This window comes from Quercus robur, chromosome 5, assembly GCF_932294415.1.
Source record: "Quercus robur chromosome 5, dhQueRobu3.1, whole genome shotgun sequence".
NCBI lineage: Eukaryota > Viridiplantae > Streptophyta > Magnoliopsida > Fagales > Fagaceae > Quercus > Quercus robur.
This window is the reverse complement of record NC_065538.1, coordinates 7,431,566-7,502,866: the sequence shown is the minus strand read 5'-3', so window position 1 is coordinate 7,502,866 and position 71,301 is coordinate 7,431,566. Positions and strand designations below refer to the sequence as shown.

The 71,301-nt window shown below is 35.5% G+C and overlaps 8 protein-coding genes, 1 long non-coding RNA gene and 1 pseudogene across 11 annotated transcripts in view; 8 read left to right on the top strand and 2 right to left on the bottom strand.

Annotated features, from left to right (window-relative positions):
• The window catches only part of LOC126724990 (PHD finger protein ALFIN-LIKE 3-like), a 5,148-nt gene extending 4,542 nt beyond the window's left edge, over positions 1-606 (bottom strand). Inside the window, exon 1 of one of the 2 annotated variants that reach the window (XM_050429457.1) lies at positions 373-606. In XM_050429457.1, the coding sequence (XP_050285414.1) occupies positions 373-514 (142 nt within the window). In that variant the 5' untranslated portion in view covers positions 515-606. The remainder of the gene's footprint in view (positions 1-372) is intronic. The other variant, XM_050429458.1, reaches the window with a different exon arrangement.
• A 22,488-nt stretch (positions 607-23,094) lies between these two features.
• LOC126724988 (uncharacterized) lies at positions 23,095-27,068 on the top strand. Of its 2 annotated transcripts, none has more exons than XM_050429456.1 (4): positions 23,095-23,466; positions 24,087-24,532; positions 26,320-26,717; positions 26,791-27,068. In XM_050429456.1, exon 1 carries the CDS (start codon positions 23,239-23,241, stop codon positions 23,422-23,424), a length of 186 nt encoding a protein of 61 aa, XP_050285413.1. In that variant the 5' UTR covers positions 23,095-23,238; the 3' UTR covers positions 23,425-23,466; positions 24,087-24,532; positions 26,320-26,717; positions 26,791-27,068. The 2 variants fall into 2 exon arrangements, with proteins under 2 accessions (XP_050285413.1, XP_050285412.1); XM_050429455.1 differs by having other exon boundaries at positions 23,095-23,726.
• A 9,381-nt stretch (positions 27,069-36,449) lies between these two features.
• Positions 36,450-42,004, top strand: LOC126727739 (serine/threonine-protein phosphatase 7 long form homolog). Its single transcript, XM_050433658.1, has 5 exons — positions 36,450-36,689; positions 37,142-37,248; positions 37,332-38,089; positions 38,262-38,349; positions 41,903-42,004. The coding sequence occupies exons 2-5, from the start codon at positions 37,144-37,146 to the stop codon at positions 42,002-42,004; spliced, it is 1,053 nt and encodes a 350-aa protein (XP_050289615.1). The 5' UTR covers positions 36,450-36,689; positions 37,142-37,143.
• Positions 39,467-39,577, top strand: LOC126731980 (U6 spliceosomal RNA; annotated as a pseudogene).
• A 1,722-nt stretch (positions 42,005-43,726) lies between the features above and the next one.
• LOC126724986 (uncharacterized) lies at positions 43,727-44,687 on the top strand. Its single transcript, XM_050429452.1, has 3 exons — positions 43,727-44,134; positions 44,235-44,330; positions 44,449-44,687. The coding sequence occupies exons 1-3, from the start codon at positions 43,982-43,984 to the stop codon at positions 44,611-44,613; spliced, it is 414 nt and encodes a 137-aa protein (XP_050285409.1). The 5' UTR covers positions 43,727-43,981; the 3' UTR covers positions 44,614-44,687.
• Positions 44,688-44,772: 85 nt separating this feature from the next.
• On the top strand, positions 44,773-46,820 carry LOC126724987 (uncharacterized). The gene is made up of 4 exons (XM_050429453.1): positions 44,773-44,930; positions 45,584-45,687; positions 45,844-45,912; positions 46,481-46,820. Exons 1-4 carry the CDS (start codon positions 44,848-44,850, stop codon positions 46,489-46,491), a joined length of 267 nt encoding a protein of 88 aa, XP_050285410.1. The 5' UTR covers positions 44,773-44,847; the 3' UTR covers positions 46,492-46,820.
• Positions 46,821-49,489: 2,669 nt separating this feature from the next.
• On the top strand, positions 49,490-50,871 carry LOC126727738 (uncharacterized). Its single transcript, XM_050433657.1, has 2 exons — positions 49,490-50,779; positions 50,863-50,871. The coding sequence occupies exons 1-2, from the start codon at positions 49,490-49,492 to the stop codon at positions 50,869-50,871; spliced, it is 1,299 nt and encodes a 432-aa protein (XP_050289614.1).
• A 3-nt stretch (positions 50,872-50,874) lies between these two features.
• Positions 50,875-52,364, top strand: LOC126728998 (uncharacterized). The gene is made up of 2 exons (XM_050434767.1): positions 50,875-52,117; positions 52,314-52,364. The coding sequence occupies exon 1, from the start codon at positions 50,945-50,947 to the stop codon at positions 52,112-52,114; it is 1,170 nt and encodes a 389-aa protein (XP_050290724.1). The 5' UTR covers positions 50,875-50,944; the 3' UTR covers positions 52,115-52,117; positions 52,314-52,364.
• A 2,524-nt stretch (positions 52,365-54,888) lies between these two features.
• Positions 54,889-56,742, top strand: LOC126727737 (B3 domain-containing protein At4g01580-like). The gene is made up of 4 exons (XM_050433656.1): positions 54,889-54,990; positions 55,647-56,001; positions 56,099-56,226; positions 56,461-56,742. The coding sequence occupies exons 1-4, from the start codon at positions 54,889-54,891 to the stop codon at positions 56,740-56,742; spliced, it is 867 nt and encodes a 288-aa protein (XP_050289613.1).
• Positions 56,743-67,529: 10,787 nt separating this feature from the next.
• On the bottom strand, positions 67,530-68,921 carry LOC126728997 (uncharacterized). The gene is made up of 2 exons (XR_007656452.1): positions 68,493-68,921; positions 67,530-68,124 (listed from the first exon to the last, which is right to left on the bottom strand). It is a non-coding gene; the product is annotated as an uncharacterized LOC126728997 (long non-coding RNA).
• Positions 68,922-71,301: the final 2,380 nt, after the last annotated feature.

The following is a 71,301-nucleotide window of genomic DNA, read 5'->3' as shown; positions in this document are numbered from 1 at the left end:
ACAAATTAAACAATTGCACAGTTAAAATCGTTTTTCTCTCAATTTCTCCGTAAACAAACAAAGCACTAAACCAAAACCAAGCCAAAAAAAAAAAAATCAACAACACAAAATTCAAACTAAATTCTTAGAAAAAAATTAATTAATTTATAAAAAATAAAAAAATAAAAACTAAAACAAAAAATAAATTCAAACAAAGAAAAACCGCTTCCTATTTCGTAATTCACAACAACAGCAACAAAGAAAACCTAAAAGAGAGCGAAGAAGCGCATTCTCGTAACAGCGAAAACGACATGCCGTAACGCTCAAAACAACAGTAGTAACGTAAAAGAAACACGCAAGAAAAAAAAAAAAAAGTTAGAGAGAGAGAGAAACCAGTAGTGAGAGCTTTGATCAAAGCAGCTCTACGACCCTTGAAATCCCTAAAAACCTCTTCCACTGTGCGTGGATTATAGTGTGCTGCTGCTGCTGCTCCTACTCCTACTCCTCCTGTTCCTCCTCCTCCTCCGCTCTCCATATCTCTCTCTATCTTTCTCTCTCTAACTCTCTCTCTCTCTCTCTCTCTGAGTTTTTCTCTTTCTCTCTCTGTGAGAGAGTGAGCCAACCAAGTCAAAATAAAGTTTAGTTAATGTAAAATTTAATAAATAAATGTGTGTGATGTGATGGGTATATGTATATAAGGGAGGATAGGGATGAGGTTTTGGTTTTTTTTTAGGGGTAGGGTTGGGATTTTATCTTCTATTTGAGAGAAAGAGATTGCGGATTTGAATCTGGGTGGATTTGACGGGTTAACTGGATTTGATAGAGTCATGATGAGTCCGACACATTACTGAAAAAAATATAGAAAGTTGTTAATACCCAGCCAAACTCAAAACTCTTTCGGATATTGGAGTCGTCTACGGCCCTTTTTGGGCTTTCAAAAAGTGGCTCATTCTAATCACTCCTCTTCTCTTCTTTAGCTCTCTTATCTAGAAGATTAACGGTTGTTAGGCACATGCACCTAAACAACTGTTTTAAATTTTTAAATAATATTATAATTTTTTCATTTATACTTATTTTCAAAAAATATAAACAACGTTATTATAACAACATTACTAAACAAACCCTAATTCTATCATTATCTAACAACTTTACACAATTTTCTTGTTGCGATAGATTGTAAACAATAGAAGAAAAAAAATTATGAGTTAACTCTTGATGGTGACAGAAAATCAATCACAATCTGTCACATTAAGGTAAAATATAACGAATATCTTTTTCATACAATAAGTTTTTTTCTTTTAAATAAAAAATTGCGGTTGACAAATGTCCTTTGGGTAAAGTTCGAATTTTATAAGATTATTGCTATAGACACAAATTATTTACAATATTTTTACAAATTACTAATGTGATTTTAGCATTTTCTAAATAATTATTGGTAAGTAAAAATAGGATGTTAGTGATGGATCCAAATTATAACTAATAAGAATTTTTCATATCAATAGTTTGTAAAAATGTTGTAAAATAATTTGTGACAGTAACATTACTCATTTTATAATAAAGTAGATTCACTTCTTTATAAGGAATTGGGTTATTTTCAATTTAAATTGTATTTATTTATAGAATATATTAATGCATGGTAGGTTGCATTAAGTAAGGAAGAATCAAGTAGATTGCATTACATTGGGAAGTAGCAAAAACGAATAAATAAGAGTCTGAATTTGGTAAGGATGTGATATATTAGAATTGAATAAGTGTGCACTCAGTATTGGCTTAAAAATGTAATCTATTTTACTATTTAATTTATTTTTGCTACTATTCATGAGCCTCACTTTACTATTTTAACTTTATCTACAGTATTTTTAGTAAAAAGTTTTCAGTTTCAACTAAATAAAATGTTCCCAAATAGACTCTAATTGTAGTTATACATACTCTGTAATATGTGATAGATAATAGATGATGTGACATATTAGAATTGGAAGGTATAAAACTTCGGTTTTAAATCATGTCCTTATAAATTTTAATTTCAATAAATAAATATCTCTTAAACTAGATATTTAAGTAATTGGCTTACAACTTCTAATATTTCCAAAACACTAGGATTCCACTCCTCCCTAATAGTAATTAGACATGGCAAAACGGGCGGGTCGGGTCGAGTTCGGGTCGGGTCAATCGGGTCACGGGTCAAACGGGTCACGGGTCAAAAACGGGTCATTTTAAGCGGGTTGAAATCGGGTTCGGGTCAATCGGGTTGCGGGTCGGGTCGGGTTGGGTCGGGTTGACCCGTATTTTTCACATGAAATTTTTTATTTTTTATTTTTTTTTTATTTTTTTTTTTTTTATAAAGAAAAAAATATGTATTTGCCATTTGGATAGTTATGCAACATATTACTTGATGTAAAATGCATTATTTTGCATTCACTACTTATATCAAGAATAAACTCAGTTAAACTTATTAACATTTATTCAATAATTTTAAAATTATACAAATCCTAACATTGCTATCTAAAACAAAACAACACAAAGATAAGTAAAACAAATATACAAGTTTTATTTTTACACAATATCAACATTCCAAAAAAAAAAAAATTACAAATGACTTATTTGATAACTCATTTGATAAAGAATAAAAACATATAAGAAAGTTACAATTTTAAAAATTAATTTTATAATCTATTATCAATTGTGGTTGACACTCTATTTCAATTTGAGATATACATTAAAGTTTGATTGCTTACTTATTTATACCTAGTCTCTTTTATGAAGATCATATCATTGTTAAGCAGCACACACTTTAGGAAATATCATAATTTATTTTGAAAAGCCGTTTATTTTGAACATAAATTGTTAAAAAATAGATCTAAGCATTCATAATTTATGCTAATTTGATACTTTGGCTTTACTATTTTCACACTCGTGAATGTGTCTCACACATATCTACAATTTTAAATATGTTTTTAACTTTACTGTAACTAGATTATCTTGGCATGTACTTTGTTATTTGATATCTAAAAATCTTTACTCATTACAGAATGCTCAACCATTTATTTTTCAATTAATTTGCATGCAGTTATGTAAATGTATCAATTTTTCCCTTAAAACTCACAATAAACAATTAAACCAATATTGTCTTAATTTCACTATTTTTTTTACCAAAAAAAAAAAGTTTTAAAAAAATGGTTCGGGTTCGGGTCGGGTCGGGTCGCGGGTCGGGTCGGGTCGCGGGTCGGGTCGGGTTGACCCGCACAAAACACGGGTCGGGTCACGGGTCAACCCGTTTTTGCTTCGGGTCAAAAAAAATCGGGTTCGGGTCGGGTATTTTTCGGGTCGGGTCGGGTCGGGTCAGAAAATTCTGACCCGTTTTGCCATGTCTAATAGTAATTAGTAAATTATCACCAATATATATATTGGCAACTCCAATAAAGCTAATCAATTGCCCAAAATAAAAATCCAACCAACCTTAACCGCATTTCGTCACTCGTTTACCGAACCACTTGTTTATTAGTTTTTGCAATACAAATTGGACCCGTTTCTATTCTCCTTCACTAGCGCAGTATCCTATTTGAATTTGCTTCATTTCCCAAAGTTTGTTAGGTGTTCTGTTCCATTTTAGTTTTCCTATTTTAATTAAGTACCACATATTCTACTTCTTGTAGGATTTTGAATCATTTACCAATTACAGGTTGACTTTGGGTAGGCTCTCAGTGAAATATTTGGAGCTCTAGCTATTTGTAAATTGAGAGAGAATTCTTAGTGTTTATTTGGGATTGGCTTGTAGGAGTTTTTTCTTCTTCTTCTTTTTTTTTTTTTTTTTTACATTAAAAAAAAAAAATTATCTCCTGGATAACGCTCATAAATGAAAAACCCACCTAAGTGTTGTTTGGAAATAATTTATTTCCAATAGCTTATTTGCTTAATATAAAAACAAATAATTAAAAATTAGCTTATTTATAAAAAGTTAAAAATTAGATTATTTGAAATAAGGCTTAGACAAGATGCAAAAAATTATGGGTCATATTAATGAATGCATTTACGGCAATTGTTAATAAATCATATTAGAAAAGTTTTAACATTACTTTCATAGAAAATATAAAAAATTGTCAGAAAAATTAATTGCTTTATTATTTTCCCATAAAATATTTCTAAAAATAGTTCATAAACCAATACTTCTTAAGGCATCCGTTAACATTTCTAAAAAAACTATAACCAAAATCGGTCTCAATCTTTATTGATTGTTTTTTCTTTCTTTCTTTCTTTCTTTCTTTTTTTTTTTTTTTTTTTGGTTAAACTAGATAGATAACATTAACAACAAATAAGACTATTACAAAACAGTTCGACTTTATCAATATATTATTTTTTATTAGATAATTATTGAATTAATATATTAGATTGTATATTTTTAAAAATTCAATATGTGTTATTTGAAATTATGTTTTTAATTAGAAGTTTTTTGTAGTGTAACAAAATATATTTGTAGTCAGGTGTTATATATATAGTGAGATATGTATAAAAACACAATGCAACAATGAGAAAATCTAAGTAGTTTCAGTATTGCAACAAAGAGTTTTGTATAATATTACACCTGAGTTGAGCTTTATAACACTATATGATCAATGAACTTTCAATCTCATTTCATTATAAAATAACAAAAAGTCAAGGAATTTATAGCAAAAAACTTTCTATACAGACTAATAGGCCCTCCACTTTTTTAAGACAGAGAATTATAAAAGACCATACATCCTTTGCCTACCATTTTCTTTTTCTCAAATTCACATTACCAAAAAAGTACATGAAGCTAAAAACATTGTAAATACATCTCTGTTCAATGAAAGTCCATTGGTAGGCACATTCAAATTTGTAGCCATGTATATTTTGTTTTGATATAAACTCAAATTTCTATTTAAAAAATAAAAAACTACGTATTAACCCAAATTAAAATTCAACCAAAGCTATAAGAGTGATTTGTGATGGGAAAATTTTAAAAATAAAACACAAAAAATTAAATAAAAAAACCATAACCTAAATTAGAGTTATAAGAAAGAACAAAAATAAACAGAGAGAGAGAGAGAGAGAGAGAGAGAGTACTCACAAATTTGTACGGAAAAAATATGGATTGAACGAAATAAATTGTATCAAATTTATACAAAATAAGATGGAAAGAAGAACAGTCAAAATATAAGAAAGAGAAATGATGAAGGAAGTTTAACGGTAAAGTAAAGAGTAGTCGGGAGAAAAAGAGGCAAAGAGGGAGGGGAAAGGTTGGAGGAAGAGAAGAAGAGTTTTTTTTTTTTTTTTTTTTTTTTTTTTTTTTTTTTTTTAAGAATAGGAAGATGAAAAGTTTAAATATTCAATTATAACAATTACTTAAAATTAGAAAGAAGAAAACGAAAAGTTGAAATCAATTTAGGTAGATGAATATAGTCAAACATCTATATCTATATATATAATAATAGGTGAAGCTGAGAGAAACTCAAATTATAATTTCAAATTAGAGTTCCAATTTTGTGCCATGTGTCCTAATTATTAATTCTTAAAGAGTTTTATTTCTTAATTTTAGAATCAAATATGGGATCACGTCATAAATATTTATCCAAGTGAGTTATTAAGTACAAAAACCAAAAAGTCTAGAATAAATGAATGGTAAAAAAAGAAGTACTTCACAATAATTAAAAAATATATATATGGACAATTTATATTTTATACCTAATAATATCCTTACAAAACTTTTTAAAGAGTTAACAAAATATAAAAATAACTATCAATAGTATTTGAATTATATATATAAGAATTATGATGCCTGCATCTTATTGTATATCCTTAAGTGTACCTATGCATATGCATGAGGTTACGAGCTAATTTACATTTAATGAATAGTAATGTTTGCAATCAATAGTCAAACATGTGCATATATCCACTAAAAAAATAATGAATTATTCAATTTTAACAATTGCTTGAAATTAGAAAGAAGAAAATGAAAAGTTGAAATCAATATGAGTAACTGAATAGTCAAATATTTGCATTTAAAACAAATAAATAGTAACATGTTGAATAATAATGGAGTGTATTAACAAGTTTGTCCATAAACTATATTCAATTATTTTATATAAAATAAAATAGAAAAATAATAAAGGAATTTCTTTTTTTAAAGTATGACATGGCTGATGAGGTGGCTCAACAGGAGTATAGCAACATTAAATTCTAAATCTCAGTTTTTAGATATATATAGATATAGATAAGTTACAATATGGGAGGCTAATTTAACAGAGAATTTTCCATTGGAGTTCAATGTCCATATGAGCTTGTCTGGCCTTAGGGTAGGTGGAAGGTGTATGGATATGGCATTGGTAGAGTCAGGCTCAAACAAATTAGTTGGGAGACCATCAGTGGATTTGTATCAAAATTGGCTGACTTTGGATGGGGCTTGAAGCCTTGGATCCAAGGCACCCAAGGGTCTTGCCAAACATTGATAGAAGCTCCATTTCTGATGAGATAGCAAGTGCCCTTGACAATGATGTTTTTAACCTCCTTGATGGCTTTCCAAATGGGAGGCACAGCTTTTGGAGGCTCCTTGAATAGCCAATCATTTCGAACTTTGTATTTAGCTCTAAGAATTTCCATGCATAAACTATCCCTCTTAGATGCAACCATCCAAGCAAGGACAGAACTACATACAGGCTGAGGGGGGCTGTGGCCCCCCCCCCCCCTAAATTTTTTTAAAATATTAAATAGTAGGTATATATTTAAGATTTTAGAAAATAAGCCCAAGAAAAATTATATTTGCCCTCCTCAATTTCGAATCCTAGTTCCGACCCTGCATCCAAGCTATGGAAGCTTAAAGCTCCTAAACGGACCAAAATGTTTCTTTGGAGATTAGGAACCAACACCATTCCAACGAAAGAAAATTTGCTTCAAAGAATGGGCATAGATGACCCATCTTGTGTGCTATGTGGTTGTGAGATTGAATCTAGCTGCCACCTCTTCTTTAAGTGCCCAGTTGCTAAAGCAATTTGGCACTCCAGCTTTTGGGGCCTTAGAGCTGATGAGTTGCACATCTACTCCAACTCCGACATTATCTAGCTAGTATTGAATCCACCCCAAGCCTTATGCCCTCAAGAGGATCAATGGCATATATCCTTGAACATGGCTCTTGTTCTTGATGAAATTTGGCATTTAAGAAATAGAACCACATATTAGGAGGCTCAAATTGATAGCTTTGATTCTATCAAGTAGATTCAATTCAAATTCCAAGAATTTTCCACTTTGATTGCTTTGGAGACACTCCCTACTGCTCAAGCAAATCACCTATTTTGGGAGCTGGCTCCCATTGGTTGGATAAGGCTTAATGTTGATGCAGCCATAACTAAATCCTTCACCACTCTTGCGGTTGTGGCTAGAGATCATAAGGGCATAGTCATTAAAGTTTGGTCCAAGCTTCACCAACCTTGCTCCCCCATTGTTGCTAAGGTCTATGCAATCCTTTGGGCAATGCATCTTGCTAACCATGACCAGTGGAGTCATGTTCATATCAAAGGAGATGCAAAGCGATGTTTTGACTCTCTTTCAGCTGAATATGTCCTACTTGATTGGTCTATCAGTAATATTATTAGTAGTATCTTAAGTTTTTTTTTTTTTTTTTTTTTTTTGAGTGTTTGTTTCCGTTGGGTCAATAGAGAGTGCAATGCTGCAGCAAAGCACTCAGTAGCATCTAAAATGTCTCTTTGTTATAATAAGGACAATCTTTCCAGAGTGGTTTAGGGCCCGTTTGGTTATAGTTTTCAAAATTTGTTGTTTAAAAAGATGTGAAAATTGTGGTTTAAAAAGTGTTGTTGAACAACGTGTTTTTAGTATGAATAAAACAAAAAAATGTGTTTGGTATCATAGTTTAAACAATATTTTTCAATGTTCAAAAAATGTAAAATATGTGTTTGGTATGTATGTTTTGTTTGATAAAAAAAGCTGACCCGTATTAAATAACAAATTTGTAATCCCTTTTTTATCCCTTCTTTATCCCATTTCTTTCCGTCTTTATCCCTTTCTCTTCAGTCTTCCCTCAGAGTAGAAAACCAAAAAGCCAAACCCACGCCGTCCTCATCTCCATTGACGCCAAAGAAGATCCACGGCTAGGCTTCACGGTCGTCGTATCTCATCTCCACCAAAAAGCCAAACCCACGCCGTCCTCATCTCCATTGACGCCAAAGAAGATCCACGGCTGGGCTTCACGGTCGTCGTATCTCATCTCCACCGTCAACATTCGAAGATCGAGCTCGAGATCGAGCTTTTGTCGCCGTCGACCCATCACTCGAAGATCCAGGTTCGAATCTCAATTTCACCTTGCTTGTCAATGGGTTTTTGTGTAAAGAGTGAACATTTCCTTCTTCACTCAGATGTCTCCACTTGTTTGTGTTTTTGTTTTTTGTTTTTTTTCCTTGTTTTTCCTCACCAATCAGGAAAACCCATTTTTCCAGTTCTTTGTTTGCTGTTGAGAGAATAGTTGATTTACAATCCAAATATACACGCCATACATTCTCGAAATGTAGAAGGGTTTTCTCAAAATCTTTTGCTGTTGAAACAATTTTTGATTTACAACCCAGTCGATTTTCCATTTTTCTTAACACTCTGTTTGGTTGCCGAGAAAGCGTCGGAAGATTAAACAAAAAAAAAAAAAAAAAAATCTAACAAATCTGAGAACTCTATATATTTAATAATTTGTTGTGGTTTTTCCTAGGGCTTCACAGCAACCAAACTCCAATGTTACTTGCTTGCTGTTTGAAATTTAAGGGTCTTTTGAGTGTGATTTTTAAGCTAATATGAAATTCTCCGTAGCTGATTATTAGTTTCATTTGTGAATTTGTACTGTTAGTTTTAGTTGATTGGGTGTAGTTTAATTACTCATGAATTTGTGACAGGTTTTACTGAATTATGTTGAATTCAATTTGGATATGATGGATATAATGTGTTCCTCAATTATAGTGAGCAAAACAAAGGTTTTGTGAGGTTTGGAGCCCGTTTGGTTGGTTTTCCTTTATAGCTCTCTCTGTGTTAATTGTTTTGATTCTTTATGTCATATGCTGTATTCAAAACTTCATGTTAATTGTAGCTTTTTATAGTTAGGACTCCTTGTTTGGCTGTTTGCTGCATATAGAATAATGCTCAGCATCTAGTGTTCTTTTGTTTAGCTAATGCTCGGCATATAGAATACTGCTTAGCGATGGCTACACATACAAAGATGCACAACATCTACTTTTCGCACGGATTTTACCTCATGATTCGTTTCTCCTTACTTTGTCATATACAAAACAACCTGTTTTTATTTATTGTCAATGTTGATTTCCTCATTATAATGTATCAAGATTGTAGCTTTTTATTGTTGGTAATTGGTACTCTCAATGTTTGGCTAATACCTGCATATAGAATAAATGAATAATGCACAAAATCTACTGTTTTTGGTTTTTCACTTAATATAGTATACACGTTCAACTTGATATGATGTCTCTCTGAGGCTGATTTGTAGATTTCAATACTGTCGGTTTTCTCTGTTTGGGTTCTGTGAACAGTGGTTGTGCTAGAAAATATTTTGAAAGTTTGTAGCCATAATAGCTTCTGTTTACCAAAGTATTAGAGTAATTATATCCATCTTAATTCTTAGTTGCCCCCACATTCCCGAGTCAGGTGTGTATAATAAGGGAATCTCTTTGAATAACCTTCCTGTGAGCTGATGCTAAGTACTGTTTTCATTCCCTAACCACACAGGCAATGCAGCCTGATTGGTCCATTGCTACTACTATTAGTAATATACTTGATCTGCGTAAACTGTTTCTGAATTGTAAGTTTAGTTGTGTTAGGAGATGTTGCAATACTGTTGCCCATGTGGCTGCAAAGTTTGCATTTAGATGTTGTGGAGCATGTTGTTTCAATATGTATTGTATCCCAGCAGTGATTGCTGATGCTTGTAAAGCTGACAGCCTTTGTTTCGCTTGTTGAATGATAATGTTGTTGATTAGGGGAAAAAAAAAATTAACCTTCCTGTGATTGTGTTGTCTACATATATATATATATATATATATATATGTATATAAAAGGTGCTAAAATGTAGAATGGGTTCAATTAGGTCTTAGCTACAATGTTTATTAAGTAACAAAAAAAAATCGGGCTAATCAGTAGTAACGACATGGATTCCTCAATTGGGCTGCTTGGATATGTTACTATAGTGTTTGTTGCACGAATGGATAGCATGTTCAAATGGTTGTTTAATAGTGTTGATTACGTTTTGTAATGTGTAAGTGAGTAGGCTTGTGACTTCTTCTTGCAGATGTCAGACACAATGCATGATGATATTGACGATGGCCTTCGGTTCCGAAATTGCAACTATTTTTGTGGCTTGAAAGCAAGTGTAAAGATTTCGGATAAACGAAATGAGAACCGGTACAGGCTTTTCCAATGTTGCCCAAAGGACACATGTCGGTTTTTTCAATGGTGTATTCCCTTGAAGACGCCATTGTCATATGCGGAGGATTTCCAGCAACTACAAGAAGAGCTATGTGTATTGCGAGAGGAATTGAGGGTCATACATGACAAGGTCCACCCCTCAAACCAACCAAAGAAAATTGTGAAGATTAGGTTCATTGTTTGGTGTTTGTTTTTCACCGCGCTTGCACTACTGCTAACTATGACGATGTTGTAAACCAAACTGTTATGATGATGTGTTAATTCCTACTATGTAATCATATTATCTTATTATGTACTACTAACTCCTTTTGAACTTGATGCACTGTGTAATATTTTTAGACAATCTTGAGTCATCCATTTTGCTAGTGTATACAATATGTATCGGGCTAACTCTTGATTCTTACAATAGTATGTTATTGGCTTAATGGTACTTTTATAAACCTGATAATTTATTGGAACATAGGAGAATTGTAAGTTACAATTCTCTTCTATTGATGATAGTAATTATTTGACAAAGTTATTATTGATGATAGTAAGTATATATACTTGAATATAAGCCGTTCATTGTCAAGATATTGCCTCTATATCCACTTATGCTTAGCTTCTCTGTCGTACCCACAAATGATGATGCTGAGATATCCGAAGGAATGAAAAAAATGTAACTAAACCCGCAATATATTCTTTAGTATAATAAATAAGTTTAATTCATAGAAATTAAAGAACAGTATATTACATAATCATCAATTATGAGGCTGAGAAATAACCCAAGAAGTTCTTATTAATAATAATAATCCATTATTATCTGTTGATCCAAGGCTACCCATCCTCTCTCCAACCACGTTGACAATAGCTAATCATATTTTTATAGTAACCAGAAAAGAGAGCCAACAAAGCATTAACTTTGATTCATGGAGTAGTGATACCTGCAAAAAGGAGAAAAACGAAAAAGATGTCATAAACACAAAGCATGTATTCAATTACAATTCTTTACCACTGGGGTCAGGCATAATACATTTTCACATACACACACAAAACACACCAGTCCCTTTGCAACCCTCGGCAAACCAATTAAGCAGCCCTCCCCTCTTATTAGCAAAACTGGCTCAATATTCGCCTAAGTCAATTAATATAAGTGAGGTATTTATTATGTTTAAATATCAATTAAATAATATTTGTTTTTAAGTTTCTATTATTTGATATTTTATCTTTTCATTTGAAAATCATTCTTCTTACTTTGGTGATGATGCAAAATAACTAATTAATTTTTTGCAAACAATTTTTTTAATTGATAATAATGTACTCAATGTTTTTGTGACAAAAATATTGATCATAATTAAGTAGGATTTTTTTTTTTTTTTTTTTTGTAAATTTTCTTTGAACATAAACAAATGTAATAAGTATTATCACTAAAATTCTATAAAGGATATATGTATTTGGGACAAAATAGAATCTAGCTTTTCAAAAAGAGGGAGAGTAGTGTAATTGTGTGAAAGCCATTCAAAAAGTGACTAATATATGTTGACAATCCAGCTTCATGGGCAGCCATTAAGTTCACCAAAAACAACAGTAAGAGCCGCTGCAGTCCAAATTAAAGAGGCTCACTACCCCGTTATACAAACCTATAACAACAACAAAACACAGTAATCTTCATCTAGACTTATACAAAGTTCCATGTCATCCACATTTTAATAAAATAATGCCCAAAAAGCTCAATCATTGAACAATGTAATCTGCCCACATAGCAGCAGTTATCACATCACGATACTCCAACATTGCTCGTTGTGCCCGAGAATTAAAAGCTTCTTTAGTGCCCGAGAATTAAAAACTTCTTTAGTGCCCCCACTGCCTACGCGTGCAGCTCCTGCTAAGTTTGCGTCGCTGTTACGCACAAATGATCCTTCCCACACATGGAACATTTCATCCGCCCAGTTATACATGCGAATAAAGTTGTGCAGTGCACAGCAAGCAGTCACAATCACCCGTTGTCTAGAGATAGAGAAGGAGTGCATTCCAGTCAAGATCGGGAACCTCACCTTCAAGACGCCAAAGCATCGTTCAATCACCATCCGCAATGAGGAATGCCTATAATTGAACAACTCTTGTGGGGTACTAGGCTGCCGGTTTGCACCCCGAAACTCTTGGGCATGGTAGCGTGTGGACTTGTGTGAGGGAGGAATGCACTGCCTATTGCGTACCCCGAGTCAACGAGGTAGTACGATCCTGCAATACGAGTGATAACCATTGCCAATTAATGTTACCCAACACAACTATTCTTGCTAGTTCTTTACTACCAAAGTGTATCTATACATGTATGTATACGAAGCATGCACTACAGTTTTTTGATGTCAGCTTAAACAATGAGTGACCATGCAGTGACTGACTTTAACTTACTACTCCATGAAAGCAACTTTCCCTAGTGAGATGACAAACTTTTACACGGCCTTTTATCCATGATATAGAGTGCTAAATATGAATCACACAGTTCATGTATTGAGTGAATTAGTTTAGATATAATGAAATTACCTAGCTACCAATCAAGTGCAGTGTATAGAAGTTTTTTTTTTTTTTTACAGAAAGGACAAAATATAAAGTAGTTACAAACTCATTGACCTCAGTTTGGATTTCTAAGTGATCTAACGTAAATATCCAAATTTAAACAAACCCATTAAAAGACATTCATGAATAAAATATGTGACATGAGATTTAAAAAAATATGACATATAAACCACACAATCCACAAAAATTCACACCCTTTTTTAGAATTATCATAGACAAGAATTTCATCCTGCTACTCCATAATCCCATTTTGAATAGTTTTTCATATCTGTAATATGCTACAAAATACTTTGGAAATGCCAAGTCAGATGCAATAATGACCAAATCGAAAACCAAATGTGGTAAAATTTTTTTTTTTTTTTTTACCTCTAGGCAGCCAAGGGAACTCATACTCGGCATGTCCAAGTGCGTCCTGCATGACTCGTGAATCATTTGCACTCCCTTCCCATCCCGAATGCACATACGTAAACCGCATGTCAAAATTGCATGCACACATCACATTTTGGGTGATATCACTCCGTCTATCTCTAAATGCGGTGTTCCTACCGGATGGGGCAGAAGCACTTATGTGTGTCCCATCGATAGCCCCCACACATTTCTGTAAAAAAAATAAGTAGCTGTAATTAATAAATTACACTTATGTGCAATATAGTGTGAATAAGTAAGCATGGATAGCACCAAAAAAAGAAAAATCAAAGCATACCTCAAACCATGGATAATATTTCCCATTCCCTCGAAGTGATTGAGGGAGCTCAGCTGCATCAACGTCGGGTCGGATGATGATACATCCCAAAGCATGGATAGCACGCAAGGTACGCCGGAACCGCCTTTGAATAGTCTCGAGAGAATGTTGGAAGCGGTTGGTAGCTACCCGGTAGTCAGCGTTGTGTCCGACTATAAATAGAACTATCCCAACGGACTCCTCAACTAAAACCCAACCAGTGTCCTCCTCTAATAGGTGCAACCGCTTCAACTCATTACACAAGTGTCTAAAAATGGTCTTGTCCATGCGGAATATGTCATAACACACTTGCGGATTTCCTTCTAGTACTTCAATCACATATGACCTCTCACTCAGGATACTAGTGCACATAGGTCGCTTCATGTAGTACTTTTGCACGTACTCTATACACAGCTGAACATAGGCTGTGGCAATCTCGAGCTCCACCTCACTATCGTACTCATCTAAATCAGACTCAGCCATGCCTGAATCACGATCTGAATCGGACTCAGCCATGCCTGAATCACGATCTGAATCGGTGTCGGCCATAACTGAATCACACCTGTGGGCAGCCATTAAGTTCACATCAGCCACTATAAAGAAGTACATATATATATATATATATATCGCTTTATGTATATATATCTATATTGCTCTATGTATAGAAACCTACTTCTCATGGGATTTTTTATGATAGATCCTACAATCACATGAACCTTGCAACCTAAAAAAATGTAGGCGCCTTCGCTAATTCTACATTCTGGACTTACTAAACATTGAACAAATTGCTTTACTTCGTAGAGTACACTATGATTTTTTTTTCCCTTTTCTTTTAATGATGTTAATATTTTAATAAAATAAAAATTGTGAGTTAACCCCTTTCTAATGGCAAAAATATGTAAGTCCATCAAGTGGATATGTGGCCAACCTTGGAGGCAAGTGTTTGATAAATTCATCTCACCATATAATCCAAACAATATTAAACCTTTACGACTTCAAGACAAATATGGTTTGTCAAACACAAGAAGACCTAATTTAAGGAATAGCAAAGAAATATTTGTAAGAGATCATTATGACATTGATAATTTTACATATTATCTTTGGTTTAGTTTTTTTAAAAATTTCGAAAATTTAAAATGATTTCATTTAATATATTTTCTTCAAAATGATATTATTATTATTATTATTATTATTATTGGCTTATACTCAAATACAACATATGAACAAAATAGTATTACCTTTTCAAAAAAGTAAATGGATTCCATTAGTTTGTTATGGCTTAATTAGTTGAAGGAGCCTCTGCAGTAATTGACTACTATACATGGAATACTCTATGGATACAATTGACAAGTTACTATAGACAAGATTAAGTATGAGTTCACCTGACTTCCTCCTTAACCTATTAAAAAGCATAAAATGTAATGATTTTTTGTAATAATTTTTTTTTCCAAAAAAAAAAAAAAATCTCTAAATGGATTTTTTTTTTTTTTTTTTTTTTTGTTGAGAAATAAGACTAGTCCTTTATTGAATTAATAGAAACTTCTATCAAACATTACAAGATTGGCAGCATCACAATGGATGTCTTCTAACCAAAATTGAAGGTTCGAGAAAGATCTTTGCTAATTTAGTTAATTTATCAGCTACTGCATTGCCCTTGCGTTTTACATGGGTGAAAGAATGTCAAAGTGAAATATTGAATGGATCAATATGAGCTGAAAATATACCAATCTAATATTTAGCTATGACTTTCACTCATATTGAATTGCTGCCACTCTCTTTTTTATTTGTAGGGTTTTATTTGCCAAGTGGTCATTAATGTACATTTTGAAGTTTTCGGACCAATCATGCATGTGCAGCCAAGTAAGGTACCCTGTCCTATGGTATGTTCACTAGCTTTTACCCACGATGTTGGCATTTACCCTGTCCTATGCCATCAATTCAATTCTCATTCATTACTAACTTTCATATTCCTAAAAATAATTACGTATCTTCATTATTGCTCATAATTTGACTCACATTCATTAATTCCTTTTCAAAAACCTAAGAAGAAAAGCCGATTGTGAGAGTGCGTGGAAAATATCATTAAACTGCTTTTAGAGCATGTAGCTTCGTGGTATTGAAAATGGACTGAAACATACCCATTGGACTGAATTATGCCTAATGGACTGAATAGACTGAAATGGACCGTAATAGACCGAAGTGTAACCAGTGGACTGAATAGACTGAAGTGGACTGAAATGTACCAAATTGACCGAAATGGACCAAGTAGGCCGAATTGCTAATCTGATGGAACCAGATGATGAATCTACTAAGTTGCAAAGAATTAATGTTGAAATCAATGTACTACATGGGAGATGGACATGATGTATATATATTGTCACTACCTCATTAGTGATTACAACATAAATGGTTGACTACAATATACATGGCTCTTTTTTCTTCTTAAATAAGTTTTAAAATACCATAAATATTGAAAATACCATAAATATTAAAAATACCATAAATACTGTCTGTGTGGATTTTATTACAGGCCTTCTAGCATTTCTTTCCGAGTAAGGAAATGTTGTAATAGACCTTTCATCTTACGAAGCAAAGCATGGCTGGGATTTGTGCAGAAATCAACCTTTCATTGTCAAAAGGCTAACTGGATCCTATTCCTGGTCTGGTCTCTTCTGTTTAGATAGTTGGGAGAGGTTGGGTGGGATGCTATTGATTATGACAAGTGGTTTTTGTGTAGAATCATTGGACTGTGATGGAGTAAAGCTTCCGTGAAGTGAATTGGCATGCAGTGGTCATTTTTAAACAAGACCAACAACCTCATGGGTAAGGCATGACAAATATACTCACAAGATAATAGACATATTAGAGTTCATAATTTTATAACTCTAATTAATTCCTCAGAATGACATTATGACAGACCACAATTAGTATTATTATTATTTTGTTGATGAGAAACTAACCAGAAAAATTTATCAAATAGAAAAAGGAAGAACAAAAAGAAGAAATTGAAATAACTACAAAAAATTAAAGACAGATTCAAATCAAATGGACGCTATTATTCACCCAGAAATGCATGCAAAGCAGAAGAAAGGAAAAGAATAAGAAATTAGTGAACATCTGTGAATAGTGGTCTGAAAGCAAACTTCAGTACATCCTTCTAATTACTAGAAAATAAATCATTTCCTATGAATTGAAGTGCCCTAGAGCAGTAAACAAGAGCTAAGGCTACATATAGTACCTCTCCTTGTAGATTTCCACAAATTATGCAATTTTTGATTTCTAAGGAAAAAAAAGCCCTCCAAAATGAGTTCAAAAGCTCTAGTTAAGAGAAGGAAAAACTGCAATTATATACTCTACTTGTTCCTGTTCAATTATTATTGGAGTAAAAGTACATCAGATATACTATTTAACGTGTTTAAATATTCTAAGAAAAGACATTTGATCTAAACCCAAACAGGAAAAAAAATTAATAAAAAAAAAAAAGACAGAGCCTTTCAAAGCCTACAAAAGCAGGTCAAAGCTCAAATACACACCTAGAGACAATGTTAGCTCAATTTCTTAACTCGTTACAATGTTCACAAAATAATAGAAGTGAATGCAAGCAAATGCATCTATCTTTTCTTGGTTTTATAAGATCAATAAGGACAGGCTGGAAGGATCCAAACCCAACCCCACTTCCATAGTAGTTCCATTATTATTAGTGAAGAAGAGAAAGAACACACTCTAACCTCTAATTAAGAAGTTGATATTTTTGCAACACAAACAAAAAACCAGCAGCAAGAAACAAAATTAATAAAGCTTACATAAAGCAGAAAAAGGGAGACTTAATCTAAAATTTTTCAACGAAGAAACTGATACTTCGAGCAAAATCAAATCATAATTAACAAAGAATGAAACAAAGATTTATAAAAAGGAATACCTGAAAGCTAAAGCTGGTTGTGGAGGCATGAAGATTTAGTAATGAGAGACAATAAACAAAAATCCTCACCTGTAAATACCGTATATGCAGATGGTACACTCCTTTGCTCTGAGACCCAAAATGCACCTGATTTATGCAAGCTATATAGACCTAGATCAATTATAATAGACGTGGCTCTCTCATACCTGCAGATTTCATAGAAATTACAATCCTTTTATTAGCCAAAGTTGTATACAAAATTTGCAGACAATTCATGTGCTGCCTTCAAACTAATTCCACCAAAACTACAAATAACTAACAAAAGAGAAAGGATAAGCCAAATACTCATTCCAGCCAATGTCACTTGTATGCTCAATAAAATACTACATTCTTAAAATAGCTGACAACGTCTGAAGCAGATATGTGACACAAAAAAGAAATTTACAAAATGGAATGCAGCAGCTTACTCTTTATATATATATATATATATATATATATATGTCACTAAAGTTAGAAATTCATAGAAGACACGACAACCACAAAACATATTTCTTACATAAATACCATACATGTCCCAAAGAGGTTAACATAATAAAGGAAGGCATAATGCAAACATTGTTCATAGTATTAACATAATACAAACTTTGCATATTCACATTAAACCAAACTAAGAGTACTAATTAACTTCCTAGGCTGTCTACACGGTGCACCTCATCAGTTAACTTCCTAGACTATCAACCACAACCACCACTACTGCAATCCACCCCCAATAAACTCAATCCAGGCCCTTCTTCTATCAACCGTCATGGCAAAAAAAGCGGCTCTACTTTTGGCGTTATGAAGCTCTTGCACGACCTTGCAATACGTGACATGATCGACATCGATGTGCTGGTTCAGAAGAGTTACAGCTGCTGTAATTGACTCATTGGCAGCCCTCACAGCAGAGTCTCCAGTGTCGATGGACTTTTTCCCCCGACGGTTCCTCATGTCAATAAAACCCCATATTGCCTCAGTCATGGATTCAAAGGAGTGCCCTTTCTTCCTTTTTCCACTTGAATGAGACGGTTCAGTTGGCCGCTTTTCAGCTTGCCTCCGGCTTTGGGCTTCACTCGATGTGGGCAGCTCCTCCATGTCATCCAAACCATCGATGCTGACATTGACATGTACCCCCTCAGATAGAAAGGCTGCATCAAGTTCTCTCTCTTCATCACTATTGGGAGCTGGTTGAGCAGATGACATTTGGAGGAAACCCGTGGCTGTGTTTGAATTGAAAAGAGTGCCCAACAGCTCATAGTGTCTCATCCCCTTTCTCTTGAACTCCTTGAATCTATGATTGACCTATTAACAACCATATATATTGGGTTAGATGTTTTATTGATATAAAACCCAATACAAAGTAGATAGCTAATTTATAATAACCGTATAACAACACTCTTTATTCCAAATTTCAGAAAGCCAAAAAGGTTTTTTAGGAAATTGTAGACATTGAGTAATTTCACAGATGAATAATATAAATAAAATAATATAAGTCAAAGATATAAGTCAGAATTTATAAGTCACATTAAACCCCATTAAACCCACAATAAACCCCATATATAAGTCAGATTTTATTCCATTCCTAAAAGTATCATCATGGGAAAATGCTACAAAACAACTATTTAAAGCCACTATTATTAATACACTCATAAGCCAATAAACCTAATATTTTTGATATTTTTGATATTTAAGTCAGATTTAAGGACTTACCGCAAATGCAGCAGCCCAAGCATCGTCACTAGCCGTCACCATATTTGAAATGGGGTCCCATCCCATTCCTGTATGTGCGATGAGCTGGGAGAATGTGCAGTGTCTCTGTTTCAGTCGTTGATATTTTTGTGTAAGTTGTGCCTTGGTGTAACTTTTAGACGCACGCTTGTTAAACTCATTGACAATTGTTGTCCAAGTTCCAGACTTGAACTGGCCTTGGGGCATATTCCTTTTAGCATCCTCTTCTAACAAGATATCAATAAAATATCTCTCAACTGTTTCAGGCCACTTCTTATCCTCGGCATCATCCATCTAAATACATGTTGGTATACTTACATAGACTCGTAAAATGGTCTTCTATGATATGGATTTAAAATCTTTAACTTACTACTAGACCCAAGCAGCAGGCATATAAGAGAAAATTCACCACATATAAAGGAAAAATACAAAGATACACATTCTATACACATCAGTTTTAGCTCAACTTGTAGTGGCATTGTATATTTATGAAGGCATAGGAGCATATTATAAATTTATAGTTGAATATATGTTGAAAGGTTAATGTATCAAACCAAAACTGAAGCCTTTTTGGTTCATGACATAAAGAAGCAATTATACTACTTTGAATCTTTTCAAGGAATGCACAATACTATTTTTCAATTATCATACACAGAAGTGAAGCTTCAAAGATTGTATGTAAATCTGAGAAGTTGGAACTACCATCAACAACAACACACAGTCCAGCCAAAAGGCCAGACTCAAAACAACAAGAGAGTCAACACACAGTCAGGATAATAGTACACTCAAAACAACAAGAACCTCCAAAGAGGTTAACAGCATTAGCAACACCAAGTTCAAGCAGGCCAACAGAAATCTTAGTTGTGAATTACCACATTCATTTTTTCATGCACTTATAATTTCAAGAAAAGAAAAATTTGATAATAACTTAATTTAAGAATAGAACTACCATTTAAGAAGTTCTCACTTAATTTTTTGTATATGCAGGTTTTTTTCACAGTTTGTGATTACCCACATTTGACTTATGCTTCATTTATTTCCTGAGGGAGCTTGTAGCTATCTGGGATTAAAATGGTAGTTTTAGGAATCCAAACTTTCTTTCCCCTCCTTCCACTTTTTGGCAACTAAATAGACCAACAGTGTATTGTATAAGTTATTTTCATGTACTGGATTTTAAAATGTTTGGAGACATTTGCAGGGGATGGGAACCCTATATAATAGTTGAAGTCTCTCTCTCACACGACCGTTTATACATACTCCCTTTCTACTTCAACGAAAACATTAAACCATAACACAGAACAAGCATACATCAGCAAGCCACAAAATGAAGAGATTTTTTCAATCAGCTACGTACAAGATTAAAACAGAACTTAGAAGCATGATTCACTATATATTACACAGACGTACCAGTAAGGGAACACGGTCAGAAGAGGAAGCAGAGGAGGAAGCAGATGCTCTGTAATGCACGAGAGAGGTGGATGAGGAAGGGAGTGAGGCGTCCATCTGAAAGAATATATGGGATTAAAAGAAGCCCTAACATGAATTAATGTGAAATGATCTGAACTTGATTGGGATGTGAAAGAAAGCTGAAACAAGTAATTAACAAAATTAAAAACCTTACCAACCGACCCCTTCGGACTGTGTGAGTTTGCCTTTTCCTTAGCAACAGAGCGTCGTTGGTGAGGAATTAATTGGGAGAAAGGGATTACTGTGATTCATAGGGGTTTCTTCCAAATGATGTGTGTGTGGGATTTTGACGCATTTATGAAGCTACTGTTAGGAGTAATGGCGCCGGATCCGTGAGGGGTGAGGTGGAATGCTGCTAGGTCAGAGCAGTAATGAAGGTGGGTGAGAGGAGTAATGGAGTTCGGACTGTGATATTCTTTGTAGAGATGAGAGTAGAGAGGAGAGGAGAGATGAGATGATATTCTTTGGGGCGTGAAGACTGATGGCGTGAAGACTGATGATATTCTTTAGGGCGTGAAGACTGAAGAGATGAGAGTAGAGAGGAAAGGAGACAAACATTAGAAAAAAGCTTATCAGTGGGTCCGGGCACAGTGAAAACTGAATTCAATTTTTATTACCGTTGTGCCATCAGAAACGTCTGTTCATTGTTTAAAATGTGAGCCGAGCATGTTTCAAAAAATATATTTCAAACAGGGGTTTTTGAGCAACCATTTCCAAACAGCCCTATTTTAAACTCTGTCACCAAACATATTGTTTCAAATTTTGGACACTAGTACACTAGTGTTCAGTGTTTAAACACTGAACACTGTGTTTTTAGTGTTTAAACACTGAACACTGTGTTTTCAGTTGACAAACCAAACGGGCTCTTACTTTGCTTGTATGGATGATTGCCTCCACGTTCCTTTATCTTGAATGAAATTTGAAGTTTATAAAAAAAAAAAAATTATATATATATATATATAAATATATATCTCTTTATCTTTATGAAGAGGATATATACTCTCATATGTATGGTATAACATGAGATAGGGTAGGACCTTCAAGAATTGGGAGGAACCTGGGAACTTTGTTGGATTCGGACTTAGATTTTGGCTTAGATTTTCTGTTTTCAGTTGCCCGGTCCCACATATTGTGTTTTGACTCTAAAATGGATCTCTTTGGCATCAAATTGAGCAATTTGGATCTCTATTCAAATTCCTTTTCTTTTCTTTTTAAATGGCATTCAACTCCCTTTGTCCTACTTTCTCCAAAAATAAAAAAATAAAAATTCTTTCTCCACTTCATGGGACCACCTACATCTATTTAGGAAGAGAGAGATGCACTATCAAAACTATAAAATAGTAAATTCAAAAATGGAATTTAAGAAATTAATGAATTTTATTTTAGAATTGATAAAGATAATGAACCATTTAAGATCACTGCTATTTCTCTTGGGGGTAGGATCCAATGATGGAATTGATTCAAATACTTCAAAAAACTTGAGCCAAAGTTTGTGCCAAAACCTTCAATGCTGCTAACCAACTCAGCATTTGGCATCTTTTATTAGATCTTATCCTTTCTAATTCTAGGAATATATTCCCCAATCAGATAATCCTCCTTCCTGTGTATGATTTGATTTTTACTTGATTATCTCACAGTAGCATACCTAAGGACCTATACTTCTTTTACCAACACTTTCAGTATTAAAATCCAAGCTTGCATAGATGTCCACATGGTTTTTTATTTTATTTTATTCATACAAAACATTTATTTTAAGATCACAAATTTTATTACACTATTTTCTACAACTATTCTATGGGATTAATTTTAAGTAGTTGTCTGTCTATTACTTTCATATAAATTCACAATTTTTTTTTTCACTACTCACATAAATTTCTATCAAATATGATTGAATGTAATTATCTGTCTGTCTGTTTTTTCATCTAACCATTTTTTTTTTCCAATCGCTGACATAAAATTTTGTTGGAAATGGTGTGGTCCTACAATTTTTTGAAGAAAAAAAAGATGCATATTTTGTTATGGCAACATGAACTCTGATCACAATCACATCAATTCACTGAAATTAAAAAGTAAACAAAGTCAAAGCTAGAATGCTGGCCCTGCTGGGTACATCATGCACAGTGGTAATAAATTATACATGAAATACATATTATTTAGTAATAAATTTTAATTAAAAAAAAATTACAAAGTTTTTAGAAGGAAAAAAAAAATTAATCTGGGCTGGGCCCATGGGCCCTATACTATAATATACTAGTCCAGTTCACCACACAATAGCACCCATTCAGCTCAGCTCATGTTTCCAGAATCTTTCATACTTCTTCATTCTTCTTCAACCTCCACAACACAAAAATCCCATTTTTTTTAAATCAAAATCGAAAAAACCCAGATTTTGTTTTTTGATTTTGGGAAGATGGGTATCATAAAGAGTAGCTTTTCGTTCATAGCAGGGACGGTGTGTGGAATATACATAGCTCAAAACTACGACGTTCCGAACATCAGGAAGCTCACCCACGATGCCCTCTACAAGGCCAAGCTCGTCGAAGAGAAGTACCGGAAGCCCAAAACCAACGCCGACTACGACGACGACGACGGCTAGGATCCGACCCGACCCGACCCCGTTTTGTCAAAATCCAACCAGGTCTTCAAGATAAAACTCTTGTACTTTGAATTCTAGAGGAATACAATGAATTTTGAATTCAGTTAGTGATTGTGAAAATTGTGTAAATTTCAGTTTTTTGAATTATCAATAATTCTCTTTCTCTCTCTCTCTCTCTCTTTTCGTTTACCCAACCAAAAAAAAAAAAAACTCTCTCTCTCTCTCGCACAAAAAAGCGATGCTGGTGAAAATTGCAGAAACCCCCACAGAAGAAAAAGCAATATGATCATAGATCGAATCAGGTCCGTTCATTTGCTTATTTGTTCTCAAATTTTCGTTTATTTACTCCACAATTATATCAAAAAATTTCAGAGATTCGGAGATAAAGTTTTTGACTTTTTCTATGCTCTTCAATCGATGGGGTTGTTAAATTTTAGCTGAATTCCTTCTGGGGTTTCTCAAAAGTTCATGTTTTTGCATTTGAAATTCGAAAAATTTAATGGGGTTTTGAGGTTTATGTATCGGTGATTTGAATTTATAATTGTATTGAAGAAATGAGAAATTCATAGCCTTTTAGACAGTTTTCTATTTGGATGAAGTATCACCTGGTTACTTGGTTATTTGTTTTTAATTTATTTTTTTGGTTTTGGATTTGGGGACAGGTTTTGGGATTTGATCTTGGAGTGTTTGGCATGGTAGTGAATTTTTGGTGGGTTTTCAATCTAACTTAATGTGTGTGCCTGACTGGTTTGCTTCACTGCCAAATTGTGATTATAAAATGGGGAGAGTTATGCTAATGCCATTCTGATGAAAATTTTGGAGTTGGGTTGTGGTGAAAAGGGTGAATATAGAGTTGCTTGTAATGGGTGTGCGCTACTTAGCCGTGTCAGCGGCGTCTACAGTGCTAACTGCTAAGCTTTGTCTTTCTTCAATTCTGGACTGAGTTGCTTTAGATAATCTTAAATCGGATGGACTAATAGCTGAGAATTATATTCATTCGGAGAATGCAAGCCGTGTCATCAAGCTGCTCTCGGGTTCTTATGCTACCATTGGAGTGCTGACAAATTTTGTGCTCAATGTATTTGTTTTACTAGTTCTGTGTCTAAAGGTAAGTTTGCTATCTTTCTGAGGGACCTTTAAGCAATTATGTCTTTGTGTTGGTCAATGAACTATTTGCATAGTGGACTGTATGTTGAGTTAGGCAATGTATTCGCATTTACTGTTGCTGCCATAGGATATGTTTTTTATATAAAGCAGGTAGATTTTTTTTGAGCATTTGAATTTTACTTTGCTATAATGCCACAGTGATTGAGCAATGAGAATGATGCTAAGACATTAAAATACGACATAGGTGGCAGCAGTAGGTATAATAGACTAATAGTCTGTAAAATCACTGAGTTATGTCTGTCTTTTCTGTAAAGTGGGCCAATTTGTATTTACACTGCATGTATTGGTTTAGATGAAAAACCTTCTCTAAGTTTCAGGAAAATTTGTAGATTTTTTTTCTTGGGTGGAGATTATTGTGAGCTGCTCTGGCAAAGATAATTGAGTTTGATGAATTGTATTAAACAATAATGCCATCAGCTTATCCTCTTCTAGCTGGATTATGCAATGGTTAACCACTAATTGGTGTTGGGTCTGCCAGTACTTGTAAATGGCATTGGAGGAAAAAAAAAAGCATATTGATATTATGAATATTTTTGCTATTTCGTTGTTAGAACTGATTCTTTTAGAGTATCATAGATGGATTGAATACTTTGTCTTCTGGAACGTTCACTTGTGTAGAGATTCAAATTCTTACATTCTTTTTCACGTGTATCATTTATCTCCCTTAATTTTATGCTACTTTTCATCACAGAAGTGGGTGAGGGGTCTTTAATGGTTCTTATATCAGATAACCTAGGACTTATGGTTTGTCAATGGTGAATGGTTGTAGACTGAGGTTCAAACTAGTAAACTACTGGTTGCTGTAATGAAGAAAGAGGCTTCTGGAATATATTAATTAAAAGAACTATACACTAGATTCTCACTAACCTTGGAACAAGGGTCAGTATGGTTATACAAGCACTCCTGACATACAAGCATCTAAGCACTCATGCTGAAATCTATTAAGTTCTAGCTTAGCTAGTTATATGAACTACAAAATTTTTGAAATTGGATTACAACTATGCTTTCCATTTCGGAAAGTTAAACACTAAAATTCATCCATACGATTCAGACTATTAGTTATCAAAACATTGTATGGAACTTCAATTTAAGAATAGGACCTCCTACAATGATCGAGTTCCATAGTTATATGGGTAAGACTGAGAATCTTTTTGAAAGTTTATATGATCAATTATCAAGTCAACTCAACGAAAATAAGTTGATGATTGAGTGGAATTATTTATTTATTTGTGTATGGTTATTTATTTTTTTAAAATGCTCACGTATTTCATGTTTGATTGAAAAAGCAGAAGCAAACAATGTAAGAAGAAAAGATTCTATTGAAAAACACATACCTAAATTAGTGGGTATTTTTTTTTTTTTTGGGGGGCGGGGTGTTGGGGATGGACTGATGAACCAGACAATATAAGTAGTGAGTAGTGTGTATATATATATATATATATATATATATATATAAAGCTTAAATTTGTGGTGATTGGTAAATGTGAATTTAACACTTTTTTAGGATTGAGGGGATAATAATGGGAATTATTGATTTGTGCATCACCTCTTTATCAGACAATGAGGTGTATAATGAGAATTATGCACATTAATGAGTGGAATATGTTGTGAATGGAAACACACAATCCTCTCACATGGAATATAGATATCAATTTTATTTTATTTAAAAAAAAATTAAGATGACCTGTTGTGGATGTAATGGTTTCTGATTAAGGAGTGTGACTGCAGGTTCATTGTGGGAATGGAAGGGCATTCTTATTCGGAATGTGGGGTTTTCCCTGGACATGGCAACATTGTTAATGGCACTTGGCCATTATGTGCATATTTGGTGGCTTCATGGCATGGCATTCCATCTCGTGGATGCAGTCCTTTTTCTAAATATACGTGTAAATATTTCATTCTACTCTCTGATTTGAATGTCAATTTTATTTGGTTATCTGACATTCAATGTCATGTTCAATCTACAATCAATTTAGAATTTCTGATCAGGCCTTGCTAAGTGCTATGTTCATGCGAATTAAGGATTCATCAAATTGAGAAAAGCTTTAGGTGCTCTTCATGCTGCCCTTCCTGATGCAACTACTGAAGAGCTACAAGCTTATGATGATGAATGTGCAATCTGTCGGGTATGATTTGGACTTTTATTGTTTATCTTTTAGTTATTATTCATGCCTCAATGTTGAACTCGGCTAATTACAGGAACATATGGCCAAGGCTAAAAGGCTACACTGCAAACATCTTTTTCACCTTGCATGCTTGAAATCTTGGTATGATTCATGCTTTTTCTGATTTTACACCTTTTGGTTTTGAACCCTATGGAAGGTGGTCCTTGGAGGTTTGTTTCCGAACTTTATGTCATTGTAGTTTCTCTTGCCTGACTTGAAATAAGAACCTTGCTTCCTCTAACTGAAAAAGCATACAAATTGGCTTTGGAGTCCACTTAGATTATGGGAATCTTGTTCTCTTTTGTTTTGTCAGTAGTGCAGCCTTCTTCAAGCAATATATATGAATAATCGTTGGTGCAGTAACTTAATAAAAAAAATTTCTTTTTTTGGGAAACCTTTTCTCCTTTTGCTCCATGGGACTGCAGGACTGGAATCAAGTTGGTTATGATTATGCATACTCTTTAATATGTGATAGATGATATAACATATTGAAATTGGAGGATGTAAAACTTCAGTTTTACACTACATCCTTATAGAATTTGATTTCAATAAACAAATATCTCTTAGACTTGATATTGTGTAATTGGTTTACAACTTCTAATATTTTCAAAAACACTAGGATTTCAAATCTCACTCCTCCCTTATAATTAGTAAATTATCACCAATAATATATATATTGCAACCAACCTTAACCGCATTTCGTCACTTGTTTACCGAACCACTTGTTTATTAGTTTTTTGCAATACAAATTGGACCCGTTTCTATTCTCCTTCACTAGTGCAGTATCCTATTTGAATTTGCTTCATTTCCCAAAGTTTGTTAGGTGTTCTGTTCCATTGTAGTTTTCGTATTTAATTTAAGTATCACATTTTTTTTTATTATAAAAAATAAGATATATTGATAAAACAAGGAACACCCTAGTGCACAGGGAGAGAACAAGGGATAAGAAATCAAATACAAAAATTGCAATAGTCTAGGAAATCAATAAAAGAAGGGAATGATTGTTTTTGCAAAGCAAACAACCAATCCCTTAAAGTTCTAAAAAAGAGTAGCTTGAGGACCGGAATAGATTTCTCAATATCTTCAAAACATCTACTATTTCTCTCCCTCCAAAGACACCACAATAAGCAATGAGGAATGATGAACCAAATATAACCATTTCGATGATGACCAAAGCTGCCTTGTCAACATTGTAACAGCCCCAAAATAGTGTGTGGCATAACCCAAGATACTCCAAAAAGGCCCAAAACCATAGACCATAGATCCATAGCAAAAGGACAATGAAGGAATAGATGGTCAACCGATTCACCATTTCTCTTACACATGTAGTACCAATCCAAAATCCATATCTTCCTATTTCATAAATTATCAATCGTCAAGCATTTCCCTAAAGTAGCAGTCCATACAAAGAAAACTACTCTAGAGGGAATCTTCTGCTTCCAAATACTTTTCCAAGAAAAACTATAGAAAGTGGTGCCAACTAAAATTCTATACTAATCACTAACCAAGAAACCCTTATCTTTGTTAGGAATCCAACACATTTTATCCTCACCTAACCCCCTTAAAGGAGAACCATATATGGTTTCCGTGAAGTCTAACATAGCCTCTAGATCTCAAGCATGCACACCCCTAAAGAATCTCACATCCCAAAAGAGGACACCATTGGCAGGCATCATAAGCTCAGCCACATTGGCATCCTTATTCCTACAAAATCTGAACAAGTCTGGATATCTAACAGCAAGAGATGTCTCTCCATACCACCGGTCTTGCTAAAACTTCACTTTAGACTCATTACCAATATCATACAGAATATGGCGAGAAAAAGAAGGCCATCGCTAACTAATATTTTTCCATAAACCAACACCATAAGGGTCATTCACAGATCCAGTACACCAGCCCCCCTCCCACATCCATATTTCATCTCTATCACTTGTCTCCACTTGTTGTAGGATTTTGAATCATTTACCTATTGCAAGTTGACTTTGGGTAAGCTCTGGGTGAAATATTTGGATCTCTAGCTTTTTGTAAATTAAGAGAGAATTCTTAGTGTTTATTTGGGATTGGCTTATAAGTGGGTTTTTTTTTTTTTTTTTTTTTTTTTTTTTTTTTTTTTTTTTTTTTTTTTTTTTTACATTAAAAAAAAAAATCGCTCGTAAATGTAAAAGCCCACCTAAGTGTTGTTTGGAAATAATTTATTTTCGATAACTTATTTGTATAATATAAAACAAATAATTAAAAATTAGCTTATTTTCAAAAAGTTAAAAATTAGATTATTTGGAATAAAGTTTAGACAAAATGCAAATTATGGATCATATTAATGGGTGTTTTTACGGAAATTGTTAATAAATCATATTAGGAAAGTTTTAATACCACTTTCATGAATAATATAAAAAATAGTTAGAAAAATTAATTGTTTTATCATTTTCCCATAAAATGTTTCTAAAAATAGTTTCTAAACCAATACTCCTTAAGGGCATTCAATAACATTTCTCAAAAACTATAACCAAAATCACTCTAAATCTTTATTGATTGTTTTTTCTATTCTTATCTTTTTTATTTTTTGTTAAACTAGATAGATAACATTAACAACAAATAAGTTTAATACAAAACAATTTGACTTTGTCAAAAGCCAGCAAAAGTTCTATCGCATGTAGTGGTTTATCAAAAATAACAAAGCCTATAGATTACAAGGACCCAATTTTTGCTAAACTATTTGCACGCATATTGGCTAGGGATGGCAATGGGGCGGGTCCAAAAGATGGGGTCTTTACTCCCGTCCCGCATGATTTTGACTTACCCTATCCTCACCTCGCCTCGCCTTGCATGACAGGCAAAATTTCTTGTCCCGTACTTGTCCTTTGGGGTGTAGCGAAGCCCCATCCTGCCTTATAAAACTCTACTTTTTGTTAATTTGTTCACAACTATTTCAATTGTTTTTAAGAAATCCCGTTTCTTTAATAAAAATATACTTGAAATCAAAAATAAATATATCCCATCAAATCAAACTAATTTTTAGCAAAAATTGAATAATATTATTACAGTGTTTAACAAGACAATATCACAACAAAAACAAAAATCTCATAATACAAAATCAATGATTCAATAATATATAAATTTGTTTTTAATAAAGACAAAAGAAAATGTTAAAATTGATACCTTATTTCCAACCTTGCTAAAAAAAAAAAAAAAAAAGGTCATAAATCCTTGTTAGGTAGAATTAAATAAGTTGATGATATGTTTGTTTAAATAGTTGGGTTTTAGGGTATGAAAAATTTACAATCTAACTCTTATCAATGCGGGGCGAGACAGAGCAGGTTGAGTTTAAAAAGTCTAAACATATCCCTGCCACGCCCTGTGATGCAGTACCAAAATCTCTCTCCATTCCCACCCTACCATTTTTGTGAGGCGAGGAAAACCTAATGGGACAAAGCGGAAAAGGACGGAGCAAAATTGTCATCCTTAATATTGGCTTCCTTAAAACTTTTCTATTTCTATTTCACACAAATCCACTTTTATTGCTTATAAGTAAAAAAATAATAATAAAAAATAATTAAAATTAAAACTTTTGTCTATCAAACGGACATCTCATAAGCATGTAAATCTCATAATCATGGGATTCTCATATTAAAATATATGATTGTTTAGGCCAAATTATAAAATGCACTATCTAACTTTACTTAAAATTTAATTCCGTGCTATTATTCTTATCTTTTCGCAAAGAAACTCAAAATCCATGCACAGTTATGCAGACCGCTCTTCTATTTACTATCAAAACTTACACAGCAACACCAAAAAAAAAAAAAACACAGAATTTTCATTTTGGTGAGCTTTCTCAATAACCAAACACAGCTTACTCATTGGTCAAAAACCTACAGGCAATTTTCCCAATGACGAAACAACCAACTTATAAAAAATTTAATTCTCATGTATATTGTTCTTCAATTTTCTTCTATAAATTACAACTAGAACTAACAATCGCACAATTAAATTCTTTTTTCTTTCGTCTTCATTCTCTCAATTTCTCTAGAAACAAACAATGCATTTAACCATAGCCAAGAAAAACGTTTTTTTTTTTAATTAAAAAAAACACACACACACAAAATTCAACAAAGAGAAACTCTTGCAAAATACTATAGACCATTCAAATCTTAATTCATATAATCATTTTTCACAATGCCAAAAACAACCAAATTGAATTATTAAAAAATTAATTTATATGTATATAACATCCATTCAATGGCGACTCTAGGAATTTTTTTCAGGGTGGGCTTGCCCTGTTACAATTTTTTTTTTCTTCAAATTCTTTGTTACAATTTTTTCTTTTTTAGATTTTAGTTCAAATTTTTTTTTTTAGCTTTTTCTTTTTTGCTTGAAAGCAATGTTATGAATACCATGTTTCGATTTGTTTTGTGGAATGGAATATTTTGGTACCAATCTATTTCGACGTACCGTTTCAGAGTGTTTCGGGGTTTCTAAAAAAAATTAAAAATAATATATTTATATTTTCTTATACAACATAAAATTATTGATCCAAATAAGTAAACCTCAAATAAAACAAATCATTTAGTTTTTCTTTTTTGACACTTAAATCATTTAGTTATTACATAAAAATTACTATTTTAGAATATTAAAACATAAATATGTAATTAAATAATGAAAAACAACAACTAAAAATAGTACAATAAAAGTATATATATGTATATCAAGTATCAACCCACTGCAAAACTGCTTAACACTGTTTTTTTTTTTTTTTACTCTATTTTTTTTTTCTTTTATAATGTGTATTCACTTACTTTTAAAGGGATCACAAACCACTACCCCAACCCTAATTCAATGCCACGGCCCCATCCACCCCCACACTAAGAGACAAGAGCCTATCAGCAATTTCAACAAAATTACATATTTTTATATTTACATACACTTACACAAACAGTAAAAAGCTAATCAATTTATATTGTCAAAAGAAGACAAAGAGTAAAAAGCTAAGCAATTTATATTGTCAAAAAAAAGACAAAAGCAGAAAAGCCAAGCAATTTATATAATTATATTGTCAAAAGATAAGTCTAAACACACAAGTCAGACTATGAGAATCGAGTATGAGAGAGGGTCAGAGCAGAGATGAGATGAGATAGGGAAAACCGGAAAAGGAAAGAGAACTGAAATACCGTCATTGATCTCGCTTTTGCCGTCGCCGATCTCCGCGCAACGGTCAAGTTAACGGTCCAAAATCGTCAGTCTAAGGTGTCCATGGTGCCCTCCGCCGCCACGCTAGTCATCAAGGCGCTGAAGGAGCCAGAGCGCGATCGGAAGAAGACGAAGAACATCAAGCACAATGGTAACATCTCGCTCGACGATGTCATCGAGATTGCTAAGTGATGAAGCCTAGGTCTATGGCGAAGGATTTTTTTTGGATACATATGGCGAAGGATCTTAGCGGGATTGTGTTTGTGAAAGAGATTCTCTGAGCTTAGGGTTTGCTTTAGCCTTTCTTGGGGTTTGGTTGCTTTTTTTTTTTGAGAATCCATGGGTTTGCTATTGTTGGGCTTGTCGTGGGCTTGATGTTGGTTGGGCTTGCCGTCCGTTTTTTTTTTAAGAATCCGTGGGCTTGCCATTTGCTTTGTTACAATTTTTTTTTTTTTTTTTTTTTTTCAGATTTTAGTTCAAAATTTTTTTTTGGGCTCTTTTTTTTTTCCTTGAAAGTAGAACAAATAATTTTTTTTTTTTTTTTTTTATTGGAGAGTGTTCCTAATTTTTATTGGGGTGTTCCTAAATTTTTTTTAAGGATAAACAAATAAAAAAAAATAATTATTATATATAAATTTTTTTTTTTTAGGTCAAGGTGTTCCTAGGAACACCCTGACCATAACGTGGCGTCGTCATTGTGTCCATTGTTGTTCAATTAATCTCTAGAAACTAAACAAAAACGAACAATTATCCAAAAAAAAAAAAAAAATCAAACAAAGAAAAACCGTTTCCTATTCCTAAATTCAAAACAATAAAATAAATTAAAAAAAAAAAAAAAAACAAAATAAGAAATGAAAGAAGTGAGAAAAATCAAGAAACACAAAAGTTATAGAGAGAAGTAATTGATTCGCAATTCAAAGCTAAATAGTAAATACACAACGAAAGAAAACCTGTTGAAAGAAAAGAAAGAAGCGCCAAATTCTTGTTGTAAAGGCGAAAACGACATTTCAACGGAAAAGAGACACAGAAAAGTTAGAGAGAGAGAGAGAGAGATACAAATCTCAGGGAAAGCTTTGAGCAAGCCATCTCTACGGCCTTTGATATCACCAAAAACATGTTCCACTGTGATTTCTTTCTCTCTTTTATTTTTTCAGCCCATCTCTCTCTCTCTCTCTCTCTCTCTCTCTCTGTGAACTAATCAAAGTCAAATCAAATTGTGGTTAAAACAAATTATGAAATGAATGAATAATGTGGATATGTGTGATATTTGCATATATACAGGGTAGGATAGGGATGGGGATTATGGTGGTTTTTGAGGGGTATAATTGGAAATGAGAGAGATGATGCAGATTTGAATCTTGGGGGATTTGGCGGGTTAATTGGATTTGATAGAGCAATAATGAGTCAGACAGAATTACCGAAAAAAGTGAATACAAAAATGCTATTACAACAAATTGTTTTTACAGAGGATTGATGGAGCTGGTAATTATTTACGGTTGTAAAATAATTTGGGCTTTTTAACATTACTTTGCGCTTAAAAAGTGTGTCGTGGTCTCGTGAGTGTTTTTTTTTTTTTTGGTTAAATGAAAAAAAAAAAAAATGTTTTCTTTGTGGATTGATTGACCCTATTTCTTGTGAAGGTAATGGGTTATACTGTTAGAATTAGCGTCCTAAAATTCTATTGTATGCTATTTATGATATTATGTATAACATTATGTTATATGTAATAAAGTTATTTTATCATTATCTAAAATAATGGTAACATGAATATTTGGACACTATCATATAGTCCTTGAGATGCATAGTATATGATTTATGTGATTTAGTTAGATAAGATATAAACCACAAGTTTTTTGTAAACTCAAAATCTTAGTTTATAGTCGGTGATGAAATTGAGTATTTCATCTGTGAATACTATAACATGTCAATTAAGATGATTTGTCTTGATTATAGAAGTAAAGACTTCTAATTGATATGTTAATATGTTTTAAGTGTATAAGACATATTGAATTGAACCGCTATGAGATTTATTATTCTATTAACGACTGTAAAATGAATAATAAATCTCACGACTTTCATTTACATGAACTCTCAATCCTGAGGGAATAATGAACTCAATCATGAAATGTAGGTTGTTTTAATATATCAGGAGTGAGATTTAAACAAATGGTCAAAACCTCAGTATGTTGGGCAACCACACGTAATGTTGAAGGAACACATATTCTCAAAATGAAATTCATAGTCTCTTTACATAAATATAAAATATTTTCTTGAGATAAGTTTAATTGGTTTGGTTATTCAGAGTGTTAGGCTTAACCACTTTAGTAAAGAGTTACTAAAATTGATATTTTTGAAATTAGATTTCATAAAATATATATGAATCACTTAAATGATTAAACCAGGTATTCAAGGATCAAGATGTAGTAATCTTCAAAGTGACAGTTATATATTACGGTTTTGTATTCTACAAATATTTTCATGAAGGGGTTAAATGTTTAATAAAGTTTTGGGATATAATTTATTAATAATGCCTAAGCGCAATTATATTTATATAGTGGTGTTAAATATAAATAATGGTAACTTTGGATTTGTCAAGAGTTGATAGATAAGTCAAAAGTCCATTAGAGCTAGAGCTTTATTTGTCCCTTTTGGTCCCATTTCAAGCCACACACTAAAACCCAATTAGGCTGGCCCAATTAGATAATCAGTCATTTTTTTAATAAAAATTATTAAATAAAATAACTGGTAAGTGCAGAAAAATATATGTACATATAATTAAAAATAGAATTTATCAAGGTTTTTTCTCAAGACACTTAGTTATTCTCTTGAACAAATACGTATAAAGCTGATTGAGAGATCACATATTTTGGGCACATTGTGGAATTGGAGTGAAGATTGAAAGTCTTCCCAAGTTCAATCTTCATTTGTTTTGAATTTTGCCGCATCAAGGTTTGCATTCTTGTTCTTTGTTTTTAAAATTCTGATGTTGCATGTTATTTCACATGAATGAAATAAATCCGTTTGTTTCCGCTGCGTATTTTTGTATGAGATACAAAACTGTATTTTTCATGTGTTTACCCAACATATACCACGAGCATCACTCAAGTAATAATGGGGTGCTACTATTTGAATCTCACAACTTATGCAAAGTACGTGTGATGGGGCAACGAGTGATTTCTACCATTGAACCACACTCCTTATGTGTTTGAAGACCTGTTTGGTTGGAGATTTCTAGTATCCTTGACTAAAATGATGTGGAAACTGTGGTTTAATAAGTGTTGTTAAAACACGCATATACAGTATTCATAAAGTAAAAACTGTGTTTGATACCATATTTCAAATAACATGTTTTAGTGTGTAAAAAACCATAATATGTGTTTGGTATGTATGTATTATTTTTAAAAAGCTGACAAGCACAATACCATTTAATATATTTTTTTTATTTGAGGAGAGAGAAGTCAGTTTTTGTTTTGTCTAATCAAGTGGGCCTTATGGTTTTCAATATATTTACAAAAGTGTCATTGAATAATGTTATTTGATAACTGAAATTTAGTAAGAGGAGTTTTCTAAATATAGTGTTTAAACACCTTAAAATGAACAATATAAATCAAACACTCCAATAAAAACACTCTTACCAAACGCCATTTTTTTTTTTTTTTTTTTTGCCCGCAGTTTTCAATGTTTAAACATTGAAAACTGTTATTCAAACACCCTAACCAAACAGGCCTTGGGTTTTTGGTATTGTGAGTGTAGGAAGTGGTTCATTCTCACTCCTCTTTGCTATCTTTATTTTTTTTTCTTTTTCTTTTTTAATGAAATTTTGCTATCATTATCTTACATAATGATTAGTATAGCATATGGCTTGAATATTTTAATTTTTTTTTTCTTTAAAAAAAAATGTAGTTAACAAGTGAATTTAGGGTCTAGGTTGAATTTCATAATGGAGTCAATTTACTTTTTATAAGGAGTTTAATCACTTTTAATTTAAAGAATATTTTTTTATAGAATATGTTAATAGGTGCTTGATTGCACTTGTTAAGGACGAATCTAGTAGGTTCCACTACATTGAAAAGTAAACAAATATCTATTTAACTGAATGTTGTACAACTCTATAAAATAAGTTAATCGATTGCAACAAAAATCTCAACCTTAACAAATGTATTTTAACACTTGCTAATCAAACTATTTCCAAATCCAAATGTATATATAGCCCATTTCTATTCTCCGTAAGGAGTGCACAAGGACACTTGACAACATCCTATTAGGATTTGGACTTTATTTCCCCAAAGTTGGTTAAGTGTTCTGTTCAATTGTGGTTTGGTGGAGAAAATGGGCAAATACCCTTTTTTGGGAAATTAAACATTCGTTTGCCCTCTTTCTGAAACAAAATAGGGAATTGCCCCTCTTTTGTAACTCGACAATAGAGAAATCGAGTTTTAATGAATAACTCGATATAATTATAATCAAGTTAGTCTAACCTTTCGAATTTTCCCCAATAAAAAAATGTTTGTGTAGACGGCCATAACTCGGGAAACTGGAAATCGAGTTATGTTCAGCGGTTTGAATCAATAGGACCCTAACGTCTCACAACGCTATTCAGTCACTCGCTCTCTCTGTACACTCTCTTTCCCTCGCTCTCTGCCATCACTCTCTCTCCACACTCTGTCTCTCTCGCTCTGCGATCAGGCTTCCCCACTCTTCCTCGAGTCTCCATCAGTCGTCGTTGGTTCCCGCCGCCGCTGATTACAGGTACGGTCCTCTCCCTCTGAAATATTTTCTGACGTTGGTTAATGTTAGGTTGCGTTTTGTGTGGGATTTTGATTATTTTGTTGAAACTTAAGGAAGTAGTAAATTTACTAATGAAGATGAGAATTTTGTTGTCTTTTATATGCTGCAATGATGATTTTCTCATTAATGAGTTTAAATGTGCTTGGGGTTTTGATGAGGGGTTTTGGCAAATCGAGTAGTGTTATAACTTATATTTTCATAAATAGTTAATTAATAATTATCCGAAGCTTTAAGAAGTGATTTAAATAGTTCTGAAATAATTTTTTTTATGGCAAGTTCTTATTTATTTAAGAAGTGATGTTGAAAATCTTGTGCTCAAAATATAATGTCTTACTGAATCTATGCTTTTATTTTATATTAAATGTGGTTTACTTGTTAGAAAATTGCTAACAATGTATTTGCTGCCATGTCAGATATGCAGGCACTAGATAGAGTGCGGCCTGGACCCGATGTGGATACCCAGTTGGCCCAGCAGCCGAATCATCGGTCAAGTCCACTTTGGAGGTGCGCCGCTGACGAGGTATGTAGTAGTATTATTAATACATGTTTGTTTTATAATTACCTCGTGTTTAATCTCCTAACAGAATACTCGTCCGTGTGCAGGAGGCGCCTGGCATGATAAAGGTTCGACGCCGTAAATGTGTATTGCCACAGGGTGGGTTAGATCCACGTATCATGCAACACATAGATGCAGCAGGGTTGACTGGTTTATTCAAGGTTCCTGATATGGAGGTCGACCACGCCTTGATCACGGCGTTGGTTGAGCGGTGGCGTCCGGAGACGCACACGTTCCACTTACCCCATGGAGAAATGGGTATCACCTTGCAAGATATGGAGGTGATGCTGGGGCTTCCGGTGGATGGGTTGCCTGTCACTGGGAAGACAGACTACAAATGGAGTGAGCTGTGCGAACAGTTGTTGGGCCATAAACCTCCACCCCCGATACCAAACTCAAACAAGTCTACCCTTGCTGGGGCGAGGATAAGATACACCTGGCTTGATGCACAGTTTGCCGCTCCCTTAGTTGTGGACGCTGCTGACGAAGTCGTGCAGCAATATGCCCGCTACCACCTACTTGTACGGATGGGGGCCCTCTTGTTCATGGACAGGTCTGCGGACCGGGTCTCACTGCTGCCTCTGCAGTTGCTCAACCAAGTCAGCAATGCGAGACGGTATAGCTGGGGTAGTGCAGCATTGGCCTGGCTGTATAGGCAACTTTGTGGTGCATCGAAGAAGGATGCGATGCAGATTGGAGGAGCACTCTTGTTGGTGCAGCTATGGGCCTATTCAAGGTTCCCACAATTATGCCCTGTTGTGAGGCCGCCTCTACCGCCAGTGCACTCAGGGCCCCTTGCCATTAGGTACGTTCATTGAGTTCTCGTTATTTGTCTCTTTCATATAATTAAAAATATGCCAAACTAACAAACGAAAGAAACTTATCAATGCTTAGTATATGGATGTGAAATATAAAAGCAAAGTTTGTTAAATGTAAGGTTTAGTAATGAGCATTTGTCGACATCTCATGTTTGGTAGGTGGAGCGGGCCAAAATGCACCGCAGAGCATGCCACACACGTCCTTGCTGCGTACCGAGCGTCACTGGCTACAGTACGGGCCGAGCAGGTATTCGGTTAATTTAGTTTGAATTCTTATGACCACGTTTCCCTCAATTCTTATAACTACGGGCCGAGCACGTTTTCCTCAAATGCACCGCACATGCTTTTATTTTCGTTTCCCTCAATTTTATTTTATTTTGAATTCTTGGATTGTTGTAGGAATGAGTTGATTTCATAATACCATCCAATCATTTTGTTTGATACTTGGATTTCCATCCCATCATTTAACTCAATTGGAATGTCCATCGTGAAGTACTTCACATTAGAACTTCCATTTGTAGCACCTGCATGAATACTTGCTCGTCCTTACATAAAGTAAAACAAAAGTAAAAAATTCTTGAATGTTAAATCAAAGGGTTTTTTCCAAATTGGGTTGGATTGAAGGGTTTTTTCCAATGCAACCCAACTAACATGACTCAGGTTAAGTTGGGTTAAATCAATGGGTTATATATAAATTTAGTCATATATATATAAAGTAGAATTTGGCTATATTCTTCATTATGTACGGAAACGTTTGTGATTTACACGGAAAAAAAAAAAAAAAAACACAGAATAAATTGTCCCTTTTCCAAGATGTTTGAAGCATGTGCAACATGCGCAAAACATTGAGCATGAAGTCTTCGTTTAGTGCAAGGCAGTGAGTTCAAACTTGTGTTGCAACCAAAAAACAAAAACTCCACCAATTGTTACAAATGTCATTAAGCTGATGCAATGAAGAGAGGACGCACATATTGGATTATGTAATTGGTTATAATTCAATGAGAAATGAATTTACCTAATAGTATACCAAAGATGATCAGATTTGTCTTTGGTTGTATTTGTGTGCTCAAGTAATTCATTTGATTTTAATGATGCATCTTCGAAACTGACGATGACATCTTTAAATTCTTTCCAGCTACTAACTGAATCAAAAGTTTGTGTTCATTTTTTGATTATGTTATTATACACCGTTTCAACCTACTTAACATGAGAAAATAGAACTTTTAGCCTGCTATGAAAATGAACTAAAAAATTTCAAAACAATATTTCTTAAGACTTTATATAAGGCGAATGATTGTAAACGCAGAAGATATCAATTAAATTCTAAACAACAAATTTCTAACTATAAACTTGACAAATATGGGTCTTTTCAGAACAAGGGAATCAAGGCATATTAGAATACAAATGATATTTTCAAAACGCATGGCCCCTGCGCAAGGATGACACGCATAAATCGAGAAATGGTCCAAATTTTTTTCTTTCCCTAATCCTTGCGTGAATTCTGCTTCACTGTCTTCTTCGTTGTTTTTGCACTTTCTGCTTCTTTACATGCGTTTTGGAGTCTTGCTCAACAGGTTAGCCCAGACTTGTGCTCATAATTCTTTTAGAGAGAGTTTGAATCTTTGATAGTTGTTATACTTCAATATTAAAGCTTTAAAATAGAAATTTTTTTTAGAACTGTTGAAGCTTATTAATATTTCACACCTTCTGGATTCGCTATAGTTTTGGTGGTTGACTTAGATATTACCACAATTATATTCCAGATTTTCGTTGAATTAAATTTGCTGAGTTAGAGCTTCTCTTCACTGTTGTAATATAGTTGGCTGTTAAATCTCATAAAATGATAAAATTCTTTAAATTTAGAACGTTGGGAAAGCTGCAAATGTTAAACTACGAAAATTTTATCTAATTATTGTGTAATCATGACATGAGAGCAAAAATATAACCCAAGTTTGCATTTTTGGCCTAAGTACAGAAACAGAGGGAATGATGACATTATTGATCATTGGCCCGTAAAACACATGATCACTTCTCTGGCTTTCATTGAAATTTGAAATTAAGCAAACTAAAGGATGGAGTTACTCTGACTTGAATGTCATAGAGTGACCATAGGCTAAGCCATTGCCATAGCTTGTCCTTGTCCAATGCTGGATGGTTGTCATTGCTTGGGTCCACACTGTGAAATTTCCAAAATACAAAGCCATTAGTGCCCCCCCACTAGGAACTCGAGAGTCCAGGGTATAGGTTAAACCCTTTGTGAGATTTGGGGTTGTTTAGGATGCCAGAGTGAGCACCGAAGATAGTCTCAATTGTTGCTTTGCCTTCAAAAACTTACTAATGTTTGGAGTTTATGCATTTCACTACCCCTGTGACAGAACATAGCAATATTTAGTATTAAGTGACCATCTAAGGTTAATATAAACTTTTATGTTATCTAAACATCTGTTTGGAATGTTCTAGTTGATGGTGTTTTCATAGGTAGTCAATGTGAATCTAAGCTCTTTACAATTCATTGGTGCCACTGGTGCTGCAGGTGGTTTGTAATTTAAGCTTGTACGGTTTGTAATTAAGCTTGTGAAATCACTTGTAATTAATTAATAAAATGTTATGAGCTTAAAACCATAGTTATTGCTCTACCTAATAAGTAGACAATTTAGTATTTCTTCTTCTAACATAGGGGTATCCAGGATTACAAACATTGTTATTGTGATGCAAAAAACATTGTTACATTGTACGTTATAAATTACCTTTGCTGAATTGAAGGTTATATTTTTACAGTCTAGTAGAATACTGTTTGACTTCGATTTACGTATTCAAGTGGTATATTTTGAATATGCACAGCCTCGATTGTCTTCTTGGAAAACAATGGCCTAAGTTTAAAGAAACAAATAATTGTTAATCAGTGATATATGAGAAAACATAAAGACGCTTGACACATTACCTCTTGTTGTTGACCTAAATGAAAAGTTAGTTCGTGCTCCTTGCACCAAAGTTGGAGAGCACAATTTAATTGCAGCATGCAACTCCTTAAGTTGTCCCCACTTTAGCTGCCTTAATAGTCCTAAAATTATTAAAAGCTATGGATTATTAACGAGTACTTTATTCATATAATTTTAGAAGCGTGCAAAATATGCTGATCACCATATTCTTCAAGAGGAATGTAATTTTAGACATTGACATGATTAGTTTGAGATAACTAAAAGGCTTACGTAATTTCCAACACTAAAATTTATAAGAAATATATATTTACATAGAAATATAATAACAGTATTTGATGAGGATTATACCATGTAATAATTTACATAGCTTCCATTTCTTGCAATATAAAGTGGTACTTGAAATGCAATGTCTTCAGTAGACCTTATAATAGTCATTTTGTTCTCATTCATTGAAACATTATTAATGACTAATGCAATTAATGTAGCACAATATTTCTATTACGATAAAAAGATTTTGCGAAATCATCAACTTGGATTCATCTTACAGCCATAAGGATGCTGTAGTACCCTCCTCTAAGTTTGGTTCAGATTGAAAACCCTAGTATTTGATGGTGTCAGTTAGCTTTGAACCCTGTCCAGCATATGAACATGGGGCTGAAAATGGTGGACATGAACAACCTAGATCTTTTAATATTTTTTGCAGGTCAATTTTGTTGTTCTTTTAGTTTCTGCCCAATAATCCCTGAAGATTTTGTGTACGACTAGAAGCTAGAAATTCCATACTTTGCATATTACATATCACAAACATAATGTTAAATTAGTATGATGTCTCACTATCACAAACATAATCTACTTATGCAGATTGTATGGGAGCCGTACACGCATACGCTAGGCTCCCTACCTGCGTATTGCACTGCTGGGCAGCATATTTGGAGGGCCGAGGTGCCGTTGATATTCTTTTAGATAGTGGAGTGGCATCATCCTGAGCGAGTCCTCCGTCAGTTTGGGATGAAGCAACCAGTTCCAAGTGTCGTGGATACGTCGACTACCCTTCACAAGATATCCCTTCAGGGTAAATGGGAGAAGAACTGGGAGGTAGAACATGATCCCTTTATTCGGCAATGGGCCAACCGAGTGAATGTAGTTCGCGGGTCCGATCTCCTAGACGATGATGATACGTATCTCGTTGAGTACATGATGTGGTAGAATCGCCACACAAGGCGGTACATAACACCAGAGTCTGCGTATTGGGAACTCATGGTGAGGCAACAATTCCTATTTTATGGATGAAACCATTGTTGGATTAAATATCCTCAGCAGATTTATCATGCATATTTTGAAGTCCACAATAATTATTGTTGTTACATCTCTATAAGTTTCTCTGTCATTTTGTTTTAAAGTGAAAAAATACTGCATGACATGTCATTATGTTTTAAAGTCAAAATACTGCATGATTTAAGTTGTTCATAACAAACTGAATTTGTCTTGATCCAATTTGTTTGCATGAGGAATGGTTAATGGGCAATGACTAATGATGACCACACCTTTGTTCATATAATTACATTCAACTTTTAAAAAGGGTAGGTTGGGTTGGGTTTTATTGTATTTTATTTTATTTTTTGTTTATTTTTTTTTGTTTTTGGTTGGCTTGTACTTTAAAATGGACGGTGCAACTCTGTGTAGTAGTGATAAATTCGCATTTCATGATAGTTTAGATAGCCTTTCCTCCAGGACTGATTAATGTATTACATATTCCTTGATAGATATTACCTCTAGGATTGGGAAGTCCCTTACTAAACTGTTGGTAGAATGCAATTCCCAACAGCTTAAAGGTCATTTAAAATCTTGCAAGTATGCAGCAAGGAGATGTGCATTTATACTAGATTCAAGTATGATATATGTTCTAAGTTTTTGGTACTTCCCTTAATTGAAACTTGAAGCTTGCGTTTGATATTTTCAATTCATTTGATTTGGGCGTGTACGTTAGGAAATAATAACTTCAAAATATGTGTCCTGATTGCAATGTGATATTAATGGAGTTGTAAATCTCGTGAAGCCTAGATACAGAAGTGAAATTCTGATATTTTCACTTATGCTAAGATTGAACTTATGTACAACCAACTATACGTGTTTTTTAGAAGTATTATCTCAATGTTTAGATTGCGTAGCGATAAACATAACAGGAAACATACAACCTCCTGAGTGTTGGGTTGGAACTATAAATTCTTGCACAGGGGGGGCCAACCCCTATTTTTATACACTGTCTTTTTAAAGATGCTTCATAATTATAAGTAATATAAGGATTTCATTAGCTATGTTTGCTACTTTTTCTTTTGATTTTGGAACAGATTTATCCAAGTTTTGCATCATACTTGCGTTCTTGCTTTTATGACGCCCTTGTTTTGTAGGTTCGGACGATGATTAGGTCTATACCGAGGTGCGATGAAGGTTCTGACATGCACACTGACCTTACATTTACACTAGAGCTTGTGGAGGAGCTAGGCCGACTTAAATTGGCGAATGCGCTTGCAGAAGCAGTTGACATTGATAGACAGGCCCCAGTTCGTGGCGGGCAACGTGGTGGGTCTCGTGGGGGTGGACATCGTGGAGGTGGTCAAGCTGGTCGCAGCCGTACGACCGAGTCGGCTCCCATCTACGAGGAAGGGAATGAGGAGGGTATAGAAGAGGCATGGCTTGGCACTGATTGGGTACTGTCTGATGACGACGGCAGGACACCGCGATGCACGCCTGGCGATGGTGCTGGGCCATCCCATAGCGTCGATCATCAGGGCACTGTTCCAGCCCACACTACATCCCATGGTGCTAGCACGGACTTTGAGGGCCCTCCTCGTATGTCGCCCCCAGTTTTCAGTGGATCTGCCCATGATGGTGGATGCATATTTGTCCCCACACCAGGCATGCCCACCCCACCTCTAGTGCATGTGGACCCCACCATGTCAGCTCCATCTCAAACCGCCCACGGAGAGGCTATACAGATTGAGCAGATACCGGCTGAGGACATTGAGCCGGTGGAGGCTTTGCGGAGATCGCGACGCCCGCGTGCGCATGCTCCCGATTGCGGGACCGGTGATGGTATGTACTTCGTCTACACTTCCCATCTTCTTGAGCTACTTGTACTGTGCATTTGATTGATTATGTTAATTTAATTATGCTGTTGTGTCTGATGAAACAGGTAAGATTAGACCTGTCAGGGCATATGGGCGGAAACGAAAAGATCATTAAATGCCTTAGTGTATGCTTATACTTCCTGCCTATAGGTGACTGCATAGTTACGTTTCACTTTTCTTCTAAAGTCGTATTTTTTTTTTTAGACCTAACTGCAATGGTGGACACGAAAAGGCCATTGAGCTGGATTGTCCTTGTGTGCTTATTCTTCATGTGTATAGGTGACTGGAATAAGCATGCAAAATGTTCTACTAATTGGGGAGAATCTTGGTGGCTGTGCATCTATTTCTGGATCATTGCTTGGGGAGAATACTGGCTGTCAATGTGTTTGTTGTCAAGAAATTGATATTTTGGAGAAAACCCATAAGGCGTATTGTATTTATTGATGTATTAGGAAGTTTTTCTGCACTTGGAGTTTTGATTGCAATTTGACAAATGTCTGGATTGGTATTCATTTGAAGCCAAACTTTCTTGTGTTTTTATATGTTGTTAGCTACAGTAAAGTGGGTTGTAAGAGAGTAATTTGTTTTTTTTATTTTTGTTAGTTTTGTGAGAAACAAATGTGTGGTATTGTTGATAAGCAAGAAGAAGTAATTTGATACTTTCTGTAAAAGAGTTTGATGACGAAGTTTATGCGGATCAATGGCAGAACCAACTCCTTTGTAGCAAATCATTTATCCGAGTCTCTACAATGCTTGGCTAGGTATGTGTCTCTCTCCTAATTTTCTGATTCGCCTTCCCTACAATTCCTAGATTGGTACATCCTCCTTCCCATTTTATTAATTTTAATCTCCTTTAAATCCCCTCCTCTCTAGAATGATTAGATCTGTGTACATTTGATTACAAGTTCGTTAGTAGGAAGTTTGGAGAATAGAATTTATATTTTTTTCTAGCATTGTTCTAGAGCAGCTCACAATATAACTTACCCAAAGCTGAAAACGGCAAAAATCTTAGTTATGTGTGCATGTTTTGTTCCTTTTGCTTCTTGGGGTTTGTAATTGTTATTTATCATTGTATATATTACCTTTTCATTTTGGTAGCAAATTGGGAACCCAATGAGAAACATTTAATTGATTATTGATTTTTTCATCAATTAGCCTTCTTATTTTATGATTTTCAGTATATATATATATATATATATGTTGTGTGTGTCATTGGCCAATGAATCAAATCTTGTCCATCATTTGCTTTAATGAAATGATGGAGGCATTAATGAAAAATTTCTACCGCCTGAATGTTACTTTTATTGTTTGTGTATTGCCGTTTTTTGGGTTTGAATTATTATCTATGCTTACAAAGGTATATGCATTTTTCTCAATAATTTTCGGTTAGTATCTAATGTCTCCTTCACCACAGCACATTAAGACGTTGGAGAAGTGGCCAACCTTCAGAATCCTGGGAGGCTCATAAGGCAGCAATCCAAGCACTCATAAAGCTGCCTTCAGGCGAGCTTGTTACAGGTATAATATGATTCAGTAGATGACTGTTCTGCTAGATATTGTTTTAGATTTTGTTGGTAGTTGGAATTGGTTACATCAGATTGGAATGCATTATCAACTACGAATGTCTTTCACTATGAACTTATGGGGTTCATTTTTATGCTACCACGATTTTAGGTTCAAGTGATACAACTTTAAAACTTTGGAGAGGAAGCAAATGTACACATACTTTTGTTGGGCATACAGGTATTTTTTCCATTTATTTGCCTTCATTGTGCTTTATATATATATATATATATATATATATCCTTATCTGCAATGTGTTGAAATCATGTGGGAATGAAAATAATTGTAGATTTTGCAAACTAACGATGCTGTAAAATTTTCTTCTTACATGTCTGTTTGGTGATCATCAAACATATTTTCTTTCAGCTTCCTATAAGTTAGAAGTGGAAGAAGCATTTAATAAGACTTCTGATGTATAAGTTGGCATTAATTGACCAAACTGTTGACATGGGTAATCCTCATATGTTTAGTGCTTTACATGGTTTGATTGCTAAAAAATTTAGACATGATGATACCGAGTTTGTCTCTTGTGGAGTATTTAGTGGAAAAGGAATGCTTGCACTTTTGACGGAAGTGCAAGCATTCTTGATTTGAAGTTGCTCTTCCGGACTTTATCTAAGCGGACTAATGCTTTGGCATTCATTACCAATCTGACTGGTTTTCTATTTATCTTCACATGATTGAGAGTTGTGTTATTTGCTTCAAACTTGGCTTTATAATATGGCTTTATATATCATTGATAAAACAGATCAAATATAGGCTGATGCACTTGTTCTGAGGGGGATCAGTTGCACATTTGAGGAAGGGCACAAAATACGTATTGTTGGCAGAATTGGCAGTGGCAAGACCACTCTCATAGAGATGAACCTGTTTTGTCCAGTGGAGCTAGCTAGAGGGACCATTGTAATGTATCTATTGAAACCTGTAGTATTCCATGTAATGTTCACGAGATTACGTAACTTTTAAATTTTAAGTGTTCATTTTTTTTCTAATTCAGGAAAATACTACAAGGTACATCATAATTTTAGGGTTTTATTTACTGTGTTTGGGATTCAAGAACCTTTATATAGCTGTGTTATTTGTTTTTTTAGTTGGCTGGTGTCAATTTTTATTCATGGTCATTTTGTTCTGGACTTTCTATATTGTGGCTATTAAAATTTTCAGAATTGACTTGAAGAATTTAGATAATTTTCTAATGTTGGACGATTTATCATGTATGAATAATTCCAATCCTATCTTTTTTAAACTTTGAATTTTCTTTGATTGGTATGGATTGCAGTGAATCCTCCAACGAGGAGGATTTCCAAATCGTTCATGTAGAGGTTATGCAATTCATTGTTGTTTTTTACATCATGTACATTCGTTAATCGTGGCTCATTGTGTATAGGCTGATGTAGTATTTTGTAAGTACACAATAATGGACTGCAGTGAATCAAATAGACGGGGTACGACCAAAGCTGACTGAATAGGATCAAATAGAGTAAATAGAATGTAGTACACCGATTTTCCTAGAAACCACAGTGGACCGAATAAGACCAAAGTAGATATAATGGACCGAATAAGACCAAAGTAGTCCAAAAACAAAAATAATAAGGTTATTTTTCCATATATACATATCTGCCAGTGAAACAATTGGAAAACGATGACACTTCTACTTAAAGCACACATGACAACAGATGGTACTTGGAAGTATACATATCTTACTAAATACCACAACAAGAAGTCGTACTTTTGCATTCATGCATCCGTACGTTGTCTCGTGGGTGCATCAACTTCATCATCCCCCACAACATGAGCCACCACTTCATTCAACATGTTTGCACTCAACGTTGCGATCCTCCTTGCGTGGTCACGCTCCTCAATGGCAACTTCCAACTGATACCTTAACAAAGTGTGCCTAATGTCTCCACTGCCATAGTTGGTTCCTTCGCTTTGAGAAGTGCTAGGTGGAGTTGAGGTTGATATGTTTGGAGTTTCCCACGACGTAGACACACCACCATGCACGCCCATACCATTACCATGCAAATACTCCATGTATGCAGCTTCGGCTTCCCTTGGATCTTTATATGATTTGTGATTGGCGTTTGGGAATTTATGAACTTGTCTACTCGCATCTAGCCAACTGTCGTATATGCCTGGAACACGACCGTTAAACACAACATAGGTTCGTCCCATCCTGCTCTACAAAAACGCAATGGTGGGAACTCTTTGCACTAGAATGTGGTTGCACCTTCTAACGTGTGAAGTGAGCTTTTGTAGTGGAAATGGGGCCACAACTCGATTCCATAGAAATCGAGTTATAGCATGCGGAGTTACATGTAACTCGACTTCTCATTAACCGAGTTTCTGAAATGCCGTCATTTCAATACGTCTTGTCAACAGTAACTCGATTTATGTGGTATCGAGTTTTATATAAAATCGATTTACTTAATATCGAGTCATGTTGTCCCCCTCCCCACATTTCAGAATCCATGCACGTGTCTGGCTCTATCTGTGTTGAAAACCTTCACTATCTGGTCTCTGAAAAAGAAAGCCTATGAGGTGAACAAAGTTTGCTAACTCTTCTGCCATTTTCCTTGTCATTATTGCATCCTCACCAGGCGTGCTGTTGCTGTGGTCCCCTTCTTCTTTGTTCTGGCACATCTTCCCTGACAGGTATATATTCACTTACATAACTACTTATAAATGGATTGACTTACATAACTACTTAAGGGTTTGGATTGCTTTCTACAACTGTCTTATTCTGACATTATGTGTGTGTATATATATACATAAAGAAAACATTGTATAGATATATGTATATATAGACAAACGTACTTACCCATATAATAAGATGTATATGTGGCATTCCCAAATATATGTATATATATATACACACACATACACACACACACACACACACATATAAGGGGATATATATATATATACATGTATGTATGTATGTATATGCAAATATATGTAAATATAAACAAAGCTACCTACCCATATATGATCACATGTATATATATATATATACACACACACACACATGTATAGGTATGTTTACATATAATGTATGTGCTTAGGGCACCAATTTTTTGAAACATTTTTGTTAGGAATTGCAAAAACTGTTAGTGCATTGAAAATCCTGGAAAAAATTGTCCAAGAAACGATTAATTATTGTGTGCTCTTATGACTTATGTGAGAATAATCTTATATGTGTGTATGTGTGTGTGATAGTGACATTGTATACATATTGTTCCTAAATATGTTGAGTTTTATATAGTAATGTATATAATAATTTTTTTTGAGAACTCTTTTGGGAAATATGTATATAATCATTCTAAATAAACATATATATAAACAAACATTGTACGGTGAATTCATATGATGACATATGCATTCATTCGTAACTACACAATAATGATGTGTAATGTATACTGAGGTTTAAATTGTATGGCTCTTTCAGTTCTGAAAGTCTTTGCTGTGTGGGTTCTGAAAAAGAAAGCCTGCGAGGTGAACAAGTTTTGCTGACCATGTTTGCATTTTCCTACTCCATATTGCATCCTTACCAAGCGAGTTTACAAACACCCTAATTCTTTGTTGTGGCACGTCTCCCCTAAAAGGCCAATGTTTGTGTTGTATACTAACAAGTGTGTACACCTATAATTAGGATAGCATCATAGTGCATCTGTAAAAGAGTAATTACTGTTGCATTAACATAACCCCCTATCTTCTGCATGATAACCACAATTAATTGTCCTTATCCAGGTCTGCCATGGGTCGTCACTGCTTCTACGTTTACTATGATGGGGAACAGTATTTCCATGACTTGCATGGGCTGTCCTATAAAGGCGAGTCAGTGAAGCAGAAGTTCATTGAGTTGAAATGGGGAACACACTTGAGAAAAATGCACCGGAAGATAATGGAAGCTCTACGGTTGGACAAGGAGTCACATAAGATATCCATTGTGTACCGTGCCCCCCAGATACTTGTGAGTACTCAGATTGTCTACAACTCAAATCCGTTGGGTTGCGATGCTGACGTGGACATGATGTGGGCAGTGATTAAGCGAACCCCCCAGTTCATAGCGTCTGACTTGTATGTAACTGTTGAGGCTGTTGGGTTCCATGGTAGTGCAAGTTCACAGCATGCCAGTGGGGTGGAAGAGCCACACTCATTGTCGGTTGACGTGCATCCTCCCTTTGCCTATGCCACGCCTTTCCCCTACAATAATCAACCATGTGCAATAGATCATTTGGACAACACCGAAGTGGTGGGCACCACCAATACACATGATGTGGGAGGGTCTACTCACACATATGAGCATGTCCAAGCTGATATGGACGGGGGAATTGATATTGATGCCAGCCGAGATGTGTATGAAGAGTTCATTGATACTGATGGACCAGTGGACGACGCGGAGGTCTTAGATGTACCACTGATTGAAAATAACGAGGAGGATTGCCTTACAACAGTTCCTATCCCAGAATGGTTCACATCAAACACATGGGACAATATTAATGACCCATCACCTGCATTGGGTACAGGACATCTTACAAGTTGGCATAAAGATGACCACCCAGCAAGGGGGATGCTATTCAAGAATAAAGCCTCTGTTCAATATGTGTTGACCCTCTACTCTGTGGAGCATAATAAGCAATACAAGGTCATCAAGTCTGACACCAATAGGCTGGTAGTGCGGTGTAAGAATGAGGCATGTCTGTGGTCAATTCGGGCCAATTGCAGCAAGAAGCACGGGATGTGGGTTATCAGTACATGTAAGGGTCCCCATAGTTGCTCATCCCTCCAGCTACCAACTGATGGGCGGATGATGGATTCAAAGTTCATCTCCATTGCACTTGAGAAGTATGTACGGGAAGACCTAACCCGAAAGGTAAGGGACTTGCGTAGTATGTTGCATGCAAGGCATGGGCATGATGTAACTATGTACAAGGTTTGGGAAGCCAAACAGAAGGCAGTTGCACGTATTTACGGGGATTTTGACGAGTCGTACGCAGAATTGCCACGATTTCTAGCTGCATTGTCTGATGCAGATCCGGATACTGTGACCACACTAAAGTGTGACCCCAATGTCCCGGGGACTTGTATATTCAACTCCGCGTTTTGGGCTTTCGGTCCGTGTATTAGAGGATTTAGGCATTGCAGGCCGGTGATAAGCATAGATGCAACGCACCTTTATGGCAAGTACAAAGGAAAGCTGTTGATAGCAATGGCAACAGATGGTAACAACGAGGTTTATCCACTCGCATTTGCCGTTGTCGAAAGCGAGAGCACGGAGACATGGGGATGGTTCTTGGCATGCCTGTTGACCTATGTTACAGACCGCACCAATTTGTGTATAATATCCGACAGGCATCGTGGGATACAATCATGCTTCGATGACACCACTAGGGGCTACTTGCAACCGCCCTTAACCCATCACCGGTATTGCCTCCGCCATTTAGTAAGCAATGTTAACACTAACTTCAATAGTGTGCCGTTGAAGAACTTGGTATGGAACGCAGCAACTGCGAATCAAGTTAGGAAGTTTGAGAACACCATGGATTGCATCAAGAATGTCAACCCGGCTGCGTACGACTATCTTAAGGAGGTAAATCAAGAAAAGTGGACACTTGTACACGACCATGGGCACCGATATGGGGCAATGACAACCAACCTGTCAGAGTGCTTCAATGGGGTACTTAAGGGCGCACGTAGCTTGCCCATAACTGCAATGGTGAAGTTTACATTTTACAAGGTGAACTCATACTTTGACGAACGTCGAAACAAAACCCTAGAGAAGTTGGAAGAGGGGCAAGTGTGGTGCAAATATGCCTATGACAAGTTCGAGGAAAATCAAGAGAAGGCGAAGCTCCATATTGTTAGAAGGATGAGTGCGCAACAACGGTTATATACAGTGGAGACACAGTCTTCACTGTTGAACACTGGCGGGGGAGATCACACCCATAGGGTTTCCCTCATAGACATGACATGCACGTGCGGCAAATGGGAAGCAAACAAGATCCCTTGTTCCCACTTGATAGCAGTTTGTGCCAAACACAACCATGATGCCACTGAGTATATGGATCATTTCTACCGCCTTGAAGAACGCTATCACAGCTATGAGCCTATATTCCAACCACTAAAAGATAGGTTAGAATGGCCGGAGCCAGCAGAAAGGAGAACCGTAATGCCAAACCAGCGGTTGATCCGTGAAAAAGGTCGGCCCAAGTCCACGAGAATCCGCAATGAGATGGATGACGAGGATAGGGAGTTGCCAACCTCATTGTGGATTGAGAATGGACCAAAGTTGAAGTGTGGGTTGTGTCGCCAAGAGGGTCATAACCGTCGTACATGTCCAACTCGAAATGTGGCTTCAACAAGCCATGGTGCTATGTAGCAGGTAACAATTACAAATCATAGTAACAAGGGGGTATCATAAGTTATTCTTCTTTACATGTTTAGATATTACATTATATGAGTTATAATTAAGATGTGGGCAGTAATTTGTAGTATTCTTTCAATCTTATTGTTTGTGGTGTACATATTCTAGTATTCATGAGGTCTCTATTTCCCTAACTGTATATGTTTTGCTGCAGATTTGTATTCAATCCGCAAGGTGTAACTGTAGATGCTCCTCATTTAAGCAGGCAAGTTTGAATGCTCTTCTATATTTGTCAATTCAATTTATTGATTACCATGGGTTGTATACTAATTTCTGTGTTGGCTACTCCTCAGAAAGGAGGCAACTTCTGAAAAGAACAAAAAGAAGGTGTCACTCAAATGCTATGACTCCATGTTTGCCTAAAACCATTGTTGGCGGATGCTGTCCAAGTTTCAACTTACAATTGCTATGACTGTTTAAAATGCAGAAATGGAACTTTTTATTTTTGTACATCAACTGATTTAAATGCATAGAGGCTCTTTACTTACAAATAAGCTTGTATATATGGATGATTTTTTCATTCGCGTAATGCAAATGGGGGAATGTTACTGATGGATGTGGTTGGTTATGATTTGTATGGATGACTTGTTGTTCACAGCATGGTTGTCAGCAGGTCCACTTTAACCATGAATAAGCACGATACTGAATGCGTGTGAACAGTGCAAGTAGCAAGCAAAACTACAAGTAGAAAGGTTATACTAAATGAAACTCGATTTTCTAGATAACGAGTTACGTTGCAGTCCATTTTCAACCCCCTTCGACTGTATCCACTCTCAATTGTCAAGTATCTGAGTTACTCGATTTCTCGATGTCCGAGTTACCTTCAACATACCTCGATTTATAGGGTACCGAGTTACGTTGGAGATTCCTCTTGGACTGTATCTGGACCAGTCCAAATAGCTGGACTGGGTGATTGAGCCCAGTCACGGAAACTCGATTTCCTTATCACCGAGTTATGTTGAGAAGAACTCGCTATCTGTACCTTCGAGATACGTTGAAGACCGTTGTCTCCACTTAGATTCCTCTTGGACTGCCTCTGGACCAGTCCAATTATCTGGGCTGGCTCAGGAAGCCCAGTCAACTTAACTCGATTTCGTGGTTACCGAGTTAAGTTGAGAGAAACTCGATATATATAGCATCGAGATACGTTGAAGACCGTTGTCTGCACTTAGATTCCTCTTGGAATGCCTCTGACCAGTCCAATTATCTGGGCTGGCTCAGGAAGCCCAGTCAACTTAACTCGATTTCCTGGTTACCGAGTTAAGTTGAGAGTAACTCGATATATATAGCATCGAGATACGTTGAAGACCGTTGTCTGCACTTAGATTCCTCTTGGACTGCCTCTGGACCAGTCCAATTATCTGGGCTGGCTCAGGAAGCCCAGTCAACTTAACTCGATTTCGTGGTTACCGAGTTAAGTTGAGAGAAACTCGATATATATAGCATCGAGATACGTTGAAGACCGTTGTCTGCACTTAGATTCCTCTTGGAATGCCTCTGACCAGTCCAATTATCTGGGCTGGCTCAGGAAGCCCAGTCAACTTAACTCGATTTCGTGGTTACCGAGTTAAGTTGAGAGTAACTCGATATATATAGCATCGAGATACGTTGAAGACCGTTGTCTGCACTTAGATTCCTCTTGGACTGCCTCTGGACCAGTCCAATTATCTGGGCTGGCTCAGGAAGCCCAGTCAACTTAACTCGATTTCGTGGTTACCGAGTTAAGTTGAGAGTAACTCGATATATATAGCATCGAGATACGTTGAAGACCGTTGTCTGCACTTAGATTCCGCTTGGACTGCCTCTGGACCAGTCCAATTATCTGGGCTGGCTCAGGAAGCCCAGTCAACTTAACTCGATTTCATGATTACCGAGTTAAGTTGAGAGAAACTCGATATATATAGCATCGAGATACATTGAAGACCGTTGTCTGCACTTAGATTCCTCTTGGAATGCCTCTGACCAGTCCAATTATCTGGGCTGGCTCAGGAAGCCCAGTCAACTTAACTCGATTTCGTGGTTACCGAGTTAAGTTGAGAGTAACTCGATATATATAGCATCGAGATACGTTGAAGACCGTTGTCTGCACTTAGATTCCTCTTGGACTGCCTCTGGACCAGTCCAATTATCTGGGCTGGCTCAGGAAGCCCAGTCAACTTAACTCGATTTCGTGGTTACCGAGTTAAGTTGAGAGTAACTCGATATATATAGCATCGAGATACGTTGAAGACCGTTGTCTGCACTTAGATTCCTCTTGGACTGCCTCAGGACCAGTCCAATTATCTGGGCTGGGTAAGGAAGCCCAGTCAACTTAACTCGATTTATTGGTTACCGAGTTATGTTGAGAGAAACTCAATATATATAGAATCGAGATACGTTGAAGACCATTGTCTACAATTGTTACCGAGTTATTCCCATGTGACGTAACTCGATTTCTTTATAAGCGAGTTATTCCAATATAACTCGATTTCTTGTGTATCGAGTAATTCTACTTTAACCTGATGTTCAGGATATCGAGTTACTTCAAATGGACTTCCAAACCACCACACACAACATGGATTCCTCTGAGATACACTGCGCACAGCATGGACTCCTTTTAGTCCCAGTACACATAACTCGATTTCTTAATAATCGGGTTATGTGTATGACCAACCCACTATTTAGTGCTCAAACGTACGAAGCAGCAACTGTTCAACTTCTTCTCAGCGAAAGTTTGGAGAACCAGAACAATGGCTTCTCAATGGCGGAGAGACAACGACGATGGTCCTGCTGATCGGTCCCCACACTTTTTCAAGATTATTCTGCAGAATGCTGTTCAGGAAGGAAAGCTTGTAAGTATGCTCAAATTTATAAATTCTATCATTGTCTGAAAATCATATGCTAATACACTTCGAACACTTCATCTTATTTATTTGTGATTGTTGAAATATGTACATTTGTTACATGTAGTCAGAAAAACTTTCATTTTGCAATACATAGGTTACACTTTAAGAAGAACACAGTCACATAACAGAGTACTTTTGCATCGTACACTTTTATATGAACAAAAAATGAAACAGGGATATAAGCGCATGGTAGAGATTGAGGAAAAATATGAGGGAAATTCACAGTTTAATATATATTCTTTTGGAGTGGACCTGTCAAATGTACAACATTTCCCCAAAATTTTTTACATTTCAACAACAACAGAGAAATGTAAAAGTGTAGAGGTTGATGGTTAGTTTGGTTATAAGATTAGGTTGTATAAATTGGTTTCAAAATTCATAAGAGTTGTTACTGTTATAGCTATTAAATATAACGTCAATGTTGCAGGATTACATTTTATTTTGTTTGATTTTCTTTTCTTTTTTGTGTGGGGGTGGGGGGCTGTAACTAAGAAGTATTCTGCCATCATTCAAACTTTTATTTTCTAGCATTGTGTATAAGGATTGATTGCATGTGTTTATTTCCCTAGCCTGCATTTATGTTATGGAGATTCTTTTTACAGCGGATTCCAGATAAGTTCGTGCAGAAATTTGGAGTGGACCTGTCAGATATGGCCTTTCTCACTATTCCAAATGGTAGAAAATGGAAAGTCAAGTTGGCACAACATGCTGGGGGGGTTTGGTTTCAAAATGGTTGGTCCGAATTTGCAAGCTCTCATGGTGTAGCCGTGGGGCACTTGCTGGTTTTCAAATATGAAAGAAATTCACAGTTTCATGTACTCATATTTGATGCCACTGCAACAGAAATAGACTATACTTTAGACGACGAACAACATGTACATCATAGGATCGAAGATGATGAGAGTGATGACAGCTCTGTTGAAATCATCAAACACTTTTATAGGGGAGAGGGTTCAGGTTTGAATGTTACACTTTTGTAAGCAACTGCTTGATTTGTTTAGCTTCTGCTCTATTAATTTTATGTGCATGACTTCGTATTTTCAACTTCTTTCAGGATCAGCCCATCCTAAGAAAGACGGTGGTGTAGCTAAAAATCTTGTTATAGCCAATGCTTTTAAATCAGAAAATCCCCTTTTCACTGTTACCATGCGTCCATCCTACATTAATGGCAAGGATCGTGCGGTAAGCTTTTAGCTTCACTAAAATGGAATATTTTTGTAATTTAGAAATGCAACTCCCATTAACTGTCATTTTTCATAGATCAATTAAAAGATTGTCACACTAGATACTTGTGGCTGGACATTTTGTTGGTAATGATTTTTTCTTATTTGTGTTTTTAGGTGAAAAGATGTAGATCAATTAGATACTTGTTGCTGGAATATATTTGTTAAATATCTATTATTGTTCCTTGTACAGAGTTTACCCCAACACATTATCAACTACTTACCAAGAGACGGGTTTACCAAGGACTACACCAAAGCAAGTATACTCCCTGTCAAGCTCCAGATTGTGGACCGATTATGGCCTGTGAAGCTATACATTTATGAACGAAGTGGGGGTTCATCATGTGTCGTATCAGCTGGTTGGTCTGCGTTTGTGAGGGAAAATAGTTTGCAAGTAGGAGATGTTTGCGTATTTGAGCTGATTATGAGGGACGGTGTTGTGTTAAACGTCCACATTTTCAAGTGCCAAGACTAAGTGGTTAGGGTGGATGCAAAGTGATGATAATATTATGTGATGTTTAGAGTGTGTTTACTTTGCAACTTTACTATTCATCCCTATTTTGTTCATCCCAGTTTGCAACTTTATTGATTGGGTACTTTTGTGATGTTTAGAGTTTCACTCTTGGGAAATTTTTAATTACTATGATGAACTTTCATATGTATTTTAAAATGAATGTGATGCTGTATTTTTTTCTGCGGTTTTGTTTGGATTTTGGCCTTTTTTGCATGGCGACTCTTGGATTTTATTTTAGGGGGGTCAACATTGTTATTGCTATAGGATTTTGTTCTTTTCAGATGACATTGTTGTATGTTTTGTATATATTGTAACACTTTAATACAATAACACCATGTGCAATAATTTTTAGTCATTATTATAGATGTTTGCAAATTTAGATGTTTATAAAATAAGTGAGAAGTTAATCCATCAATTGTGTCAATCAATATAATGTGGCAACTTGAAAAGCTTGATAGCTAAATTTTCAAAATTTCACTTGGTAGCAATTTTTCAAATGTTATAGATGAAGTTGGAGGAACGTTACTTCAGTTACAACTCCTGGAGTAACGCCCTCATTAATGCTGCCCTCAGCCACGCAGCTGGATTGGGCTTCAGTGTCTGCAATTATTGAGGATTTAGTGCTGCCAAAGTCCACGCCAATTAGCAATAAGTCCAACTCAATTAATACACCTTCTATTTCGGTGGAGGTATTACAGGAGGATACGTTTTTGGCAAATATAAATAATAATGAAGAGTTATTATTGGCAAGAATTGTTACACCCAATTTGGAGTCTACCAGCCAGCTAGCATGTACAATTGGAGTTAATCCAATTAATGCCTTGAAAAAATATTCCAAGGGAAATCAATTTCAAGTGGCGGCAATAGTGGTAATTCGGGATAATAATGGAGTTGTGATGGCTTCTTGTTCAGAAAAAATTCATCAAGCTTACAAGCCTGATGAGGTTGAGGCGCTGGCTGCTCTGAAGGCAGTGACATTTGCGCGTGAGTTGGGTTTTCAAAGAGCTACTCTCGAAGGAGATTCTCTCGGTCAGATTAAAGCTTTGAAGTCAACAGAGTGTAGCCTATCTCCAATAGGTCTACTGGTAGATGATGTGAAAAGGGTTGCTAATAGTTTTGAACGATTGTTGTATTCCCATGTTAAGAGAAACGACAATAGGGTTGCTCATAGTCTGCCGAAAAATGCATTACGCATATCAGATTTTCAAGTATGGATAGAAGATGTCCCATCGCATATTGTTTCGATTTTAGATTTGGATGTAATTGTTTCAAGTTAATAAAATAAGTCAGCTTCTTTCTCAAAAAAAAAAAAAAAAAAAAACTTGATGAATCGTTGCTCAAAGAAAAATATCATTGTTTCCTGAAAAATCTTTGCTAATATACAAATGAATAACACAAAATACTGGTGAAATATGTACCAATACGCTATTTGCAGCCAAATTTTCCACGGCTCCTTTGCCAGCTAAAAAACCACGAACAAGAGGACTGTATGGAACTATTCCAATGCCAAGCTCCCTGCATGTACAAAAACATTAAAATTCGAGAGACCATACTCATGCTTCTGGATAAGATAATTAAATTATATTGAAATCAAATCTACACAAAATGGATGATATTTTTTTTTTTTTTGTTGCAGTAGTCCTTCAAAAGAACAGTAGTGTTGCAAACGCAAGGATGAATATAAGGGGAAAATAAAAAAGGAGAGAGATTTAGGATACACGGAAGCATTCAAAACACCAAAATTTATAGAAAAACATCATCTTTGAACTAAACAAACCTGCAAACAACATCTGTCAAACTCCTATCATAACTGCTGCCATTAACTGCTTATGAAAGTGGGTCATCCACACGGTAGAAATGCAAGTAATTCTATCATTGTCATAAGGAATCATGAGTCTGGATTATTTCTAAATCCATTTTCTTGCTGAAATTTTCATAAAAACTGTGAAACTTACATTTTATTGAGAATCATACCACTAAAAAATAAGTAAATAAAAAATATTTAATAAAAAGGCTCCGCATGATTTTTGGAACAAGCACTAGAAGACTACTTGTTATTGTCAATTAATGTTGACAAATGATTACACCTAACAGGAAGATTAAGGGAGACCAGTGAAAATAACTCAAGTTCTACAAAATTGAGTAACTCTGCAAATAACTCGCTTTATGATGTATCCATTTATATGCAAGCCATTACACACAGAAATTGCATTCTTGAGATATTCTACTGCAAATAACAGAGTACTATACCGGAGTTCGGTTTTGTGCGAGGTAGCCATATACAGTTGGATTCCTCTTGGACTGCATCTGGACCAGTCCAAATATATGGGCTGGGTGGGTGCATGTGTACAATGTAACTCGATTTTCCAAATCTCGAGGAATTTGATTTCTTGTGAGTGTCCACTGCACAGAACTCGATTCAAGTAGAATCGAGTATTGTGGCAGGCCTACCTTTAAACTTTGATTCGTCTTGGACCGCATCTGGACCAGTCCAAATACCTGGGGGCCCATAAAAATAACTCGAGTTATGTATAATCGACTTATTTGAAATTAACTCGTTTTCTGCAACATCGAGTTATGGGAAAGCCGTTCCACCATTAACTGGATTCTTGTTATTTGTGCTACACATAACTCGATTTACGGACAGTCGGTTTATGTGCAAGCCCTTGTGCTGAAAATTTGATTGCATGTAACTCGATTATCGTAATATCGAGTTATATGGACATTACAATCTATTACCCATTTTTATTAACTCTTCCCCAGTTCTGCAGAACTTGCAGCTGTCCGAAATTACATCTTCGATTGCTCTCGCTTCATCCGGCTAGAACCCACAATTTCCCGCGCAAATTCGTCGAGGATTTTACATAGTAAGACTCTTTTAACGGTTGCTATCTTTGAAATTACACATTGTTGGTGCATTATTCTCAAATTTTGCATTTTGATGCTTCACACTTCTATGTCTATGTCTATGAAGATTGTGATGAAATTGGGTGTTTGCCTAGTCAAATGCATTGTTGTTAGTAAGGTTGCCTATGTCATAGGTTGTCTTCCTTCCACAAAATGAACTTGCCAGTGGCTCCATATGTGTGTGGTATAGATATATGCTGGTTGTATGTCTGAACTGTACATTGTGCAATTTATTTTCTGTTTTTTGTAGAAGCTGGTGAAACTTACTACATGTAGCTACGATGGTATGATATATGTCAGTTCCTAAATCCACTTGTATGTTTCCTATATGATAAGACTTCTGTTATATACTCTAGGTCTCTAACTTCAAATTATTGACTCGGACCAAAATGCATTACAATTATTGCACCAACTAAACAACCCGTGAATAAGAATATTTGGTTTTCATTGTGTTGTTGTAAACTGCTCTAGACAGTATATTGTGTGCATGATTTTCTACACATGGTAGCTGGTTACTCTTCAATTTTTGTTCTCTGCTTCAAACTTCATTTTGGTTCTGTTTTTGTGTGAGCTGATGGTGTTTGCAGTACTGACCATCGATTAGTTATGGGTCCGAAGAGGACTAAGAGGGGAAAATGCAAAGCTGCATCCGAACCTGAAGTGGTGTTTGATCAATTAAGGTTCCTCACGCCAGAAAATGAGCAAACCTTTGAAACCTTGATTAAGCGTAGGCGTATTTGGGGAGAAAGGCAAATCAATTTACAGGAGCTGCATCCTTTTGTTCATGAGAATCTACAGTCTAGGCATTGGCTGTCCCTATGTACAAACATACAACCCCCTCCAGCTGACTTGATTAGAGAATTCTATTCGAATCTATCGGTGCATGAGGATCTTGGTGGTCACAAGGTGGCATCGTCCATACGTGGTGTACCGTTTACAATAACTAGGGAGCACGTATCTAAAGCCCTTGATGTACCTATAATTTGTACACCTACTTATCCAAACTCTATGTCTCCTCGTATTGATGATGTTATGGATGTTCTTTGTGGACGATCAAACATTCGGGATTCTGGCCGAAGTATTAGCTCAAGTGAGTTGACTGAGCTTAATTATATCTTCTTTAGGATAGCTTGTCACAACATTTTCCCTATCTCTCATATCCATACAATCCCTGTAGACAGGTGTATCTTGCTTTACGCCCTTGTCACCAATAGTTCCATTTGTTTTCCTTCCCCTTTCATCGAAACCATTGTCAAGGTGCGTAGGAGCAAGTATAAGAGGCATGCTTTGTTTTTCCCAGTTCTCATCCATAGGGTCCTCAAATATTTAGGATTAAAGAACTTTCCTTCCCGCGAGTTGGTTCACATCCAAGCCCCTATAGGAGCCAAATTTCTGAAACAGCGAACTGCCCAAAAGAAGGTTGTCGACCTCAGTGTTGGTCCATCCAACAGACCACGAGTACCGTCTACTACTGGAGATGTTCAAGATGAGGACATGCATGGGGATCCCACATCTGTTGTTGTCGAGGATGGTGATGATGAGATAGATGTTGACACTGTTGATGCAGCGCATACATGCCCTCTTCCTCCCTCTCTTCATGCTATGATGGAGACCATTATGACGACTCAGGCAGCCCATGGTCAGCTTCTACATGGTCTTCTTGCCGAGGTTGGAGCTATGCGAGCGGACTTAGCTCACTATAGACGTCCTGTTCGACCTTCTACACCATCTGACTCTTGATGATTCCCATTGGGTATTGTACCCAAGGGGGGGACGATTTTCAGTTCGTGGTTGCTATAACATATTTGGAGAATTGTATGACAGTTCTATATTTTTTTATTTTAGTGGCAATTTGAAGAACATGGTATCCGTTGAAAGTAATTTGATATATTAATATGATGGTTAGTTTCATGCCCATCGTTACTATCATTAGTATTATTGAAATGGATGTAATGGTCTAAGAATTTTTTATGTTATTATGTGATTCTATATAATATCAAGTAGATCCAAGTCTGTGTGTAAATAACATTTATTTCATAATTCTGTACGACGCTCACGTGTTTTTAGATTATAGTAATTATTAATACAAATGGAAGGTTTTGTGAAAGCACAATTCGTTTACAGGTTTTGATATTAACGATGAACCACCTAGGAGATTTTCCTTGGAACAATGGCTGAAGCTATATCTTGACTTCAGGCAACTATTTTTATTGGAGGTTTTGCTGAGCTTACATGTATTTTCCACTAATTGGATATTTTTGTCGATCTTAAATCAGCAATTATATTATTCTGAATTTGATCCTCGCCTGGACTATTCCTCATGCATCATATTTTCATTACAAAATTTATTGATGAAACCTTGCAGTGCAGACTCGTCGAAAAAGATAAAAGCGACACTTGGCATGACCTCATTCACTCTAGCATTAGGTCTAACGGATTTTTTTTAATCAAATATGAGGAATCCAAACCTGAAGTGGTTTGCTCTTCCCATGTATATTAGATAACAGTGAGCTGAAGATAATAAACATCGTGAAGATTAAGTATGTTGTGAAGGACCAACCACGATTAAACAGATATAACAGTGACCTCAAGCCACTAACATCAAAGTTCTAAGAGCAAAGTGGTGCTTTCAACCTGTAAATTATTATGGCACGCGTTTGTTTGAGAGCTTAGTTTCAGGGTTGAACATGGTTTTACCTATATGCAATCTCTTCTAACCAACAGTCACGAATTATGGGAAGAGCGTTTTGACTACCATCCTTGAAAATGACCAACGACAATGACTAATGATGTTTAAGATTTTGTAAAGGTAAAGTCCACAATTAAACAGATATAACCAGGAGCTCAAGCCACCACCAACATCTACGGTATAACAGATGTGGTATTCAGACCAAATTGGGCCTCGCTTCAAACCGACAAGTCTTTGACCACGATGTTTGATCGAATAGTCGAGTAAGTAGGTATTCCCTCAAATGCAGTCTCACATCAATTGGCTACGATTACAAGAGAAAGTACACTTGTACATGACCTATGGCGCTACGTAATTTGTAAGAGTGATGGTTCTGAGACCAAAGTGATGCTTTTAACCTGTAAATGTTTAATGACCAAAGATAATGAACACCGTCATATTTACACACCATCATGTTTACAGACATTCAAAATGACCAAATCACAGAAAACACTGTGATCTTCATAATTTATTTTGTGAAAGACCAAACATAATTAATAAATTAATATTGCGAACTTGCTGGTGAAAGACAAAACACAATTAATATAGCGAAGTTTGAAGGTGACCAAGTTCCAACTCTAAACACACGTCACCAGCCTGCTTCTGTAGCACCAACTGTAGTCATATCAAACTCCTTCAATCGCAGCACATGTGCCAACAGACGCTGCTGCTTAGTCAAGTCATGTTCGGTGCTCTACACGATGTGGATACCCAATTCGACACTGTTTCACACCCACACTCACGTGAATACAGAATTGTGAAATTGGATGCACAGATGTCTCATTTACATCTACTGTTGCAACTACTGCCCACCTTTGATGTGACATTAGGAACATTTAAAATCTTGTTCATATAGTGTTTTTCCTGAAGGGTTTGACATGACAGGCCCTAATAAGTGAAATTGTAATGCCTGGACCGTGAAATGAGGTTATAAATGCACCAGTGATATAATGTTAACTTTCTACCCCGCTAACTTCGTAGATTGATTAAGCTATGAGTCGCAATGCCTCAACATCAAATCGTACAATGCGAAACAAGTTTGGACCTACTTCAACAAATGCATCATCACAAGTTCCAACAGATCAACAACTACATACATACACAGACCACTATGGAGGAAAATGGGTTGGAAAGAAGAGAGATTTCGTTAATATGCCAATATACACATATGAGAGTCTTGGAAGCGTCGGACACATCATGGTCGGCAAACCTACAAAACTAAGTACAGATACCACCGCAATAGAGTTCACTATAGCAGAACCACCATGGTCAACCCTATACGAGAAGAGGTGTGAGTTAGAGGTGTATTGTCGATGGCACGGGTTACGAGTTCCTAAGGCACGCTCTGCCGAGTTACCTAGAGATGAACCTGCCAACATACTTGCTCGTCTTGAACAAGAGAACAATCAAATGCAAAGGCGACTAGACCGTTTTCACGCAATCCAAAAAGCTAGGAAGCATCTAAAGGGGAAGGCGCAAGAGCGAGCCATGAAGTCTATTAATGAAATTACAGCGTTAGATGATGAAACAGATATTTCAGACTTCTCAGATTCAAGCAATGATGATTTCCAAAAATTTCTACCTACGAACATTAGACGTTGTTGTTAATGTCTACACATTATGTGCAATACATGATGTTATTGTTAATGTGTGACAAATGATGATTATGTATGTTCAACTTTTGCAACTCTAAAGATTAACTGTTTATTACTTTTGGCTAAGTTTATGTGAAATCACTTTCTCATTTTTTTCATACGTGTTCTTTGTTGCTACATTCAAGTAATGTGGGTCATGGACGAACAATGTCCTTTGCTTTGTAATGTAGGGAAAACCTTAGGAAGTGAAATGCCTCCAAATTATATTTATTGCACATTACTTGTAGGAAAATTTAATAGATTCAATACATACAGACTGATCCAAACCACATAGACCAACCGCGCATATGATTCAATAATTCGAATAATTCTTTTATATGAGTTCTTTGAGTCACGATATAATATGCACGTATCTGTGTATCTTAGTTGTAATAGTGTCCTACTTTATATAGATACATTACATAAAGACTCGTCCAAACCAGACTAACCACTCACTCACTGAAAATCCATATGGCTCACCCAACACACTCTCACAACGATATTTGGTTTGCTTAAAAATAGAGTAAAGGCCTAAAAGCCTGATCAGCCTTTGAAATATTTCATTCAAGTTATTGGTTTGTTGTAGCATTGCTTGAAAGCTCCCTAATATTGCAATTGTGATGATCGGAAGCCATTGATGTAAAACTTGGAAGCATAGTTTTCTTCATGTAATTTTACATTGATATTGAGAAAATGTAACTACATTTTCTACCTGTAAAGACTCCCTGAAAAGTTTGTAGGGAAACAGGGGGATAAAACTCTCTACTGTTGCTACACTCACTGCTCGTAATACTAGCATTTGGCAAGTGAGGTTGGAAAAGGCTAACACAGCTCGGCACTGTTCGGCGAAGTCATGTTCGCAGTTCTGCATGTGCTGCTCAACAACTCGACACTATTGAACCCTGTCCAGTCATATCATCCATGCTCACGTGAATAAACAGATATGCAACATTTTTTAATGCACTATTTTCAAGGATGCAGAGGACCCTTCAAAAGTGTAAGCAAATTTTTGGGGGTAAGCTGTCCATCATTGCTACACTTGATTGATGTAGTTCTGCATGTGATACTCAACATCTCGAAACTATTGAACCCTGACCACACGTACCCATCCCCACTCACGTGAATACACATATGTGCAACCCTTTGCAATGCACCGTTTTCGAAGAGGCAGAGCATCCCTGAATTGGCTATGCATCAATTTTGGGTGTGAGCTGTCCAACATTGGTACACAGATGTTGTTCGTAGTGCTACATGTGCTGCTTAACAGCTTCGTACTGTTCAACCCTGTCCAGTCAATACACAGATATGCCTTCTTTTGCAATGCACCGTTTTCAAGGATGCAGAGCATGGCTGAAAAGTTTATGATACATTGAACACAGCTCAGTACTGTCTCAACAAGTCATGTCAGATGAAGCACAGGAATTCTGAATAGTTTTGAACAAGACATACCAAACTGGTCAGAGAAATAAACCATAGTACTAATCAAAGTCCCTAATTAAATATAAGCATAAACATCACTAGTTTAAATTTTAAATAGGTTATCCTTGTCCAAACTCTGATGGTCAACCAAGTGAAATATTGAGACACTAATCACAATAGGAGTCCTTTCGATCACCTCATTGGCAGTGACATCTCCTTTTTCTAAATTATTGTCTTTCGAAAGTGCAACCCAGGCTTCCCCGAATCTCATTGCTTAATAGGTTTTGATGGAGGGTAATAGCACAAGACATTGATGTGTGACAAATTGCTTCCCAATAATATACTTGCTTCCCATATATGTTTCCAAGCCATATTTAAGAGAACATCATAATCACATTATGTATAAAGGCTCACCATATTATGTGGCCACGAGATACCCATGAAAGAAGGATTTTTAGGCTTCAATTTTTTGGCTGCTTGGATTGCTCTCTCTCTCTCTTCCTCTGGACATAATCTGTAATTTTTTAAGAGCAAACTTTTCTCTGACTTCATGTTTTATGGGTTTGTACATTAAGGAAGAAATGTTTGTATGATCTTCATCTAAGTTTTTGATATTTTTACCTGATGATCTTCCAATTTACAATTCTTCCTACGTGGATATTGAATCTCAATGGCAGTCTTATCAAATATAACAATATGGAAGCTTGAATTTCCTTCATATCTGAAGACTAAAAAATAACCATAACAGATAGAATGGTATTCAGCGAAATCCTGCCAACCATTACAAAACCTAATGTTGTTATCAGCTTTCTTCAATCACACTTGCCAAATTCCACCATAGGGAGCAATGACTGTAGCTACGGTGGATAGCTCAGTATTGTTGAACCCTGACCAGAAGTACCCATCCACACTCACGTCAATACACATAGCAACGCAGAAAATTTTGTGCATCAATTTCGAGTGTTATTGGTCCTATTGCTACATTGATGTTCGTAGTGCTGCTCAATAGCTTTGCACTGTTGAACCCTATCCAGTCATATCACCTACACGCACGTCAATACACAGCTATGCATCCTTTTGCAATGCAGTACTTTTAAAGGATGTACCTATAGCATCCCTGAGAAGTTTATGATACATTTAACACAGCTCAACATTGTCTCGTCAAATCATGTCAGATGAAGCACATCAATGTTGAATAGTCTTCACGTGAATAAATACGCAACCTCTTTTGCAGTACACATCACCAGCCCGCTACTGTAGCACAAGCTATAGTGTAACTCGACAGCTACCTCAACGAATCACATGCACCAACAGACGCCACTGAACAATATATTGTCAACTCATATCATCTTTATTCACGTGAATACTTATACTCACATCCACCTGAATACTTGCCCTTGCAAAACCCCTATATAAAGTCCCATTTACATCTACCCTTACAAAACATCTACACATACCGAAGTCCCATTTACATACATCTACCCTTGCAAAACTTCTACACATACCGATCTAAAGTCACATTTTCCAATGTCAATGCGTAATTGGATGCTACCTCGTTTTCCAAATAACTATAGAACACAAAGAGATTCTGACGAGAGGGAATACTATGCCGGATTGCAACAGGAGTGGGACTTTCGCGTGAACGAGTCCAACGCTCTGCACAATGATCTCCTGCAAATCGGAGCGCCTCTTGTTGAGCGTAGCTCGCTCACACTGCCACGACAAAACATGCACCAATATGAGCGTGCAGTGACGAAAATAAAAAAAGAGAACAATCTTATGATACTTCGTAGGTCCAGGTATCATATGCTACAATTGGCGGAGGAGCAAGCCGTTGCAACAAACAGGCAACTCACTCCGGCAGAACGTAACAATGTCCTCAACTACGAGGACTACCTATCAGAATGAATGCCACTGTGGTGTGTGTGTGTGTGTGTTATGTCTATGGTTAAGTTAATAATGTTAGTGTAAGTTATTTTATGTTTTCTGTGTTATGTCGTACGTGCTTATTGAAAAACATCATGTGTGAGAATATTTGACTTTTATGACTTATGTGAGAATAATCTACATTACGAATAACGTGCATGCTTCTCATAATCAATAATAAGGTTTACATAGTACAAATGCAACCATACATATAACACATAGTTAAGCAAAATAGTTCTCCAACAAAATCTAATTACACCACGACACAACACGATTACTCTTCATCTGACATCTCCACGTCTGACTGATAAATGGGATCAGCAAGAAGTGATTGCATGAACTGTGCATGCTCGTACCACCCTTCCTGCACTGACTCTCGAATCTCGACTTGGGTCCGATATCGATTAAGACGTATCTTCATTCGATTATTTTCTTCTCTTATGCGGTTCAATGCTTTACAAAGTTCGTCGATGCTGTCTCTGGGCATTTGTGATGCGAGTCGCCGAGGCACTGGCAACTTAAAACCAACCAACTCATCATAAAACATTTGTTGTTCACGAAATAACCAAGCCCACTCCTGTCTCATGGTATTGTGAACGTAAGCACTATTTCGCAAATTCGGATTGATTGGATAGCTGAACTCATCTTCCAATACCCAACAACGACCCATAGCAGTGAACACATCATGAGGCCTATAGAGTTGTGGGTTGCCAGAACCAGACATTGACACTGAATACAATAACACCAAATGATCAAGTTAACAGTGTGTATCAACTGTTGCTAAATAATGTAATCCTGCATAGAATGGTACACAACAAAGACATTCATAAACAATAGACATTGTTGGTAATGTCTACACATTGTCTTCAACACTAAATGTTGTTGTAAATGTCTGACCAATGATGATTATGTGCAATACAAAATGTTGCTATAGTAAAGAAATTATTTCATTCTCTTCTCACCAACGTTTACTACAACAAATAACCAAAATCACACCAATGTACTTACTTCACATTCATTCAACCTAAAAAATCAAAATTTAGTACAATATCAAATGAAAATAACATTGCCCTAAAATTGTGATGTGAATTTTTTACCTGAGGTGATACAAATTTCAATTGAGTTTGAAGAAAGCTGCTGTTGATCCGTGGAGGAGTTCCAACTCAGTTCAGCAGAAAGTCCTCAGTTCAGCAGAGAGCAAGGCACACTGAGTGGGAGAAGGTGTGCAGAAATTATAAGAGAATAACTCGACTTTACGGATATCAAGTATACTTTATAACTCGATATTCCAGAAATCGAGTTACATTGAAACACTCCACCTGACACAAAGACAGTACGAAATCAGGGTTTATAACAGTATAACTAACTCGATTTTTAAATAATCGAGTTATGTAGAGATTCAAAACAAAAAATGCCAGCAGTGCGGGAAAAACCTGTGTATAACTCGATTATTGGAGTATCGAGTATTTCATATAACTCGATTTTAGGATCATCGAGTTACAAAAGAGGGGCATTTCCCTATTTAGTTTCAGAATGAGGGCACAAAGATGTTTAATTTCCGAAAAAAGGGCATTTGCCCATTTTGGCCGTGGTTTGGTATTTTAATTAAGTTCTACGTACTCAGCTTGGTTTAATATTTCAATTTATTTTCCTATTACATGTTGACTTAAAAAAAAAAAAAATTCCTTGACATCGTTCATGAACATAGTAAACCACATAAAATCTTTACCTTTTTTTTATATTATTATTTGTTTTCCTATTTCACATAAATCTACCATTATTGACAATACATACAACAAAAAAGTCTCAAAGCTTCCATTGACTCAACACAACATCACTGCAAGCATCTCGTAAGCATGTGGATCTCATAAACATTGAGTTCTCATATCATAAGAAGAGGGTTACATATAAATCGTAAGCTAAGTTACAAATTGCACCAACTTACTTTGCCCAAAATTTGATTCAATTCTATAATTTTTGATCTATTCATTTCAATACTATAACTTCCATATGTTTTTAATGTATCCCTTCCATCCATCTCTGTTAGAAGGATCCATTAGATTTCCCAAAATTACATGTCAAAATGACGTGATTTTTAAGACACTTAACGCCACAACATGATGGAATTAGACAAAAAGGACAACATTGAATAATAGTAAAAATAATATAACTTAAGTGAATAAATAAGAAGTTATAAGACTGAATTGAATTTTAGATAAAATTAGATGATGCAATTTGTAATTCAATTGAATTTATATATACAAGAGATGTGTTGTACATGATTCCTATATATAAGAAGAATATTGAATACAATTGTTGTATAAGATACAAAGTTGGTCACAAATATTTGGGATTTGTTGGAGTTATGGTTACAGACTTACAGTGAGTGAGGTTGGCAATAGGATTTTGTGATTGATAATGTAGGCAGAAGTAGTTTTGACATTATGATTAGTTTGATATGATCATTGTAATATTGGTTTAAGTTTATTTTGTTATTCATAGTAGGGGTGTGCATGGGTCGGGTTAAAAGGATTTTTTGACCCAACCCACCATGATGGGTCAAAAAAAATTCAACCCAACCCAACCTATCACATAAGTCCAACCCAACTCACATGGGTCGGGTTGAACCCATGGGTTGGACAAATTTTTTATTTTTATTATTATTAAATTGGGTAGAAAAAAATATAAATATAAATATATTAAAAAAAACCAAAGATTAGTATTAATGTAACTCCTTAAAGGCAAACAACATTAATGACTAAATAACAATAGTAATTTACTAGGGTTTGTGTGAACTAATTGGCTTTTATATAGGATAGGAAAAACTAGTTATTTTAAAATTTTTATTAATTATATAATATATTATATATATATATATATATATATATATTAAATATATGGGTGGATCAGGTTGGGTTTGGAATTTTATAACCCAAACCCAACCCGACCCACTATCAAAAAATTTTTGTAACCCAACCCACCAAGTCCTAAAAACTAACCCAACCGATTGGGTCGGGGTCAGGTCGGGTCGGTTTTGACGGGTTGACTACACAATCCTAATTCATAGAAACAAAAAGTATTTTATATCACGGGTGTGTGTGATAACTACTCATATAGTACACTTCAGACTTCTTTTTTGGGATAAAAAGTACATATATGATAGGAATGTTACATAAAATACTACCTCTACCTGTAATATATAAGTGCAAGATCTATATAGAGAATCTATCTTTATCTTTATGAAGAGGATATATACTCTCATATGTACAAGATGGTGTAACATGAGATAGGATAGGACCTTCAAGAATTGGGAGGAGCCTGGGAACTTTGTTGGATTCGGACTTAGATTTGGGCTTAGATTTTCTGTTTTCAATAGCCGGTCCCACATATTGTGTTTTGACTCTAAAGATCTCTTTGGAATCAAATTGAGCAATTTGGATCTCTATTCAAATTCCATTCTTTTAAAATGGCATTCAACTCTTTCTCCTACTTTCTCAAAAAAAAAAAAAAAAAAAAAAAAAAAAAAATTCTTTCTCCTCTTCATGGGACCACTTACATCTATTTAAGAAGAGAGAGAGGCACCATCCAAACTATAAAATAGTAAATTCAAAAATGGAATTTAAGAAATTAATGAATTTTATTTTAGAATTGATAAAGATAATGAACCATTTAAGATCATTGCTATTTCTATTGAGGGTAGGATCCAATGATGGAATTGATTCAAATACTTCAAAAAACTTGAGCCAAAGTTTGTGCCAAAACCTTCAATGCCCCTTACCAGCTCAGCATTTGGCATCTTTTATTAGATCTTACCCTTTCTAATTCTAGGGATATATTCCCCAATCAGATAATCCTCCTTCCTGTGTATGATTTGATTTTTACTTGATTATCTAACAGTAGCATACG

What these genes read in the sequence shown, in the direction of transcription:
- LOC126727739 (XM_050433658.1), top strand. Translation starts at nt 37,144, where the DNA reads ATGCAGGCACTAGATAGAGTGCGGCCTGGACCCGATGTGGATACCCAG. An exon ending in GGAGGTGCGCCGCTGACGAG is followed by an intron (nt 37,249 to 37,331) that starts GTATGTAGTAGT and finishes GTCCGTGTGCAG; the next exon opens with GAGGCGCCTGGCATGATAAA. An exon ending in TCAGGGCCCCTTGCCATTAG is followed by an intron (nt 38,090 to 38,261) that starts GTACGTTCATTG and finishes CATGTTTGGTAG; the next exon opens with GTGGAGCGGGCCAAAATGCA.
- LOC126724986 (XM_050429452.1), top strand. Translation starts at nt 43,982, where the DNA reads ATGTGGACCCCACCATGTCAGCTCCATCTCAAACCGCCCACGGAGAGG. An exon ending in CGATTGCGGGACCGGTGATG is followed by an intron (nt 44,135 to 44,234) that starts GTATGTACTTCG and finishes CTGATGAAACAG; the next exon opens with GTAAGATTAGACCTGTCAGG. An exon ending in TGCCTATAGGTGACTGCATA is followed by an intron (nt 44,331 to 44,448) that starts GTTACGTTTCAC and finishes TCATGTGTATAG; the next exon opens with GTGACTGGAATAAGCATGCA.
- LOC126728998 (XM_050434767.1), top strand. Translation starts at nt 50,945, where the DNA reads ATGGCAACAGATGGTAACAACGAGGTTTATCCACTCGCATTTGCCGTT.
- LOC126727737 (XM_050433656.1), top strand. Translation starts at nt 54,889, where the DNA reads ATGGCTTCTCAATGGCGGAGAGACAACGACGATGGTCCTGCTGATCGG. An exon ending in CTGTTCAGGAAGGAAAGCTT is followed by an intron (nt 54,991 to 55,646) that starts GTAAGTATGCTC and finishes TTCTTTTTACAG; the next exon opens with CGGATTCCAGATAAGTTCGT. An exon ending in TTATAGGGGAGAGGGTTCAG is followed by an intron (nt 56,002 to 56,098) that starts GTTTGAATGTTA and finishes AACTTCTTTCAG; the next exon opens with GATCAGCCCATCCTAAGAAA.
- LOC126724987 (XM_050429453.1), top strand. Translation starts at nt 44,848, where the DNA reads ATGACGAAGTTTATGCGGATCAATGGCAGAACCAACTCCTTTGTAGCA. An exon ending in TCTCTACAATGCTTGGCTAG is followed by an intron (nt 44,931 to 45,583) that starts GTATGTGTCTCT and finishes CCTTCACCACAG; the next exon opens with CACATTAAGACGTTGGAGAA. An exon ending in TTCAGGCGAGCTTGTTACAG is followed by an intron (nt 45,688 to 45,843) that starts GTATAATATGAT and finishes CCACGATTTTAG; the next exon opens with GTTCAAGTGATACAACTTTA.
- LOC126727738 (XM_050433657.1), top strand. Translation starts at nt 49,490, where the DNA reads ATGGGTCGTCACTGCTTCTACGTTTACTATGATGGGGAACAGTATTTC.
- LOC126724988 (XM_050429456.1), top strand. Translation starts at nt 23,239, where the DNA reads ATGGGTATCATAAAGAGTAGCTTTTCGTTCATAGCAGGGACGGTGTGT.